This window comes from Abrus precatorius, unplaced genomic scaffold (genome assembly GCF_003935025.1).
Source record: "Abrus precatorius isolate BTA unplaced genomic scaffold, Abrus_2018 Scaffold10, whole genome shotgun sequence".
Classification (NCBI taxonomy): domain Eukaryota; kingdom Viridiplantae; phylum Streptophyta; class Magnoliopsida; order Fabales; family Fabaceae; genus Abrus; species Abrus precatorius.
The window spans coordinates 2,582,199-2,652,640 of NW_020874292.1; the positions used below are offsets into that span (position 1 = coordinate 2,582,199).

The 70,442-nt window shown below is 28.2% G+C and overlaps 7 protein-coding genes across 13 annotated transcripts; 5 read left to right on the forward strand and 2 right to left on the reverse strand.

Annotated features, from left to right (window-relative positions):
* Window positions 1-9,213: 9,213 nt before the first annotated feature.
* Window positions 9,214-12,924, reverse strand: LOC113864887 (serine/threonine-protein kinase AFC2). Of its 4 annotated transcripts, XM_027499108.1 has the most exons (12): window positions 12,674-12,770; window positions 12,561-12,602; window positions 11,960-12,137; window positions 11,436-11,616; window positions 11,291-11,339; window positions 11,083-11,197; window positions 10,768-10,859; window positions 10,281-10,431; window positions 10,079-10,143; window positions 9,899-9,996; window positions 9,709-9,811; window positions 9,257-9,571 (listed from the first exon to the last, which is right to left on the reverse strand). In XM_027499108.1, exons 3-12 carry the CDS (start codon window positions 11,991-11,993, stop codon window positions 9,425-9,427), a joined length of 1,035 nt encoding a protein of 344 aa, XP_027354909.1. In that variant the 5' UTR covers window positions 11,994-12,137; window positions 12,561-12,602; window positions 12,674-12,770; the 3' UTR covers window positions 9,257-9,424. The 4 variants fall into 4 exon arrangements, with proteins under 4 accessions (XP_027354919.1, XP_027354901.1, XP_027354909.1 ...); XM_027499100.1 differs by lacking the exon at window positions 12,561-12,602 and having other exon boundaries at window positions 9,219-9,571; window positions 12,674-12,905; XM_027499118.1 differs by lacking the exons at window positions 11,960-12,137; window positions 12,561-12,602 and having other exon boundaries at window positions 9,214-9,571; window positions 12,674-12,924.
* Window positions 12,925-20,653: 7,729 nt separating this feature from the next.
* Window positions 20,654-22,668, forward strand: LOC113850299 (cytochrome P450 71A1-like). Of its 2 annotated transcripts, XM_027480793.1 has the most exons (3): window positions 20,654-21,639; window positions 21,863-22,298; window positions 22,432-22,668. In XM_027480793.1, exons 1-3 carry the CDS (start codon window positions 20,725-20,727, stop codon window positions 22,482-22,484), a joined length of 1,404 nt encoding a protein of 467 aa, XP_027336594.1. In that variant the 5' UTR covers window positions 20,654-20,724; the 3' UTR covers window positions 22,485-22,668. The 2 variants fall into 2 exon arrangements, with proteins under 2 accessions (XP_027336594.1, XP_027336584.1); XM_027480783.1 differs by having other exon boundaries at window positions 21,863-22,667.
* Window positions 22,669-25,959: 3,291 nt separating this feature from the next.
* LOC113852497 (rhodanese-like domain-containing protein 11, chloroplastic) lies at window positions 25,960-29,549 on the reverse strand. Of its 2 annotated transcripts, none has more exons than XM_027482789.1 (10): window positions 29,288-29,549; window positions 29,111-29,203; window positions 28,863-28,970; window positions 28,266-28,362; window positions 28,089-28,128; window positions 27,932-28,006; window positions 27,623-27,710; window positions 27,431-27,498; window positions 26,509-26,581; window positions 25,960-26,428 (listed from the first exon to the last, which is right to left on the reverse strand). In XM_027482789.1, the coding sequence occupies exons 1-10, from the start codon at window positions 29,429-29,431 to the stop codon at window positions 26,345-26,347; spliced, it is 870 nt and encodes a 289-aa protein (XP_027338590.1). In that variant the 5' UTR covers window positions 29,432-29,549; the 3' UTR covers window positions 25,960-26,344. The 2 variants fall into 2 exon arrangements, with proteins under 2 accessions (XP_027338590.1, XP_027338589.1); XM_027482788.1 differs by having other exon boundaries at window positions 25,973-26,428; window positions 29,111-29,206.
* A 9,384-nt stretch (window positions 29,550-38,933) lies between these two features.
* Window positions 38,934-42,801, forward strand: LOC113850076 (E3 ubiquitin-protein ligase RGLG2-like). Of its 2 annotated transcripts, XM_027480431.1 has the most exons (12): window positions 38,934-39,040; window positions 39,310-39,546; window positions 40,041-40,125; window positions 40,219-40,359; window positions 40,457-40,570; window positions 40,674-40,771; window positions 41,245-41,324; window positions 41,415-41,520; window positions 41,637-41,764; window positions 41,851-42,022; window positions 42,416-42,472; window positions 42,551-42,631. In XM_027480431.1, the coding sequence occupies exons 2-12, from the start codon at window positions 39,322-39,324 to the stop codon at window positions 42,629-42,631; spliced, it is 1,287 nt and encodes a 428-aa protein (XP_027336232.1). In that variant the 5' UTR covers window positions 38,934-39,040; window positions 39,310-39,321. The 2 variants fall into 2 exon arrangements, with proteins under 2 accessions (XP_027336232.1, XP_027336239.1); XM_027480438.1 differs by lacking the exon at window positions 38,934-39,040 and having other exon boundaries at window positions 39,322-39,546; window positions 42,551-42,801.
* Window positions 42,802-44,822: 2,021 nt separating this feature from the next.
* LOC113867523 (aldehyde oxidase GLOX-like) lies at window positions 44,823-46,529 on the forward strand. Its single transcript, XM_027502907.1, has one exon. It carries the CDS (start codon window positions 44,823-44,825, stop codon window positions 46,527-46,529), a length of 1,707 nt encoding a protein of 568 aa, XP_027358708.1.
* An 8,767-nt stretch (window positions 46,530-55,296) lies between these two features.
* On the forward strand, window positions 55,297-57,318 carry LOC113853232 (Werner Syndrome-like exonuclease). Its single transcript, XM_027483734.1, has one exon. The coding sequence runs from the start codon at window positions 55,987-55,989 to the stop codon at window positions 56,638-56,640; it is 654 nt and encodes a 217-aa protein (XP_027339535.1). The 5' UTR covers window positions 55,297-55,986; the 3' UTR covers window positions 56,641-57,318.
* A 3,459-nt stretch (window positions 57,319-60,777) lies between these two features.
* LOC113867550 (probable galactinol--sucrose galactosyltransferase 2) lies at window positions 60,778-65,062 on the forward strand. The gene is made up of 13 exons (XM_027502944.1): window positions 60,778-60,956; window positions 61,557-61,828; window positions 62,237-62,327; window positions 62,418-62,546; window positions 62,665-62,772; window positions 62,860-62,979; window positions 63,091-63,501; window positions 63,605-63,746; window positions 63,839-63,906; window positions 64,021-64,155; window positions 64,265-64,476; window positions 64,597-64,685; window positions 64,781-65,062. Exons 1-13 carry the CDS (start codon window positions 60,778-60,780, stop codon window positions 65,060-65,062), a joined length of 2,238 nt encoding a protein of 745 aa, XP_027358745.1.
* The last annotated feature ends 5,380 nt before the right edge of the window (window positions 65,063-70,442 follow it).

The following is a 70,442-nucleotide window of genomic DNA, read 5'->3' on the forward strand; positions in this document are numbered from 1 at the left end:
AAAGGTATAGTTAGAACTCCAACAATTATAAGTTATTTGTGTACCTACCTTGACCATGACCTCCTTGAAAGATCGACTTGGGTGACTTTTGAGCAGATCATTAATGTTATAGTCATGGCTGATTTTGGTGACCTCTATCTCAGAGGGAGATCTAACTCCGAAAGAACTAGTTATGATAGAAACTGACATGACAACAATGACTAAGACTGGATCCTCAATATTTAGATATGAGTTGTGACTGTTCTTATAACTTAATTCATTTTAGTTATGTAATTATTATTCTAAGTCATACAGCTTCTTAATAAACAGTTTGTAAATAATTACAATGATTATATGTAAATGAAAATTCAATATCTATTTCCTTACTTGTTTCAATATAATATAATTATTAATTACAATTTATCTTATCTCATTTTATCATGTTGGTAAATTTTGTGAATAAATTTATTTATAAATTTTTTTTAATTTCCTCACATTTGTATATTACCTATTTTAGATGAAATTTATCTTATTTATTCTGCTTTTATATAAATTATTATTTAATTTAAAAATAGAAATTTAGGATATTACAATTATGACCATTCATAATTATTTAATATATAAAATTAGAAAGAAATTTTAAGAAATTTGTTAAAATATTTAATATCAAAAAATTTAAGGCATTAATAATATTGAAGGTTATAATTTTTAATAATTTAATATTTTTTATTCCTTAATATATATCCTTAATCACATGTTAGAATATACTAATTATTATCTTGTAACGATTACAAACATTAACTAAGTTTTATTTCTTATTCTTTTAAAAATTTTCTCTTCTTACTATGACCATTCTCCATTATTTAATATATAATATTAGAAATAAATTTTAAGGAATTTGTTAAAGCAGTAAAACGGAGAAAATTTATATATTTAAGTTTTATTGATGTTATTCATTATTTAAATCTGAAGTTTTATTTCAGTAATTTATGATAATCTTAACTATAAATATTTTATTGAAATAAATTAAATTTTAATTTTAATCCATAACAATATATAAATATTTAATAAGATAAAATTTTACATTTAATAAATTGTGGGTTTAAATTTAATTTTTTTGTCTTGAAATTAATAGAGCACATTTTTTTTCTGAATTGTTTTCATACATAGAAAGAGTTGCGTGAAAACTTGTAATTTGCGGACTTGGACGCTGACGTTGGATCAGATCACAAGTGAAATAGATATAAATGATTCTTAAATATAAACGTTAAAACAAACGCGAACAACATGCTCCACTCAGTGGATATTTTTTTTTATGACTGGGAAAGATAACTACAACGCTCCACCAGTTACAAAATCATGTACATGTTTCAGCTAGTTAAATAGTTTATTACCTTATATTTAATTAAATTAAAAAAATTTCTCTTATATTTATTTTTTTTAATATATTTAGATGAGAATATTATTCTTAATTTTCAAACTCAAAATGTATTTCTAAAAAATAATTATTGATATTTTAAAATGTTAAATATTTTCCTTTAATTTATAATTATTTAAATTTTAAAATATTTGCATAATATATAATATATTTAATGATAAATATATCATTTCATTAATTTTACATTAGAAATCAGAGTTTACCATTTAGTAAGTAAAAAATTTAATAAAGTTATTTTCTGTTACATTTCTTATGTGTAAAATTTAAAATTAAAATTTATTAAGAATAATATATGTATACTCTTTTTATTAATTTTATTTTAATTTTACTTTTAATAAGTTTCTTCCTTAAATTTATGATTATATTATATAAAAAAGAATTTTTTTCATATTAGTAAAAATTTAAAAGCTCTTATCTGACATTGACGTGGATTATCTTGCAAAATAACGAATAAAACATTTCCAAACATTTTAAATTTGTACTCTAATTCAAAAATATTTTATTTTCAACATAGAAATTGCTAAAAATAAAAATTAAGAAAAAAAATTGATTTAATAAAAAATACTTTAAGAACTTATACGGAGATATCTTACATTAATCGTAAAAAATTTTAAATTTACACTACCATAAAAATATTTTGTCTTTATATATATTGGTTATAAATATTTAATTAAAATAAATTACATAATTTGATAAAAATATTATTTCAATAATTTAATTTTATAAAATTTTGATGATTGATTTAAATATGAATTTTAAGATAAAAAAATTTAAAAAAATAATTTTAATTGATAACATCTAGTATCAATTTTTTTAGCAAAATTATATTACAATGAACTTGATTTGGATCGAAATATAGGTATACGTCATTTTATTATTTTATAATCGAATCTACTTTAGATCTGTCGTGCACGTTTTTCAGAAGACAAGGTTTGGTTCTGACACGCCCCAGATACATGTTTTTCCCTCGGCATGCGTTGGCACCAGGCCACTAGCCTCTCTTTAATTCATGTTATTTATTATTCCCTCTGGGAAAAACAATTCATGTAAAACGTTCCTAACACCTTATTTTAATTGACTCATTTCTTTAACCTTTAGCTTCTTTTTTTAATACATAATAAGGACATATTTTATTTAATTGATTTATTGTGCAACCGTGTCAGCCGCGTTTTGGTGCTTTAGAGGTCCTTAGTTATCCTTATCTATTAAATGAGGGGTTAAAGTCTTGTATTCTCTAAAATACTCTTTTACCATTAGACCTTTCCTATCCTTAAAGTATCAATTGCATAATAGTGAACACCCTTAGATTTTTTCAAGAATTGAGGAAATATTTGTTAAATATATTAAGCACATAATATATTAGACATAAAGTTTAATTAAGACTTCTTCATTAAAACAATAATGAATCAGTCTAGTTTAAATTTGTCTCCAAAACTAACTCAATAAAAATGAACATCAACTCAAAATGATAGGGTTGACAATCCCACTAATTTTGCTCTAGTAGCAAAAAGTGGTGGTGGATGTCAGCCTAACGATGTACTTGCAATTGTAACTAAAGCTGTCTTCTTAGCCTCCAAAAATTTAGAAAAGAAACCTAATGCTAGTGGTCGTAGAAAAACATCGGTAGCTTGAGACCATTTTATATAGTACTTGAATGTCAATCTAAAGAATTAATGGTAGCTTGTAAGGATTGCAATAAATTGTATCAATGCGATACTAAGGTACATGCACTTTAAACTTCTTACTCACTCTAAAAATTGATCCAAATATACATATTACATTAGCAATAACCCTACTCAAATAGTCCTAACTTTTACTAGTGGAGAGAATAACATAGTTACTGCAAGTCAAAGGTTTGATGTTTGATAGACGATTGCCGAGTCGTTATCAAAACAATTAAGTTTTCTAAAGATTTTGTAGTATAGAGTCTAACCTAAGTCGATTCACGAAGACACATTCTTAGTCAAATTCAATTTTAGGTTTTCTTTTAAAAAATACAAATAAGGTTTTTAGGGTTTTGAAAATCGCAGTTAATCAAATTAAATTACGAATAGAATTAAAGTGAGTAAAAAATGAATTAAGAAACATCAATTCACAAAATACCAATTGCGTGTAACTCCGACTATCACAGTATCTAAAAATTTAAATCCACGTTTTAACAATCACCCAATTTTCAATTATTAATTCTATCGAATAACTTAATTGAATAGAGTTACGAAATAAATCAAATAATCATTTAACTTAATTCACATTAATTATCAAATTAGAGTATTAATCGAGTCCTAATTTGAAATCTAACAACAAAAAAGTCAATCACAATCGCAATAAACAATTCTGAGATTAGAGAGAAAAAGATAACAAACTTGGAGCAATTAGCGCAAAACTCAAGTTGGAACTACAACGTTTAGATTCTGCGGATTGAACGAGAAGTTTAGTCTTCTATCGAAACGCTTAACTCACGCAAGAATGAGAAAAAAACGAGAGAGTTTGAAATAAAGTAATAAACAAGGATTTTTATTTCGACAAGTCTCAAAAGCTCAAAGTGTCTGATCACTCTCCTAATTCATAACTTTATTAGTCTATTTATAGGTTCTGATTAGGGTAAATTAAGTGGCCAAAATGCGGACCTTAATAATATCTAAAATTCCAAATACAATTATTAAATAACAAGGGTCCAAATGCAATCTCGCAACAATATTCAGCAAATCTGTCTCAACTTAAAAAATCATAAAAAATAGAAAACAATCACAAATTCAGCGATCCATATATACATTTTGAATCCCTGGATGTATAGAATCTAATGCAACTGGAATCAGCCAAAAATGATATCTGTAAAAAAAGTTATAGGCAAAAGAGTAGTCAAAGGTCAAAATAACCAAAAATTCAAAATAAAAGTATTTATGTGTAATAGGCTCAATTTATTCAAATAAGTAAAAAATGGTAAAAACTATAAAAATAAAGCATATGAAAAGTATTTATTAATCAAAATAAAACATTAAATGTAAACATAAAATGTTACATCAATGTTGAAGCATATAGGAAGGCATTAAGCATGTTTGTGATTATAGATGAACAATCCTTTAGTAGTTGATGGTGAAGGGTTCAAGTATAATGTAAACAATTACAACCTCAATTTACAATGCCTTCAAGGCATACTTTGGGTAAAATATATTTTTAAGCATATGCAAAAGATAAAAAATAAGTTGATGGGGTTTTTTTAAGTTAGATTGTAGTAAGGTGACATTAACCATTGATTGTAGGACCTCGATACAAAATTTAATTTAGTTGACTCTCACTATACAAGTTATAAACCTCCATGCTTTGCACTATTTTGTACTAAGTTATCCACAAGTTTAAAGAATAATTTGTCTAAAATGTGTAATTGGTATGCTTATGCTCATGAGGAGCATAATAGGATTTACCAATCTAGTCCTAGTCCAACAGAAGGAATTTTACATGTACTACTAAAATTCTACCATATTTCGCAATGAGTTGCATTTAAATAACATATACAGGAAAATGATTAAATTGATAAGAAAAATAAGTTGAAAAGGTACTTAGTTAAGGCATATGTAGATAAGGGTGATAAGTTTGAAATACTTATATGGTGGAAATAAAAAGCCTCAAGATTTACGATATTGCCAACTATAGTAAAAGATGTTTTGGCCACCCCTGTTTCAGAAACTACATTCTTAATTGGGAGTAGAGTTTTAAATACATTTCAAAGTTTTTTAAGCACAAAAATGACAGAGACATTAATTTGTGCCTAGAATTAGTTGAAGCCATCTTAATCTAATTTAAATATGTAACTTGAGTGAGGAATTTAAAGCATCTGAAAGAGTAATAGAATGTAACTATTACTTTATTTTATTATTTTTATTTTCTATTTTTATTTTTATTTTTATATTTATATTTATCAACTAATTAAATTGTTCCATTTTAATGTTTTTAAGAATTTAAAAGTGAATTAGCACATCCTATTATGGTAGTAACCTACTTGGTGTTAGATTTTCACTTGGAGTTGACCTATCATCCTAGGCACAATATTATGAATTGGTTCCAATTCCATGTTAAAATTATGCTTACTTTTGCTAAATTATTATCTTTTGATATGCGCTACCGATAAGTTTGTATTTTGATATATTTTTACAACCTATATATTTTATCAGGTTTTTACACTAATTTATATAATTATTATGCAAATTAATATGAGAATACCACAATTAGGTTTTAGGTGTATTTTGGGCTCAAATTAGTTATAAAATAAGAGTTCGCAGCAGCCAGCATACTCATACCCTAACAATATTAAAGGAACCTCATAGGCAGCAACTTAGACATCTCTTGTTATATCCTTTTAATATCTCTCTTTTGACATCATTGATCTTGGTTTGATCAGTTGTTGATGATTATTGGAACTTTAGAAACGCATTTTGGGATCAAGAGTTTTTTGTGTCTAATGTATATTTATTTTTTGAATAAGTATGGATTTGTTTAGTATTGTTTTGGTTCTCTTTTATATTATGTTTAGTTAAATCCATAGTTAGAGCTATGGTAGATTCTTTGCATGACTCTATAAAATTTTTATGATTTATGATAATTTCGTATTTCTAATCTTGATTGGTTTTTATCCTATTGAGCTATATTTGTATGTCAGAATTGACAACTCTTAAGCATACTATAATTGATTATATTGTAGATGATTGTACCACATATAGTTAATGGATCTATAGGGTAAAGCGAGATAAAAGATTAGGTAAACCAAGCTTAATTCTTCTCTTTCAATCTTATTAAATTAATATCTCATACGCTCTTTATGCTTTCTCTTCCCTTTTACCTTACATGACCATTTAGAATGATAGCTTAAAGAAAAGACTGTTAACATTGCATGATCATTGAGTGTTAATAGATTTAGTATGAGTGATTAGTAATAAGAAAACTGAAATTAAAATTAATCTAAAAGTGAATATAGAGAAGTGTAAAAGTGAAATCATACACCTTATGTTCTTTTTAATTAGTTTATTGTCAGAAATTGCGCTATTTTAATCTCTTTTGAACTAGTTTTATATTTAAATCTTTGTTTAATTTAATATCACATCCTTTAAGTTCAAATAAATAAATTAAGAAATTCTTAATAATTAAAAATAATTCTTGTAAGACAATATTTCAGAAATTTATTTTTGAACCTTTTATTATTTTTTGATGAGTACACTTGCCCATGAACAACTACTAAAATATTCCATTCATTTTTTTATCTGTTACAATGTTACTTTTAATATTTTCTTGTTTTTTGGAGTGATTTGTGATGCACTCAATTTATTAACTCAATATTTGATTAATGTTACTTTTAATACATTTTTTTTTTGGAGTGATTTCTGATTCATTCAATTTATTAACTTAATATTTGGTTAACTTATGACTATTTTTGGTGGAAGTTATTTGAATATTTTATTTTCCATTAACTTAATCAAATTTATAATTTATTCTCATGGACTTTAAATTTTATTTGTGGATTGTATGTTTGTAATTTGTATGTACTTGATTGTATTTATGACTTATTTGTTCTATAACTTCAGTTAAATATTCAATCATTTGTGTTGTATTTTTTTTTTAAAGAACTATGGTAATATGTCGCATCCTCATTTTCTTTGTATTCCTGCAATTCACATTCAAAGAATTTCTGCTGTGAGTGTTCACTAAATTCTTATTAAATTTGTAAGAAATTTATATGCCTTAAGGATTAGAATAAATTTTTCTCTTAGCTTTTACATGATGTAAAATAGGAACTGAATTTGTCTAGTTGCATTCTTGGAGCATGCTAGCATTGCCATTTTTAAAGGTAATTTAACTAGTTTTTAAATCTCTTGGATAAGCATAATTCAATTGTTCATTAATTTCTTAACTAGTTTCTCATTATTCTTAAATCTTTTTGTTGGGTGAAAGAAATTCAACATTTGTGTGGTGAATGATATCTCATTTGATTCAATGGATTGGACAATGCTTGATACTTCTATTGGTTTAACATGGACAATTTTGATTTATGAGTTTTCATCTAATGTATTTGCATTGAAGTTCCATTAGACTTTTGAGAATTTGAGTTTAACATTATTTGTGCTATATTGCTAAATTATATGTTTTTGTCAATACTTTTTGCAATACAAATGTATGAACACAATTGGGTCAAGGTCCTATTTTTTTCTTCAATGCTTTAGTTCTATATTGAACAATTTTATATAAAGTTTGTAGATTTAGTTGACAAAATATAAATTTTGTCAAAATGAATCTTGAATTTAATCCGGTTCAATAAAATTATTGTGGCCCAAATAAACTCATTGCCATTTAGACCCACCCACCACAAAATGTAACCTGAATAACCAAAAACTTAGTCGCTCATTTATGTTAGTGGGTACAATTGGATAAAAAAATTAAAGGTTTTGGTTGTACTAGGATCAAGCTCAATCCAACCAATAAGCACTCCTAGAATATAGCACTGTTTCTACCTAAAATTTGCTTGAGTGAACATAAATTAGCTCAAGTGAATTCAACAAGTTTGGATTTCTTTTCTTTCAGCATAATTTTGCTTAAGCGTAAATGATGTTGCTTAAGCGAACTCAACGAATTTCTAAGCATTCTTTCTAGTCACAATTCAGTTAGCATGTTTGAGTTAGCAACTAAATTAGTGACCAAATGCATAATTAATGTTTGTGATCGAAAAATTTGGTCACTCATTTTTTCTTTTATTTTCTTATTTTTATAATTATTGTTGATCACTAATTTGGTTAGTTTTAGCAACTAATTTTTGTTTGTCACTAAATTGATCACTAATAAATATTTTTGTTGTAGTGTAAGAACAATCATAATTAAATTATAGTAGTAGTAACCGTGACAATAACGATGATAGAGATAATAACAATAGTAATTACAATAGTAACAAAATTTATGACGCGACACTAATACTTATTTTGAAAAGGGTAAAACAAATAAAATGAATTTACACTGTTGAGTGACTTACATTGTTAGTGCATTTAAATTATATCGAGTCAAGATCCATTGAAATTAGGTGTCTAAATTAAATACTTACAACACGTAATTTATAACAAGACAAAATAAAATTAAACCTTAATAAATATTAAAAAAACTTTCAATGCCCAAATATTCGGCATTAACAGATAATTTTCTTCTGACCGTTGATGGTCAAAAACATGGGATCATTGAAAGCATCGGCCTATTTCTTTATTGTTTTTTACTTCTTTCATTATCCAAAAACTAACGAAGTCATATTTGCATTCGAACCAACTGATGAATTCCAAATTTTATAACATTATTAACAACTCTTTCTCGACATCTTTTTTCTCAGAACTCAAGGTCTCCATAAATTACCTGACGGTCATACCGTAAATTATTGAATTTTTTTAATTTCTCAAAACTCAATGAAGAGAAAGAGAGAGAGAGAGAGAGAGAGAGAGGAGAGACGATGGGAACAATTTTCTAATTTACTGTGTTGCCATTACGCACCGAAGTCTTGAAAATATTTTAAGAAAATTTCAGTGATAAATCAGAGTTCACTGATGATAAAGAGAAGAAATTCATTTACCAAGACGTTTGAAAACCATGTCCAAGGACTTATGCATTCATGTTGTCAGATGTTTGAGCAAATGAATTAAAACAAAAAGGATCAACATTATGGGAAGTGCCGATGTTCGATATTTATGGACGACTTCAATTATTTCACCTAAATTTGTGGTGGAGTTCGGATGTCTAGCTTGTTTTTATTTTTCTTTTTAATAAACGGATATCAGGTTATAAGAACATATTCATTCAATTAGAAAAAGGGTTGGGACAGACAGGCTTCTGAGGTGTAAGTGCTGAAAACCATCCTCACTAACCGCACAAGCCAAAGATATAAATATTTACATACCCCAGTGGCTTCCTCCATGTAGCTATATATTTGCACTCGAGCAATCTATTACTTAGAAAGGACATTCGTTTACAAGACATCTAAATGGCCAATCATCTCCTAAGTTGCTCTCTCGTAAAGAAGGAATGCCTCATAGCATCCCTAGCTGTGATTCTTTCAAATGGGTCATATCTAAGTAACCCCTGCAAAAGATGTATAAGATCTCCAGCTGAATGATCAACATGCTGCATAATTAGGTTCTGCAATTAATTAAGAAAAAATTCGAGTAAGAACTAAGTGAAGCCAACATGAACTACTCAACATTGCTTGATACAGTAAAATCTGAAGGCATTAAAAACTATATAGAACATTTTCATCACTAGATTTGAGAACAAACCTGTAGTCGGGGTAGCTTCATCACAGCTTTAATACTTTCTCTCGAAGTAGCACCCTCTGGCCAATCTAATCTACCCCTTCGGACATATTTCTCTGCATGTCGGCTAAATATGCAAAGTAACATAAACACTCATTATATTCAAGTTAAATGTATTGGTAATGATAGAAACTTCTAACAGTAAATCACTTACTCAACTCTCTTCAACATCTGCTGCGGAATAGGACCAAGCACCCTCTCCATCATAGCAAGATGCTCTAAATTTTCATGAGTCTGAAACAAAGCTTCACCCTGCAATAGAAGCTCATTAGCTGACTTAAAAAACAACAAAAACTGGATAATGTAGCTCGGAAGTATTCAGTCACAAACTTACAGTGCATAATTCAACCAATATACAACCCACACTCCATACATCACACGGATAGCTCCACCCAAGCCCTACAAAACCGTTGCTAATAATAAGTATTCAACTGGCATCATCATCATGTTTTGTAAGTATAGCAGCATATGAACAGAATAAACTACAAAATGCAATATTTTTTCCACCATAGTGTTTTTTTCCTGAGTATATATACCAAGGATAACTTCAGGTGCCCTATAATGACGGGTTGATACAATGTAATTCTGATCTTGTCGTTCATATGTAGTGCTGCCAAAATCAATAACCTTTATAGCACTTGACTTGGGCACTCTCTTGAAAAAGGAACTAGGTGATCTGGATGAACTCTGTTACATAAACAATGGATGTCAGTAATTACATTTCAGTATCTGACCTAAGAAAAATGCATGTCAGCCACTTGGTGTCCTTTGTACTTTCCCTATAAAGCTCTTTTTTTTTTTTGCATGCAACTAAACAAGAAGCCAAAGTGGCCATAACCAACAGCAATTTAAAAGTCATTTTACAGTCCTCTTATGTTTACAAAGATAAAATTTGTCATTAAATTAAATAGAAACTTTCTCTTTCACATCAGCAATGAGAGTACATCATTTAGTACAATTAACCTTGAAACAGCAAAAGCCAGATCATTAAAAAAAATGCACCAACATAAATAACAAGAGTACCTTGTAGTCAGGAATTTTAAGATACTCCGGTGAAACTAGAAGTATGTTTTCAGGCTTCAGGTCAGTATGGATCATGCGTAAGTCATGCATGACTGCAATATTACAAAAAAATAAAAATAAAACATCATTAGAAAGCCAACCTCATTGACAAAAATAATAGAACAATAATACTTTACATGTAATGCTATACAATAAGATAAGATGAAGTACTACAATGATCTATTAATGACGGTATTGGACCGTAATTTTCACAAAAAAGGAATGGAAATGGATGAAATAGGTCAAAAGAAACTTGTTCAAGTAAATACTACACACATGCTACACATTCCAATAGTTGCCAGCCAATCTCACGGACAAGATCAATGGGAAATGAACGATAATTGTTTTTCCGAAGAAAATCGTATAAGCTTGGTCCAAGTTTCTCAAACACCTGTTGCAACCATTTGAATTCACCCATGTCTTAACCCCCAAAAATAATGTATATTGGGGAAATCAATACATCACAAATCAATCAAATACTTACAATACAGATATGATTACGATAGTCAAACCAGTTCCGTATTTGCACACAACTGCAAGGAATAAAACAATTTAACCAATGCAATGGGACCAAAGATGATATGTTGTATCATATCATATGTAACAAATTTTCACTTCAAAATACTTACCGATTGCTACCTTTATCATGTTTTCCAAGCTGTTGCAGGACCTCAATTTCAATCATGGCTGCCTCTCTGTACTTCTTTATCCCTCGGACAATTTTTATGGCAACCATTTCCTTCCTTTCTCTGTCCCAGCACTCCAAGACCTGCCCAAAAGTTCCTTCTCCCATTTTGCTATGGATCTTATCTGCAATCAAGTAAACAGAGAGTAAATAATGCAACCCTGGACAATGAAACCAATTCCAAGATCTATTTTAGAACATCCAACGCTCAAAATGGTTGTACATCAAGGAACATGTATTATTTCATTAATAATACTAAATGGTTCCTAAAGCTGAAACATGATTACTTAAGTGTTACCAATACTTCAAATTAAGTCCATGTTTGAAAGTAAAGGGAGAGAGGATACATAATGCATAGGAATTTACATGCAGAATTTTTCAATTAATTTACAGTTTTAACTAAAACAAAAGTTAAACAACAACTCGGCCATGAATGTAAACTTCTTAATGATGGTAAAGTGTATTTACAGCGAGAAGTTAAATTTTCTCCAAGCTCAAACATGTAATGGCCATCTTTGTCATCATCTCGCCATGGGGGAGAACCATTTCGAGCAACTCCCTTATACAGAGAACTAGAGGGATGTTCTGAAGGAGCATAGCTTGAAATATTCTCAACCTCTTGTCCACAAAACAATCCTACCTGAGCCTACACACAGTCATCCATACATGTACCACTTAAGGTTAAAAGAAACAATATTTCATCCTACCATCATGAATTCTCACCTATGCACTTGCCCCCATCTCAAATTACCACAGAACATGTCAAGAGTAAGATAAACAAGCATTCCAGTACACTAAATTAAACTTAAAAACAACACACCAACACAAAAAATAAAAGAAAGAAACAATCACAACAACACCTTCACCAGAACAGTCAGATATTATAATTAAAATGTTAAATTTCTGCACAAGAAATAAAACTTGCTGAAAAATCATAAAAAGAAATGTCATCACATACAAAAAAAAATAAAATCAAAACCTAATAGATCAATCAATCAAACAAAACAAAAAATCATTGGATAAAACCTGAAATCTGTATCTGCATAAGAGACAAAAGAAACAACGTTACCTGAACCAATCATACCTAATCTACAAAAAAAATCCACCAGATCTACAACAAGAGACATAAAAAACCTCAAAAAAATCATGAGATCTGAGATTTCAAGGTGAGAAAAAGGTTACCTTAGGGACCTCAGCTATATCCCAGCCCAAACGAGCCCTCTTTCTCGGGGGTCGATCCATGTAGGTGTGAGGAAAGTCAACGATGCGCTCCATCTCCATGATTGCAGTTACAGAACCAAAATCAAAGGCAAATTGAGAAAACAGGGTACAAGGGGGCAAGTTTCAGGTGAAAAGATAAGGTTTCCTTCGCAGACAATGAACCCTAATTCTAACCACCCTTCAATTGGTTGGGACGAAATACGACCGTACACGTGTCCTCTTAGTGTCGATCCTGGCGTTATATGATTGTGGTATTAACCATAGGCTATGGTCAGGGCTGGTCCATCTTTTAACCATGGTTAGTAATTATTGGTGGGGGCTAGAATAATTCCATGTGCTGCTGCATATGCCGTGTCTAAACCTTCACGCGATCATAAAGAATCATTATTATTACAAAAACATCTTTATTATTATAAAATTAAATAATTGATTTTGTAGATAATTATTTATTTATATTTCAAAAATTTTAACTATTTTCCTATACACATTTTAACATATTTTTAAAGTTAAAAAATTATTTAATTTTTATTATAAAACAAACTTATAAAATAATGATTATCCAAAGAGATGCATAACACTTAGGATGAAGAGACAAAATTTATTTAATAAATTATTAAATAAAAAATAATTTAAAGTAAGTATATAAATAAGATGTAAAATAAAAATATAATTATTATTAAATAAATAAATATTTTAAATTGTATAAATTATTATCATAAATAATTATGTATTTAAATTAATATATATTTTTTATACTCAACATGTATTTTTTTTTTACATTTAACTGGCTTAAAAGCTCAAATAAAATAAAAACTAAAAATTATTAAAAAAATCTAACTTCAAAGACATTCTTTCTTAAAATGAAAATAAAATACAAAAAATTTATCAAATATTCAATATAATTTTCTTAAATATATGGCTAAATTAATTTTTATATAAATTTAAAATAAATGTTTAATTTCATAAATTAAAGGTTATAATTTATTGCAATATATTTAAATAAATTAAGTGAATTTTGATTGAGAATCTATTTCTAAAATATTTTACAAGTTTAAATTCTTTAATTATAAAGACCTAACTTTGCTAAAATTAAGGAGCAATAACAAAATCTGCTATGAATTTACCTTAAGCATCTCAAACTAAAATTCTACAAGTTATTTTTTTCTTCGGCAAGTTGACTGATCCATCTATATTTAGTTTCAATGTATAATTAAAAAAAAATCCAAAAATATAATTGCTTCATATTTCACATATTTGAGTAAATAATTTTCAAAAGACCAAAAATTAGAAATAACATAGCTAGCATAATTATAACATGGAATGCTAAAAAGATACTATTTTAAGCTTTCTTATTAAAAATTCATGAATTTCTTTTATTCTAAAGCATCCAAATAGCAACCTCAAATAGAATATTTCAATTATTATACCATTTAGGCAAGTACTCTGCAAGTTAAATTCTAACTACCTAATAAGACACAAATTAAATTGACTTAATAACTATTAGGAATCAGTGTAGATTGAAATTTTATAGCAGCAAAGTAATCACTTATAATATGCATTATAGACTAAGAATCCAAATGACATCTTTGACACATATCAGAAGCAACAAACCTCTTTTACATATTTCCTTAGTAGTAAGAAGTCTATTATGAGACATCTTTTGAAAAATAGTTCTAATTTTTTTTAGATTTGGTCATTTTCAAATAGTTTTTAAAATGTTATTTTGACAATTAAAATTACTAACTTTGAATAAAAATAAAATTAAAGGGAACAATATTAGATATTAGTTTAGTTCATAGACTAATTGAGTACTAAAGATTTATTTTACTCTACTCTTATTCCCTATTTGAGGCAAAACAAACAACTAGAAATAGGAATGTCCAGGGTTGGTTTGGTTCAGGTTTAGGAGAAAAAATAATTCGAACCAATCAAAATGGATTAGTTTGGTTTGGTTTGAATTTGTGAAAAAAATTTAAAAATTCAAACCAATCTGAGGTTTGGTTTTGTTTAGATCATCGAATTATCTGATTAAATAATATAAAATAAAAGACATAAAAAATAGAAAAAACTTTATTTTTTTTATTAGAATAATTCTTGACACATAATTTTAACACAATTACACAATATTTCGATACAAATACATAAATTCAAAACAAAAAAAATAAATTCAAAATAAGTGTCAGGGATCTCTATGTGAGTCACATGATTTATTACTAAGTAGTATTCATCGGGTTAATTGGGTATATGTTCAGATTGACACAATGTCACCTGTTGTCTGAACCAAACCACATCAGATTTTATTGATTTGGATTGGATCGGACCCATTAAACATTGGTTTGAATTATTTTTCAGTTTGGATCAGTTTAGATTATCGAGTTCGTTGGTTTACCTAATTCGATGGACATCCTAACTCAAAAGTTCATTTATCTGTTTAGAAATATTACTATTAGACAAAATCTTCAAATCAGGGATACCAAGAATCTAGTTATCCTTCTAAAGATTTACAACTAAACCATTTCCAACTACCTAAAATAGGCCTTGGGTAGTCTAGTTTTAAACTTTACAAATTGGTTTCCAAATAGGATGGTAATGGATAAAGTATCCAATAGGCACTCGCAAAATTTACCCACAATGGGTAGGGTATTTACCTGCTATACGGATACGGGTATGGGTGTGGGTAAAAACTCGCAAATTTTAATGGGGATAGGTGCGGGTATGAGTATCTAAGTACCCACTCCACCCCATACCCGCATATATATATATATATATATATATATATATATATATATATATATATATATATATATATGCTTGAACTTTATTCTACAATTATGCATTAAATTTTTTTATTATTATATTACTTACGTGAAGTTATATAAGATTAATATAAAAATATATTTAATAATAAAGTAAACCAAAAAAATTATTTTAGTTTATATTTTTAATAAAAAAATTTATTTACTATTTTATATCATTTAATTATTACATAGTTAATATGAGATTGACTTTTTTTAAAATATTCTTTATATATGACACACATAAAATATTTTTTACACAAATATTTTTGTTAATAAAATCATATTGATGTTTAAATCATAAAGTGAATGATAAATAAGAAATATATTATAAATATTTTATAAATTTTACAATCACCTACTATTACCGTAAACTTATTATTTATTAATAATATTTAAAATTTATTTTTATATTTTAATTTAAAATAATATTTTTCTATGCAACATATGTATTACAAATACAACTATAATCTATTGAATCTAAATAATATTATTCTTACTATTTATTCACATTCAAAGAAATTTTTGAAAAGATATAAATATAAAAAATTATTGTTAATTTTTATTTGTTAATTTTTTTAAGATAAAAAAGTATAATTTTTTTTAATATACACGTATATTTCTTTATTATAAAATTTTATTGTAACTATTTATCTTTTATTCAAATTATTTTTTTTAAAATTTATATACATTATAAATATTTAATTCACTAAAATAATTTTTCAAAAATTTATATTTTTGATAAAATACTTTCGTATAGTATATGAGTTAAAAAATACTAGTATTAATATATATATATATGTATATATATATATATATATATATATATATAGATATTAATTATATTATATTATTTTAATTAAATCTATTATTTTTCTTACAATTTCAAATTCAAAAGTTTAAAAAAATATTTTATGTATCAACTTTTTGTTGTTAGTATTGAATTTCTCTACTCTAACTCTATTCTCATTCTCAATGTCTGTCTCACTAAAACTTAATAACTATGAAATGTTATTCATTAGATTTAATTGTTAATGTCGTCACAAGAGGTTACTAAGTGATCCCACACGAAGGGACAATCATTGTACAGATCTATTTCGTTGTCGTTCTGACATTACCAATCAATCAAATCTCACACAAGATAGGATTATTACTGACAAATAACTTGTGTGTTTAGTTTTACTTATTGTTTCTAAGAATTTTAGTTTAGAAAATTATTATATTAAGATACATTTAACATTTATAATCTTTGAATATTTGTTTTTTATCTATATTTGTACCTTGTTCGCCAACTACATATTGAATTTTTGTATTATTATGCTACTTATGTGAAGTTATATAAACATATTTTTCTTTATAAATATTTTTTTCTCAAACAAGCGCGGGTAATGGGTACAAGACGGGTATGCGGGTACGGGTACGGGTACGGGGATTAATGTTCATGCCCACGCGGGTATGGGGCCGGGTACGGGTATTTTTTTAAAACGCGGGTATGGAGATGGGTACTGTAGTACCCTACCCATTGTCATCCCTATTTCCAAATAACTAAACTAAATTAGACTTTTTTTAATAGTAAGATTATTATTTCAATTCAATTTATATTTATCCTTTGAAATCTTTACCAAGATATTGTTAAGGTAGTTAATCAAACTTTAACTTAATTTATTTATATAGGATAAATTAACCTTATGCAAATCTCTAAGACCCAATTCACCATCATCTTTAGAAGAACAAATTTTATTTGAAGCTATAAAATGATATTTTTTATGAGAAACAAAAGATCTCCAAATACAATTCTTACAAATTCTATTAATATCCTCCTATACTGCAATAGGACTAAAATGAGTCTACTTAATGTAATTAGGAATACTAAGAAGTGATATTCTACCAAAAAAGGAATTTTGTGCTAGCCTTCCACTTAAACTAAATTTCTAGCTCTATGCTAAACTCCATATTAAACATATGATTCATATTATTAGAAAATGCACCTTTGACTTATCCTTTTTCACTTTATGTTTTGAAGCATAGCATGAGAAGTTTTAAACTCTTTGAATAGTCTTGATTTAATGAGAAGTTTTTGCTATAGGGGCATGAAATAAATTTCTTACCAAAATTAAAATGATTACACTCACTTAAATTAACCTCATCTTAAATGCAATATGTTAATCTTTTTATCCTAAGAACAAAAATAGAAAAAGATACAGAGTTACCCTATTAGATACCCTTAGAAGGTCAAAAATTATCAAGGAGTTCACCATGGACATAAAAAAAGTAAAAAGGCATTGAAAAAACTAAATTAACAAATTTTGCCTAAAACTAGCTTCTTCAAAAACATCATTAATAAATTTTTAATTAATCCTATTATAAGATTTTTTCAAATCTAATTTATAACCATAAATCATTTATGGTTATTAATATTTTTGAAAAGTAGACTATTTCTTAAAGAATAATAACATTATTTATATCTTGTTTATCTTAGATAAAGCTACACTAATTTTCTAAAATCAATAAAGAAATAATATTTGAGTCTATTAGTCAAGCAATAGCTTTTCAAATCACATTGCAAAGAGATATCAATATAAATTGATTAATCTTTATAAGGGAAATAATTTTGAGAATTAAGATTAAAATAGTTTGATTAGCACTCTAAATTTTAGTAGGATAAACAAAAACATTTTTAATAAATTTTAAAACATGAGCGTGGAAAGCATCTTATTGAGATTCAAAGAATAAAACATGCATTGCATTCAAATTAAGGACTTTTAATTATCGACACTAAATTAAGGCATTTTTAATCCCTTTAGAAACCTCTCAATCTAAACAAACAAATTTTGTATTACTTAGAATAAAAAAATAAGCTACAATCTTAATCCTATCACAAACTAGATTAGGATCAAAATAAAGTTTAAAAGAATACAAATGACTATATTTTTAAATTTTATAAAATTCTGAAGCCAATTAGCATTATTATTCAATAAAGTTTCAATTGTATTCTTATGCCTATGAATTAAAGTAGCTTGATAAAGAAATTTATAATTCTTATTTCCTATATTAATCTACTTTATTATGTAATAGTGGAACCAAAAGACTTCTTTATAATCTAAAATCCTTTCATAATCTTCCTAAAGGTTCTTAATGAGCTTTAATAAAAAATAATTTTTTTCATTAGTTAATTTACTATGAATCATCTCTATCCTATTGAAAATTCTTTGCTTTCTGTTAAAGATAATGTCAAAAGTTTATCTGTTTTGATATGTGATTGTATTTTTAAAATAATTAATATTATCTTGTCAATTAACATTTTAATTTCAACAGCACCTCACTTAATTAGAAAAATTAAGGTAATTAATTTAATAAGCTTAGAACTTCAAAAAGCTTAAATTTCTACAAGGGAAGGATTGAGTCTTAATTTTAACCAAAGAACTATATGATCAAACTTCATAATAGAAACATGAATTAGAAAAAAGTGTTGAAAAGAAATTCTCTAATTATTATTAACAAGTAATCTATCAATTCTTTCCTTTGAACTCCTTTTAGGTTAAGTATAAAGGACTCTTTAAAACCTAAATCCACAAAGATCAAGAAAAGAAGCAAATTTTATAATAGCTTTATAGTTTGTTGGGCCACTCATTTTTTCTCGTGATCAAACAAAATAGTTAAAATTCCCTATCACACAACAAGAATATTTAAGATTTGTGCTAAAATTGGTAAGAGACTCTCAAAGGAGATTTCTACAACCTTCTTAAAACCAGCCTATTAGCTAGACACTAATGAAAATATGGAATGCTAAAAACTTTCATATGAGCAACATATCTAAAATTAGATGAAATAGAATTCTTCACCTTATGAAACTTCTATAAACATCAAATAACTCCTGAAAAACTAATGTCATCAACTTTAAAAACTAGAGTCAAAATTCATTTTCATAATAATACTAATGTCTACAATATTAATAGAGTATTTTAACAATGTAGTGTAAAAAGATAATTTTTTCACATTCTAAACACATATTCTAAAAAAAAAAAAAACACAATGAAAGAAAAAATAAAAATAAAATAAAACCTAATTTTGTTAAAAGATGACTTAATCATTAACATTTATTTTTGTCAAATAATGAAAAAATGCTTAACAAATATGCGTCAAAAAGAAAAATTTTAAAAATTATGAATTCTCAATATATCGTATTAAAATAAATCAATGATATGTACAATTAAATAATAAAAAAAGCAAGAAAAAAAGTAAACCATGATTGTATATTTTTGAAATTAAAAAAAAAACTAAAACTAAAAAGAGTACGAAAAAGAAGAAGAAGTAAATATACCTCTTAATAATGAAAAAGATCATTCAATGTCCCTATAACTATGCAAATAGAAAGTGTTGAGAAAGAGTAGAAGAATGAAAAAAGAAAAATAAGAAAAAAGAGTGAGACTGTTGTTTCCCAATGAAAAGATGGACTTATTAAAGAATAGTAAGATTGAGAATGTTAGTATTGTATTGGATCAAATTTGGCATCAAATTCTCATTCTAAGAATAGTAAAGTGGATGAGATTTTTCTTACCTTTAATAATAAATAATTATATAAAAATTTGAAATTCAAATTATTAATATTAAAAAAGTAAAAATTTTAATTGATTACATTGAAATTAATTCTAATATAACATGTCAATATAAAAAATAATAAATGATCTTATAAAATAGTAATATTTTTTTATTAAAATTTTAAAATTTTGAATAGAATAAAATTCTTTAAAAAAAGACAAAAAAAAGGTGTAGCAAAAGTTTTGGATGAGAGACCGACATTTCATTAAACTTTTCAACAAATGTATATATAAATAGATAAAAGTTATATTAATATATTAAAATTATATTATAATATTTTAAAATTGTATATTTGTCAGTTAAATTTAAACTTGTCAGTTTAGTTTAGAGGTTTAAATTTATAATTTTTTATAAATTATAAAAGATAAGATGTATACTTTTTTATATAACATGTAAGATTAAAATTTAAAAAGTTGAACAATAATATTTTTAATTGCTTAAAATCAATTAACATTTTACAAAAAGTATACGCTCATAAATATTGTCGGTAATTATAATAACCCCGTGAAAATTAGTGGATAAAAAGGACGAGCACCGAAGGATATGATATAAACTCAAGACACGAGTGTTGTAGATCTTGCACTCTCTACACGGGCTGCACTTGCTTACTTTGTCAGAATGGCTCTATTCCAATGGCTGAACGAAGGCTATATACCATTTTTACTCTTTATATCCATTTTCGTATTCATAGTTCTATTAATAAAACACCTCTTCATGAAAAAGGCAAGAAATGTAAGGTCCAATCTCCCTCCAAGTCCTCCTAGCATACCCATCATAGGCAACCTCCACCAGCTAGGTACCTCTCCACACCTAGCTCTTCAAAGACTTGCTAAGAACTATGGACCCATATTTTTCCTGCAACTTGGTCAAATCCCAACCGTGGTTGTTTCCTCAGCTAGACTTGCAAAGGAAGTGTTGAAAACCCATGATCTTGCACTTTCAAGCCGTCCACAACTCTTCTCAGCCAAATACCTCTTCTACAACTGCACAGACATTGTTTTCTCTCCTTATGGTGCTTATTGGAGGCATATAAGAAAAATTTGCATACTTGAGCTTCTAAGTGCCAAAAGGGTACTCTCATGCATTTCAGTTAGAGAAGAAGAAGTTGCTCGTTTAGTTCATAGGGTTAAAGGGTCTTGTCAAGGCACTGTTGATTTGTCTAAGATGTTGGGACTCTATGCAAATGATGTCCTTTGCCGAGTGGCATTTGGAAGGGGCTTTTCGGAAGGAGGAGATTATCAACGACATGGGTTCCAAAAGATGCTTGATGAGTACCAAGAGCTACTTGGAGGATTCAGTGTTGGTGACTTTTTTCCTTCCTTGGAGTTCATACACAGCTTAACTGGTATGAAGTCAAGACTCCAAGACACTTCTCGAAGATTTGATCAATTATTTGATCAGATACTGAATGAACACATAGGTTCCAATAAAATACAGGAGCATAAGGATCTCGTTGATGTTTTGCTCGAGGTGCAGAAGAATGACTCGGATGAGATGCCTCTCACCACGGATAATATCAAAGCAATCATTTTGGTTAGTGAAACCTTAGTACCCACGTGTTGGTACAGAATAAACTCTCATTTTAATAATTTAAAAAAGCTATTTGGTTTGAGAAAATGTTTTTTATTTTTAATTATAAAAATATCACTTTGTTTTCATTTATGTTACCCCATTTAATGATTTGTAAGAAATCAGTGAAAATGTACAACTTTCACCTTGCTTAATTGACAAATGACAACCCTTTGTGTTATTGCAGGACATGTTTGCTGCAGGAACTGATACAACCTTCATTACCCTTGATTGGGCAATGACAGAGTTGCTAATGAATCCAAAGGTTATGGAAAAAGCACAAAAGGAAGTGAGGAGTGTCTTAGGAGAAAGAAAGGTTGTTGAAGAGAATGACCTGCATCAACTTGAGTACATGAGAGTTATCATCAAAGAGACATTTCGGTTGCATCCTGCGGTTCCAATGTTAGTCCCAAGAGAATCCATGGAGGATGTTGTCATAGAGGGGTACAAAATTCCAGCTAAAACAAGATTTTTTGTCAATGCTTGGGCAATAGGTAGGAACACGGAAAGTTGGGAAGATCCAAATGCATTTAAACCAGAGAGATTTTTAGGGAGTAACATTGACTATAGAGGGCAAGATTTTGAGCTATTACCATTTGGAGCAGGTAGAAGAGGTTGCCCAGGTATTACTTTTTCCACTGCTGTTGTTGAGCTTGCTTTAGCTCAACTCCTTTACAGTTTTGATTGGGAGCTTCCTCCTGGTGTTACAGCCAAAGACTTGGACCTAACTGAAGTTTTTGGCATCTCAATGCACAGGAGGGAACATCTTCATGTTGTTGCTAGACCATACCCTCTATGAAGATTCATGATACAGCAAGTGTGAAGGGGATTTGAATTGTACTCAGTTAGTATTTAGCTATTAGTTGATGTCAATGTTAAGCAAAAAGTTTGAAGTTAAATAAAAGTAATAAGACGAAATGAGCCATTAGTGAATTGTACTAGTTGGATGAATTTAGTTCCTTTTGAAGTTTTCTCCATCAACTCGTTTCTTTGAGTTGCGATGAATAAATGGAAATAACTTCACAGTATCACATCCACACGCCCAAGGCCTCCATAAAGAAGAAACTTGAGATCCAAATTTTAGGTGGGGACTCTCAAAACAGAGATTTTGACAGAAAGACATAAGCTAACCAAGAGTTGATAAAGTAAGAAGTTTTAAACGTAAAATAAAGACTTTCGTTTGGTTTGCGAAAAGACTGTTTGAAGGTCATTTTATAAATATTATAAAAAGTTACATCATTTTTAATATTCCTTACACAAATATTTTTAAAAATGTATTAGTTTTTTCTATTTTGTGCATACAAATATTGAAAAGAGAAACATAACAAAAAATACTATTCTTATTTATGATTTTAATCCATATAAAAGTAATGAGATAAGTTATTGAATTTTCTTTTTTAAGATTCAGTCTTTTGACTCATTTAAAATGTAATTTAGTAACTCTCATGTCACAATTTAGTCACTCTCTCTACTCTTTTATGTTAAGTGATACACTAAATAAGTTCTGTTCTATTTAAAATATTTTATTATTCAAAATTAATATTTATAAATCAATCTCTAAACATATTTAAAATAAATTTTAAATATTGATAAAAAAAATCTATGGAAAACTGTCCCTTTCTCTTAGATCAAAGTTGTTTCTGGGTATTCTCAATGGGAGTTCCTCTTCCTCCCCCTCCACGAGGTGATGCAGTAAGCACAGCATGGTGAATGAGGCAAATGCAAGAATAAAAGGCCTTTTTGTATGGGTGTGTAGGGGCAATCTCATCTCTTCAGCAACAAATTGGTGCCCTACAAACCTAATTGGTCGTGGCCCACGCTGAGGCCATGCACTTTAGGGTGCCCCAAACTATGCCCATTTAGAATGAATTCAGATCTTCTGCAGTTGCAATCTGCATTAAGATTCGCATAAGCGAATCATGTAAAAAAAAAATGGGTGCTTTACTTTGCCAATGGCCTAAAGTTCAGCAGCAAATTCCTTATACCTTTTGTTCCCCACCCTCTCCCTCTCCCTCTCCTTTCTCCCCTTCCTCCACCTCTTGAATGAACACTCTTCGACCCATTCACACATCCCAAAGAAGAACACCAACAACACAACATCGGGAGGACCACGACGACACCTTTGCTCCATTTCCTGCACCGCATTGATGCTTGCTGAGAACAGAGCCTCCACAAACCCATCTTTCCGGTTCCGCACCCAATCCTTAATCCCTAACCGCGTGGCTTTTTCACTGATCCAGTTCCTATACCCCACCACCTGCACCCTCCCTTTTATCACAATCCTCTCTTGCACGCCACATTCATTCCAATCAATATCCCAATCCCACTACATAATAATTAATTAATAAATTGAATTTTCCTCTGCGTATCGTTTTGGTAGAAAAGGAATTTGAGGAACCTTGAGGAGTGGTGATCGCCAGCAGAGAACGTTAAAGAGAAATGCGGCTTCGATAGAAATGGAAGAGTCTAGAAGCACTAGCAAATAGGATTTGTTTAAAGCAAATTAACTTAAGTGAATTTTTTTTTATCATTTTATAAGATTTGCTTAAAAATAGACTACAGACTATTCACGTCAAAACTATGGAAAATCATTCTACCTAAGTGATTCCATGTGTTGATGAGAATAATTAATTTAATATTAATATAATTATACTACTTAGATCATGAGAAGACATCATTTTCTTAAGCAGGAGATATTACTTTCTCAAGTAATGTCTTTTATAAACTCTTTCCCTTTAATAGGGAAGAACTAAAACTCTAGAAGCGGGGGCTGCGGCTGCGGCTGCGGCTGCGGCGGCGGAAAGAGCTATGGAGATGGAGTCTTCGGTTTCATCTTCTGAGGAAACAAAAAGTTGGAGCCAAAGGGTATCTGAAAATGTTCTTTTTTCCTACACTTCTCTTCCCAAGAAAGGAAAACCTCAAGCCGTGAAGTCGCCGTTTTGGCTGCTTTTCTTCTCTCTTCTCCTTCCAATGGTTATCTTCTTCCCTTTTGCATTACCCACTATCCAAGTTTCAAATTTTTTTTTATCAAAATAGAAGGAAAAACAAAACAAACTTTATATATATTTATTACTCGGTTAAAGATTTGAAGGTAGTTGCAATGGGAACTGGAACAAAGTGTGTTGGACGTTCTCTGTTACGCCCTTTTGGTGATGTTGTTCATGATTCCCATGCTGAAGTTATAGCTCGAAGAGCTTTTCCACTCGCATACTATTAAACAAATCAAACGCCTCCTTAAAACGGTTGCTTTGCACAAAACCTGCTATCATAACATTCCAAGAAACAGAGATCTTGCAAGGCATGAGCTCAAAAACACGAAAAGCCTCATCCACGAACCGCCGTTGACAATACCCAGAGAGACAGGACAGTGTTCAGGATTTCTTTTACAAATTTTACAAATATATTTTAAAAAAATGTTTGTTAATATTAATTTTAAATAATAAATATTAAAAAATTAAATGATCGTTTATTATTTAGTTTATCACTTTATAAATAAGTCAGAGATTAAATTCTTACAGATTTTTTTAAAGAGTTATCATAAAAAGTATTATTTTTGTAGAGATAAAAACATAATTAAGTTAAAATAAAAAATATTTTAATAATCACGTGTGAAAATAAAATATAAAAATAAAAATCAATTTTCGAAACCAACCAAATCTACAGCTTTTAATGTATTACATGCTACCTTTTATTATTATTACTTTTTTTTTTATTAATTGATAAATACCTTTATAGACACTCAGCAGAAACTTTGGGCATAGGTATGGGCATATTTGGAAGAATAATTATAAATGCTTAAAGTGTGAAATTAATGGCACATTAAATTTAGCTAGAAATGCTTCTATACGAGGGTCCAAGTATTGTAATGTAGCTGACAAATCTGCTATTTCAGCTGCTAAAATCGTGTATTATGGAGCCCCAAGAGAAATTATTTTCACAAGACTGGTATCTGTAATCTGTTGCCTAAGTTTCCCCAATTTGGGAAAATATTTATAGAAAAATCATCATCCGAACACGGGAAGGATATAACACCCATTCTCCCAACCTTTTCCTTTAACCTTCAAACCTTTATACAAAGTCTTAAAGACAAGCTTACGACAACACAATTTCAAAAGCAAGGAATGACGGAAAGCAAAATGGATACAAATGCCCATAAACACACATTAATACATGAACAATCATAGCCCTGAGGGGACTTCTGCAACAACATAATTAGGTTTCAGAATTCATCTAGTATATCAAATATTGCCAGTTACAGTACACACATTTCCCAACAAAAGTAACATTAATGGAACAGTAATATGACAAAATTATTATTTTTTCCTTCTGTTATGGAAATTTCTTAAAGAAAAATACAAGCACTTGACCTAAAAAATGCATTAGTACATACCCACATGGAAAAAAAAAAAACCTAAATTAGAAAGACTGTCCAATAAACTTGCATTTACAATCCAGTAGTGAAAAAGAATAAGATGGGCAGCTATGACAAAATCTCAGAAAACACACTATGGTAAATTACATTAACTAAAGGATGGGCAATAAGCCTTTAACAAAGGTCAACATCCAAAATTGAGTTCCTTAGCTGTTTGATTCTGTATGCTCATCCCCAACAAGGAACATAATCTCTAAGAGGATTAATTAATAACTTCAAGGCATCCATATTAGTACCTCAATGGGTCCTGATATCTTGAAGATAGCGCCCAAGTTGCTGAGCACCAATATATAATGCATCAGCAACAAGAAAGACTCCAACCTATGACAGAAACAATCAAACTTGAATGGCAAGACTGAAAAATAAGATTTAAAACTGAAAGCATACAATTGATAAATTACCAGGCGTGCAGAAAACACTAATCTATAACCCCAACCTTCCTTGGCTGCAGCAGCTCTTTGTTGATCAGTCCAACTGGAATTAATCATGAAGTCAGAAATTTGTAACCATATTTAAACAATTTCATAAATTTTTGGATTATATAGAACCTCATTTAAAGTCTGCAGATTGTAATCAATATGATATAATTATCATGCAATTATGTCCAAGTAATTAATTAGGTCCAGCAAGCTAGGTACATTCCGCTACAAACATCAAATTGTCATCAACTAACAATGGATCATAATTCAAATCTGTATATGTTAAACTTTTTATTATGTGATGCAACCAGGAAAATAGGCTATTCAATTGTGTTTTCATTGCCAGCAAGCATTGACAGGATTTTTTATCATGAATTCTAGGCAACTTGGAAATACAAAACACATCCTATATTAATGAAATCTTCCAGAACTATTTGCATCAATTATTGTGGTTTAGTTCCTTGCATGAATATAGTAACACCCAATTTGAAAATTAACTTGTGAATTGGTGGTAATTTTATCTTTTGCAAGATCACTTGCAAACCATCTCCATGAAATCAACTTCGAGAATAACACAATTTCTCTTGTTATTGAAATTAAAAAAGAAGACATCCATCTTCAACGTGCATAATCTATAACGTAGTTTGTCAAAGTGATACAGCAAACCATGATAGGGTGATCTTGAACAAAGGTTTTCAAGAGTTCCCAATCAATCAGAACAGTGTAAGTATAATGTTCAAATGTGACATGAATTCATAACAAAAACACTACAAGCAGTAAAAATTATAAAATAATTTATGTTATCCAGTAGAGATAAATTCAAATTGACAATGCTGAATAGACTTTATAAATATTATATACTACACGCATTAGAAGGATGGAAAAGGTGAGATAAGGTAGTCACCCAAGGAATTCTGAAACACCACCAATTCCAGCAAACTTAAGAGGCACTGGACCCTCTACAATGAGATCCTGCTTCACAGTAAATATGGGCCAAAACGGAATAAGCTCACCAAATAAGCTAATTTTGTTTCCCCACATTTGATCAAAGTAAATCACATTGCATATTCCAGAAAACTGAAATTGGAAAACATGCCTCATCTTCGGCAGCCTCAAAGCCTCCTTGAACCCAAAACAGATTTGTATAGCCAGCGTTATACAGTAGTTCACAAGCAGCAAGTGATCTGGCCAGAAAATGAGGTTCAGAACTACACAAAAACTATGTGGTTTATTTGACACTAGCAAAATGACAGATGATTTTCATCCACCTGCATTTGATTCAATGTTTGAAAACTGAAAATAGGATTCAAAAAGCAGAGGAAGTACCACATTATAAGGAAAGCAGAAAATTAGAATTAGAAACAACTCCATTGAGTGTGCAATCAATCAAATGTATAAATCTCACCTAAGTCCCTTCTGACATGCAACAATTAATTCAGAATCTTTGGGGAACTTCTCCTGAACTTTGCCTAAGAACTGGCTGTTCAAGAGAGGAAAGAAATGAATTATAAAATCCATGATACAGAGAATCAATCAGAAGAGCAAATGACAGTTTAGGATACCTGTCATAAGACAGTGTAGGCATGCCGCTCCACCAACCCCCTGTGCCACACAACATCAAGTCATATCTAGTAGATTTCTAATGAAATGTAGCAATTTATTGTATAAATTGAGAAAGTCTATCAAAAGAATAAAGGTGAAAATGGATAATGAAAGAGCCAGTACAGATCTTTTCATACCCATAACGAAATTTGTGATATTTTTGGGAATGGTTCCAAAATCTAGTTTATCATCAACATCAAATATTGGAATCCAGGTTGAAGCTTTCACCCATGCCTTCAAACATGCATAAACAGTAAGCAAAGATCACAACAATGAAGTAAAAGTAAAGGCAAAAGAGTCAGATTACTTATATTTGCAATATGAAAAAATTAGTGATGCAAAAGTTGAATAAAATTAAGAAAAATGATAACTCCAGTCATTTAAAATAACTAAGAACAGTAAAATTTTATTGGAAGAAAAAACATTTATTAGATTTTGTATTTTTCGATGTAATAAATACTTTTTTTCGATAAAATCTCCCTATCTTTAGATACATGAATTAGGGCTGATGTTTACAAAATCCTAAAATTAAATGTATTAGGAAATGCATCTGATGCAATCTTTACAGCTAGCAGGATCAATTACCATCTTGATGATAAACTCTCAAATGTATGACCACAATAATAACATGTTTAAAATGTCAAATGACATTATTATCCCTTCTACTACAGCTAAATAACTAAACCACATGTGCGATGTATTTGCTAAGGTGTTTGAAAGCACGAAAGAGAAACCTTTTTGTGCTCATTTGAGGGACGAACATCAAGAAGGGGCTTGTTTGAAAGCTGAACTGCATACCCAGCTTCCCTGGGAGTAAGTACCTTAACTTTCCCATCCCTGATCTACAAAATAAGCAAGTAACATCTTGGTCTAAAAGGTTGTTACCGTTTGAGAAACCCAAAACAATGGATACCACTAACTAATACATAGCTAAATTCACTATAAATTGTTAATAAAAAATAGCTGAATGAAATTGAAATACCAGAGCTTCCCATCTCTTTCTGGCAGCAGCCATGTCCCTCATTTGCTTCAATTCATAATCCTCACTCTCAGCTTGCACTCGAATTACGCTCTTCTTCTGCAAAAATGAAAGAAACACAGAGATGAAAGAAGGCACGAACCCATTTAAAATAATTATAAAGAGGGAAAGAATGGATACCAAAGAGAGGGATCTTGCAGTGGAAGAAGGATTGAGTTGTAAGAAAGAGAGCGAAGCATAAGTGTTGGTAGCCCTGAGAGAAATGTAATTGGCAGTGGAATATGAATTGGTGAGAGTGTTTATGGGAAGGGATAGTGCTTCCATGAGATGAGAGCACACGAACGATGAAACAACCTTTGATTCTTCAAATTCCTATCCCTTCAAATTAGTTGCTATCCAAATTCTGAACAGTGAAGAAGGGAAACACCTTTTTCCTCAATTATTTTTCTCATCAAACATTTTTTTTTTTTTAAGATTACTTTGTATGTACATTTTTATTACGTCTAACATTTTAAAATTTATTTTTTATATATTTAACTTTAAGGTTAATGAGTAATTTCTCTTTTATTTTTCAAGTGTTTTACAAAATTTTATTTGAGAACATGATTTCAATAAATAAAAATCCTTATTCCTATTTGTCAAATGAATTTAATTTAAATATAAAAAATTATTCAATCATAAACTGTGGCATTAATAATAATAGAATTTAAATATTATGAATGTTAAAAGAAAAGTTATATACTAGTTCACGGACTAAGTTAGATAGAAAGAAACATGAATATATCTTAACTGGCATTTATGTGTGAGGCAGACATTTCATTGAGAAAAATGGTGTCCCTCTGCTCTCCGACAAATGCATCTCTAAGTCAATAACAAGAGAAGGGAATTCTTTTTTCAACAAAATAATCAAATTGGCTTGCAATTACGTTCACTAGATCTTTATTATATGTTTACATTAGCATTCTTGCAGACCAAAAGAAACAAAATACATTAGCATGCTTGGTTTTACATTGGATGATGAAACGAATTAAGTGAATCATGTAAATATGGATGACATTGTTTTTTCGTTTTTGAATAATATTGACATTTTTTTTCCTTCTTAAACTCTTCTTTTTTAATTGTTATAAACATTTTAAATGTGAATATCATTACTCATTAGGAAATTATATAAATATTTAAGAGACTATTTAATTATGCAAGAAATTATGTAAATGTTTAGGAGTTCACTTTTAAGGGTGTTTTTAGAGTGTCTACAAGAGTAAGAATTTGTTTGTAGTAGTTTTAAAATTTTAAAATATGTTTCACTTTGACTATTGGAATACAAAAAGGTAAAAAAGGAAAGAAAAAAAAAAGTCAATAGATTTATTCATATTCAAAAGAAAAAGGAAAAGGTTCTTTAGGCTACTCAAAAAAAAAATGTTGATAAAAGAGATAATGTTGGTAAAGATACATGAGGAACTTGTACACATGCAATTAGGGAAAATAGCATGAGCATAGCTTTTTTCTTGATCTTAACAACGATCAATGGATAACTTTGTTAACTTTTTTTATTAGTAACAAGTTTGTTTCATTCACTAAAAATACGGTAGAAAGCAAGTGTTCTATTTTGATTGTTAGACTCAAAATTCTCAAATCACATTATAAGAAATTTGATCATATTAATAAAAATATTAGATATCTCACTTTGTTTATCAGATTACTCCATAAAAAGGATGTGATCTCAATGTGTTATATTTGCATACAATTTAACTTATAATTTATCTTTGTATATCATATAATACTTAATTTGTACGGCTAATTCTTATTAATATATTTGAATATAATACAACACCACATTTGAGTAAAGCAATTGATGTGGGTGAGCAACAAAATAAGGTCTATCATTCTCAAGCAATTACTCTTGTATGGACATACAAAGTAAATAGAGTTAATGCTTTGAACAAGTGGCACTGGTGTGTGGGGCATCTTTTAAGTCAAATAGTTTGTTTGTTGGTGTTTGGGATGTTGTTAAAAAAAAGTAATCAAGTGTATGATATTTGTTTGAGTGATAAGTAAACAAAAAACAAATAAAAAATTGTTACTACCAACTAGAATCATTGAACCTTTTGAGTTGATGCACTATGATGTATAGGGTACTTATTATGTGTGTTTTTCTTGTGATATTTTTTTTTTTACTATTTTATTACTGTGAATAATTTTTATTATGTTATTTAGATATATTTGTTAATTGAAAAGAATAAGATAGTAATTATACTTTAAAAAAATTGTGTTATATTGTTTACTTATTAAATAAAATGGTTAAGAAGTAATAATGATATTGAATAAATTTTTTGAAAAATTACTTTAATAAATATAAAATAATTAATTAAATATCAATAGTAGATACTCTTTAATAAAATAGATACATAATTGAATAAAATTATAATAAAATGTACTGATTTAGCTTAAAAAGAAAAAGAGAACATGTTGAATAAAAGATAATTTTTTTTGTTGCTCCTTGCATTAAAATTGTTCTTTTCCCACTATTTCTTTTCTTTCTTTTTCTTCTTATATGGATGTAATTTCATTCTCTTTTTCCTTCCTCAGTTTCAACTTCTACATTATCCTTCTTTCTCACTCTCTTCCTTCTGTGTCACTTTATCTTATTTTTTATATGAGTATTTATTTATTTTTACTTTAATTTATGTTTCTAAAATTTTGAAAAAATCTTTATAATTCATTTATTTTTCTTTTTCACATAGATAACTTTAAGTAAAAATTTTAAAGTCAAAGATAGTGTCTTGAGGAGAAAAGTGTGTCACCCATTATAAAAAAAAATTTATATTTGAGTTCTTAAAGTATGCTCACAACTCAAATATACAAATAATATTAATTTTTATCATATTAACAGAATATTGATTTTTGTCAAGTTCTCAATTAAGAAATTATATTTTAGAGCTTTGAGTATGATCTAAATATTTTATTATTTAATTTTGAATATTTATTAAATATTATTAGCATCCATATTTTTTAGCTTGTACTTTTCTTACAATTTTGGAGTAGTCTTGAAAGAGTTAATTGTTTAGTTCTTCACCATTTGTGAGGGGATAATGATTATAAAGATATTTTATAATTATTATTTTAATTTTTTATCACGTACTATTTTCTAAAAAATTATTTGCTTGAAGAAACAAGTCCTAAATTTATTTTTTATTTTATAAAAGCTTACAAATAAATTTATAAGACAAATTTATTTGTAAAGTGTGAAGGAAGTAATTGTTTTTGTTTTATTTGGTGATATTTAATTTTGAGACATATACATTAAGCTTTTTATTATTACAAATAAATTTGGTTTATGCATGAGAATGAATTTATAGGATATGAATAAGTTTAGGAGAATTTATGTTAGCTCTTCATAACTAATAGTGGAAATAATGGTCTTAATGTGTCTATTTAGTAGTAGTAGCAATAGCAACAATAATATTCTTGGAAGGGCAATTAGAATGAATTTATTTTAAAATAATGTATTATAATTAGACTCTACAATTGTGAATTACTTAAGTATTATTTGTTTCTTTTTTCTTATTAAGTCTGTGTAACTCATTCTTGTATTTATTTATTTATTTTATCATTAAATAATCAAATTGTAGACTACTAGAATCTGGAAAGATAAGTTCATCCTAATAGAATCTCCATTAGTATGCCCTCATTGTGTAGCCTCATTTCTTTTATTTTTGTTATATTTGACTTTTTGTAGTTGTAAAGGAGTTATATTTTATTTTGGTTATGTAATAGATATTTTAGTATTGATATTATAAAAAATATTGAATCACATTGGATGTGGTTAAGTTATAAACTGATTCTAATAAATTATCATATTTTAGAATGATGAAGTTACAGTCTTAGCAATCACACTCCTACTACCTTGGATGGAGGGAAATATTCTTAAGAAATATTATTTGGTTAGGTCCCACCTATTCTTATATTTGGACATTTGGATGGTTATCTTATACTCTAAATCAATTTAGACAAAAAAAAAGAAGAAAAAGAAGAAGATAAGTTTGGTAAGTGAAGTAGACAATGTATACTTATATGGTATCCTTACAAGGAAAAAAGGTGGTACATTTATGATTTGAAAAGATATAAGTATTTCAATTCTTAAAATGTGTTTTGTGAAAATGAATTTTTATATGTTACATGTTGTCTTGATATATACAACATAGCTTATGCATCAACACTTTTGTGGAATAATGGACTCCATGTAACTAATGATCTAGCATGTATATGTATGATGCAAAGGAGAGTAATAAAGACAAAAAGTATTAATATCATAATATGAAACGTGCCTTATACTATAGAAAATTTTGACAAAAAATCTCTTGAACAACTTGGAGTGTAGTTACAAGAAGTGTTAACTGTTAATCATTAAGAAAACAACAAAAGATCACATGTCACACTATGAGTTTATTAATGACCTTATTGTTTATTTACTCACATTATCTAAGTTTTATTTTAATTAAATTGAAATCACTTATTTGTTTTCACAAATCACAAGAAGTATTAACCATTAAAAAACCAAAAGATCACATATACTGCATTATGAGTTTTGCTAAAAAAGTAATTTCTCATTCATGCACATCACCTATATATGCCTTTAGGTACATTATATCCTCTTGCACAGTATGACTTGTTATAATTTTTTTTATAAGAAGTGGATAATTTCTTATAATAGTTTATGATGATGGGCTCATTTGGTTCACTAAAGCTACGCCAAATTCTCATTAGTAAAGTACTGTGATCCAAGAGATAAATGCTTTAGAAAGGATAGAAACTTGTGCATTTGTTGTCAAGAAAAAGATAACAGATACAAATGAATGTCAAAATTAAGTACAACTCAAATAATATAATTGAATATTATGGGACAAGGCAAGTTGTTTAAGGAGATAACTAGAAAGAAATAATTATTACAGCAAAACTTTTGTATCCATAGCAAAGATGATGACTACATGTATTTTTTTTGTTATAATAGCTGTTAGATCATAAATGTTGCAACAAATGAACGATTATAATAATTTTTTATATGGTGATCTTGATAAAAAAAGTTTGTATGTAGTTACTATTTAGATTTTTTGTCAAGATCCTAGAAAAGTTTATAGGTTACAAATTTCTTTTCTAGTTTGTAAAAATTGTTATTGCATTGAAAAAAATAAGGATTTAAGTAATCATATGGATAAAAATATGATTTTAGTCTCTCACTTTTTTGTTTGGTATCAAAATAGTTCTTATGCTTTCATTTATTTCAATTTAGTATTTTATATTTTGTCTTTGCAATCATTTGTTGTCAATTTTTTATTACATGTAATATCAACTTCACTTTTAAGTTTAAAATATAAAATCCTAACCCTAAGATCATCTCTTAGAGAAAATATATCAAAAGTTAAATCTCAAAGTTGTAAGTAATTTTATTTTATTTTTGCAAAATGAATGAAAATGAACTAAAAAATAGAGGAATAATTCATATTGAAGCTTAATCTCATCTTGAAGTTGACAAAGATAAAATAGCTAATGAAGAAAATAGTGAAGACAAAAGTTATAATAGGAATGAGATTGACTTAAAGTATAATGATTTTTTAGAGGTCTACAAATTAGCATAGTATAGATTTTTTTTAATAGAGATGGTGATTCTTTTTTATGTATAAGATAATGTTGGAACTCAAGGAGAGTACCTACTTGATGAAGGGTTACATAATTCATTTGAGAAAATGATCAAGATAAGAGTAAAGAATTATTAAGTGATACAAACTCAAATGATGAAGATCCAACTGATAAAAAAGATGACCCTAATTTAATAAAAAAACTTGAGTATGGATATGTGACTTTTAAGTTAGGATGGTGTTTAGAAATTTATTTGTGTTCTAAAAGATTATTCACTATTATATAATGCATTAAGGTATAGAGATAAAGTTTGTTAAAAATGATGAAGTAAAATCACAGCCAAATGCATGAGATGTGATTGGAAAATTTTATGCTTTTGAGTTTAAAACATCAATTTATTTTAGGTAAAAATATTTAATGATCAACACACTTGCACAAGATCCATGAAGATTCCTCAAACATCTTCATGGTTGAGAAATCCTTTTTTAAGGTAACTTTAAATATTTCAAGGTATCGATATTATAAATACATCACAGAGACATAAGTCATAAATATGTCACATGGCGTATAGGACATGGTTGAGACCTCAAGCACTCATGGAGGATAGTGAAAAAGATAATACATGGTTATGAGATTATTGTCAAGAGTTTAAAAATTCAAATAGAAAAAACACAATTCAACTTGGTGTGAATAGACTAGCGCATGGTTTACTCCCTATATTTGATAGAATGTCAATTTGTTTCATTGCTTGTAAAGAGGATTTCCTACATAGATGTAAACCAATGATTGGAGTAGATGATTACTTTTTGAAAGGCTATTTGGGGGGCCAAATTTTATTTGCATAAAATGACAACAATGGATTATTTTCAATTGCATTTGTGGTGACGCTGAAGGAGAATAAGAATACTTGATCTTGTTTTCTTAAAAAATTGTTGGATGATATTGGACAATAATGGATTATTTTCAATTGCGTTTATGGTGATGCTTATGGTGATGCTGAAGGAATTCATACTTGATCTTGTTTTCTTACAAAATTGTTGAATGATATTAGACAACATGAAAATAGAGAATGGACTTTCTCATAAGTGATAGGCAAAAGGTAAACATAATATTAAAAACTTAAAATAAGATTAAAAATAAGTTTGTTGAAAGATATATTTAGAATTTCTTTATTATTAAACTTGTTAACAAATGTATTACTTTTTTTTATAATTTAATTTGAATATTTGATCCAACTAATAACTTTTTTTCAACTTTTAATTTGTTCATTTTTTATTTAATTTGTGCAATTTACATTGAATTAAAATAGTTTATGAATATTCTAACTCACTATATTTTACAGGCTTTGTTTAGCCTGGAAACATGAAGTGACATGCATATTTATATAATTTTTTTTGTGTAATTAATTTATTATTTTATGAGAATTCTTCTCATTATTTATTGGGTAATATTATTATGGAGGCTAAATTTACATTAAAGGAATGCATAGCCCTTGTGGTCGTGTATCTTCGTAAAATTAATACGTGTCGATTAGAACTCTAAGCTATGTTTGGATGTTCGTAACTGATTAGAGTAAAATAAGATAAAAATAAAATAAATATAATTAAAATATTTTGATTGTTTGGATAATTTTGTAATAGAATTGTAAAAAAAAATAATTATCCTATGTTTTCAAATTGATAAAAAAGAAAAAAGAAAGAGGATGTTGCCTCAAATAAAATGATATATATTTAAATTTTTTTATGGAATTCTATTCTATTTAAAATAATTTAAATAATAAACTTAACATCTTTTCATTCTATTTTGTTATGTTCCACCCTTTTTTTAAATGCAAATATATAGTTTTCAATGTTTTAAAGGTTGATTAGTTGACTAATTTTTTATAACATTACTTGATACCAATGATGAATCTCTAAAAAAAAAAAAATGGGAACAATCTTTGTTAACATTGACTAATCATGTAGCTAATTGATCAATTGTGAAACAAACTAATTTATTTTCATAGATTGTTAGATGCAGTTTATGATTGAAATTTTTATTTGTAAAAAATTTTTAAAAAATGGTTATCAAGTGATCTGATTTTCAAATTTTCCCTTCAAACTAGTAATATAAACCATTTTAATTGTGATTTTTATATCTAATTTTTATTAAAAAGGAAAATATGTAATTTCCTAAATATATTAATCATTTTGAACATGAAATATTAAATCAGTTTAATTTAATGAATTGAAAAAAAAAACAATTTTTAAAAATTAAAAAAGTTATCCTATGTTAAAAGTTAGGGCATGTTATTGGTCTTATCTAGAATTTAGAGCATAGTTAGATTATTAAGAATTTAACTGATTAAATACGAATAATATAACTATAATTTTTAAAATATATTATTATTACTTTTAAATAAAATCTAGTGTATTTTTCTTATCATTAATATGTGAAACATACAAATTAAGATCTAAAAATTGTGCAGTAACATGGCTGATTTCTCAAACTCAATATAAGCACTTTCGTGACGACATCACACACTACAACTGACACCACCTTTGTTTCACAAATTAATATTGCTTGGCCTGATTATTTTAAAAGCTTAAATACTATTTTTATAGTTTAAATTTAAAATAAAATTTTAAAATTAAAGTTATTTAGAGTTTGTTTGATTTAGTTTTAATTTTTAATTTTTAAAATTTATATTTTAAAATAATTCTATAAAACTGTTTTTAAAAAAATAAAATAAAATAAATTTTGTTTGATAATTTAATTTTTAAAATTATTTTTACTTAGAACTTGTTTGTTTTCTTTTTTTAAATAGAGTTTTTAGTTTTTAAAATTAAAAAATAGAAAAACTTGCTTGTTAATGTAAGGTTTAAAACTATTTTTGAAAATTAATTTTTGCTTTCAGTTTTTAAAACTGAAAAATAAAATTGCTATTTAAGTGTTTTTGTTTTTTATTTTTCTGTTTTTTTTTCTAAAACTAACAAAAGTCTAACAAAAAATAATTTTAAAAACTAAATTATCAAATAAATTTTATTTTATTTTTCTAAAAATAGTTTTATAAAATATTTTTAAAATCTAATTTTTAAAATTAAAAATCAAAACTAAATCAAACAAACCCAGACTTTTTATTAGTTTTAGAAAGAAAAACAGAAAAATAAAACACCTATGTTTCTGACTAACAAAAAGTCTGGGTTTGTTAGTTTAAAACACTTTTACATTAAAAATTTTCAATTATATATTATTCAATGTTAAAATTTGAAAAAAAAAGAATTAAAAAATTAGCTGAGAATTATTAAAAACTTTCTAATTTTTTAATTTTTTATTTATAAAAAAGAAAAAGAAAACTACTACATACATATAAATCAGAGTATTGGCGTGCTTAGCCACTGATACTTGGACAACAATATGCCAAGGGATGAGCTGTCTGTGAACAGTAGAACCAATGTCACCGACTTCAATCATAATTCCTACGAAAGATGACAAATCCAAAACAAACAATTTCGCCCATTGTATGTTTGCATCCACCAAAACCGTAATAAATGCATAAAGTTTCACGATGTTACACCTTTCTCAGATAGTCAATTCAACTATGTTGCGTTGCAATATAGTCAAATAATCTCTTAAATTTTTATTTCAGTTCATTTTTTTCTATTTTAAAATGATTTTAGTATTCGCATTTCTTAAAAAGTGATTCCAAAACATGCACGAAACTAATACACTAACCGTGTTATATTGAAATCTAACATAGTCTTAGGAAAGGTTGTTTCTGGGTGCGTGCAAGCTGACAAGGATAAAGCGAATGATTCGTGAGTGCTTGTTATCTTGTTGAATCTACACGAGATAAAGTTATTGCTCTTTAAGGGGAACAGGAACAATGAATCTATTTTTCTTTTAAAACTTCGTACTTACATTTACATTTCAAAATTTAATTTTTCAGTAACAAACCTTATCAATAATGGTGATTATATTATAGCATGATAACTTAATCTTAGATCTTAAATTTAATTAAAATTAAAGTGATAAATTAACTTATCATCACTAAATTAAGCAGTAATCAATGTAGTTTGAGAGTTTGAGGGGTTAAAACAACCAAACACCAAACATTGCCTAAGGGGTGTGGAAGTGACAAAGAAAGAGAGAGAAACTTCGTGGAAACAACCTCCACCCTTCGTCTACATCAATCAACATATCCATTGTTACCATTTATCAATCACTGCCACTGATATCGACTCGCCCACCATATACCCACCCTAATGCTCTTCAACTTCCACTACCTCACTCTCTCACACTACTTCCTGCCCCTTCAAGGTATCATTTTTATTTTCACATTTTCCATACAGTTTCTGATGTGTCAATGTAACGTTGTTAAGTTTGCAAAGTATATTTCTTTCTTATAGATTAATGTGAATTAAAAGAAATTAAAACAAAGAAAGATAATGGATGAAGTAGAAATCAGTGTTAGTGAATTAAAATGTAGATTAGAAGAGTATGTACATTAATTATTGGGTTGAACATGAATGAGAATAGTTTTGAGAGATTTGATTTGAATGCGTTAATGGGTTGTTGAGTTTCCTTAGGATAAAGAATTTATGGGTGGATCAATTTCAAAAAGGAGGAGTTCAAGGCAACGTTCATCCTCGAGGTTTTTTCCGCAGTATCAATCACCTTATTTGCCACAAAGCCAAGATCATGGGTCTGTGAGTCATTATGGGCATTCATCTCAAGGCTATGGTGGTGGTCATGCTCCAGAGCAAGGAAAAGGGTCAGATAGGAAGTTTTCAAGGATAGGTGATAATTATAATAGCTTGGACCAGGTAACTTTTTTTATGATTCCTTGTTGTCAATGTATGAAATGGCTTAAATGCAGAATAAATTGGGTCATGGGTGTACTGTGCAATGTCTTTGTAGAATCTGTTTCAGGGTTTATACTGGATGAAATTGTCCCTTCATTTTGTGTTTAAGCTTATAGGGTTTGAGAAACAAGAGCCTATTATTTTAGTTCAGGTCTTGAATCATTGAGAATTTGAAAAAGCCGAGAAAACGTTTTCTTTTCTTCATCGTGTAACTATATTTTTAACTGTTATCTAGATGTTGCCATTGTAAAGATGGTAATGAATTTGCTTGCTAAAAGAAATGATTTCATCTTGTTGTCTATTTTCTGCAAGTTTTATGCAGGTCTTTTGGTTCATGTCATTGCTCTATTTCAGGATGTAAATGTTAGATTACTATGGTGACTTGTGTTACTACACCATTAAGAATTTAAATTCTTATGTTTATTTGACATTCTTAAAATTTTCCTTATTGGAAGGTAACTGACGCTCTTGCAAGTGCTGGCCTAGAGTCTTCCAATCTCATTGTTGGTATTGATTTTACAAAGAGCAATGAGTGGACAGGTTTTGCTTTGTTTGACTAATCTCCGTCATTTTCTTTTCTTTATTTTTCTGTAATTGTGTTAACATGCACTGCATAACTTGCTTTTGTATTAGGTGGAAGGTCATTTCAAAGGAGATGTCTGCATCATATTGGTCATGAACAAAATCCATATGAACAAGCTATATCTATCATTGGCAAAACATTATCTTCCTTTGATGAGGATAACTTAATTCCCTGTTTTGGTTTTGGAGACGGTAACTGAGAAACATTCTTATGAAATTCATTCATCCCTTAGAATCTAATATAATGTCTCCAGGTGAGTTATATTGTGTTTGGGTTTCATATTGGCAGCTTCAACACATGACCAGGAAGTATTTAGTTTCTATTCTGATGAGAGATTTTGTCAAGGATTTGAAGAAGTGTTGGCACGGTACAGAGAATTGGTCCCTCAATTAAAGCTTGCAGGTATTGGAAATTGGAACATTGCTCAAATTTCATTTCCCCCTCTTCTTTCTGTATTTCCTATCAGCTCTTTGCTTATGTTATTTTTGCCCCTAACTCATGGCAGGACCAACATCATTTGCCCCAGTCATTGAGATGGCAATCACCATAGTGGAGCAAAGTGGAGGCCAATACCATGTCTTACTGATTATAGCAGATGGGCAGGTAGAGCATTATCTGAATTGAAATTAAAAAGTATTTACTGTCAAAATTTATCCCAAATTTTATTGATGGTTTTCCTTTATTTGGAGGGGTGGGGGGTTGAGGTGTTGAATATTTAGATCTTCTTGAAATACTACAATTACTTGACACTTGTTCATTTTTAAGTAACCAAGTGAATACAAACATTTGTGGTAGTCGGTCTGTGGTGGAGCGAGAGAATTTTATTTTAGGAGGGCTAAATCGAAAACTTAATTTGTTAAGGGAACTATGCTTTATCATGGAAAAAGAATTACATGTAAGTTTGTGTATCCCCTTGGCAAACTCTTCCTTCTGCCTCAGGTAGTAGTAACCCAAAAGCAATATATTTTCAGAACAAGGTTAGATTATTGGCTAATTGGATGCTTTCATAACTCAATTTTGATTTAAAATTGAAAACATTTTAGCACTTAATTGGATGCTTTTATCACTTATTGCAGGTGACAAGGAGTGTTGACACCGCAAACGGGCAGTTGAGTGCTCAAGAAAAGAATACTGTAGAAGCTATTGTGAAAGCTAGGTAATTGTCTTTCTGTGTCGCTTTATTCCTTCTTGGTAATCATATTTCTAAATTACTGTCATCACCAAACAAAAATGTCTTTATTGCCAGTGAATATCCCTTGTCAATAATATTAGTTGGAGTTGGAGATGGGCCGTGGGATATGATGAAAGAATTTGATGATAACATCCCTGCCCGTGTATTTGATAATTTCCAGGCAAGTATCTCCTGTTCAAATGTTCTCAGTTCTGCCACTTCTATATAGAGCACATTCTGTTTATGCTATTTAGTAATTATAAACTTGATTTTTATTTTTTGTTTTTTCTTTTGTAGTTTGTGAATTTCACAGAAATAATGTCAAAGAACATGGATCGATCCAGAAAGGAAGCAGAGTTTGCACTTGCTGCCTTGATGGAGATACCCTCCCAATATAAGGCAACTCTTGAGCTTAATCTATTGGGGTAGATAACGACCTTGAATTATTTTCTACTTAGGCTTTGCTGCATTGGTTTATGAAGCCATCTAAGGTGTATTATTTTTCAAACAGTGCTCATAGAGGGAAAGCTATAGACAGGATTCCTCTACCACCACCCCTTTATGGTGCAGCACCTTTCAACTCCCCAAAAACTTCACGTCAAAACAGTTTTCGTCCCAGTGCACCATCTCACAGACATGATGTTAGCGCAAATCCTCCAGCAACTTCTGCTTCTGATAATCAGGTACATCAATTCTTTGCTTTCTCTTGCTGCTGGTCTTTCTTTTAGTTTGCTATCACGAGAAATACTAGCATCAGACTTTTTGTTATTAGTAAAAATTTATTGAAAATAACAAAAATTATGTGAGCCTCATTCATCGTTTAATGAATCTCATTCATACTTTGGTATTTGTCAATAACTTTCAATAAATAATAGTGTTAGAAAGATTATGTTAAGAGTGTGCTCTTAGCACTGCTCTTATAATCACTGCAGTAGCATGTCTATGTTTCCTTGTCATGTAGGAAGTTTATTTTCTGGTTCACAGTGGCACTCAAGAGTAGAGACTTTAATATACATGATATAATGCAAAGTCAAACCATATAAAGTATAAACCATTCTGTTATGTAATCCTTGCAGTTTTGTCCCATTTGCCTCTCCAATCCTAAGGATATGGCCTTTGGTTGCGGGCATCAGGTTAGCTTTTTCCCCTAACATACATTAATGATGATTCAATGCTTATTATTTATGTGAATCATCTTTATTAATATGCAGACATGCTGTGAATGTGGACAAGATCTTGAGTTGTGCCCCATTTGCAGAAGTACCATTGATACTAGAATAAAGCTTTATTAGAAGATATCACTGAAAACTTGTTCATGGGTTTTCATGTTGAGGTATGAAACTGGGTTTTATGCAAATTTCTTGGTGATGAGGGAGGGCAGGTGGAAAAGGCTCCTCATTGTAAATACTTTTGGTATTTCATATATTCAAGTCAATGCTTTGAGCGCATTTTATGCTAGAATCGGGTTCTGCGTTGTTATATCATAATAATTGTGGCAATTCATCGATATAATAATGCTCCATGCTTCGTGATGTTAGCTTGTTTCATTATCATTTCCTATGTTTATTCACACGAGTTCAAATAAAACAATTACTTATTTTACCAGTTTCTTGAGATAGTTTTTGAAAAATAAACAATTATTTTTTCAAAAATAATCATATCCAAACATACACGTAGAATTAACATCCATACCATAAGTGATGTTTGTAAAACAACCTATGAAGCATGGACCTCTCTCTTTTTCAAAGTATAGCGGTGTTTGACACATTTCTGACACTAACATTTTTCAAATATTTGTGCGACCCATGTGGGAATATCCAGATGGCGTGAATGTTTTATTTGTTTTTGTTTTTCAACATAGTGTGAATGACATGAATGATGTGGTTTGCGGCTTTCGCAGCATGATCTGGTGAATTCCTAAGTAGTCCGTAGAATTTACTTGTCACGTGAACGTTTCATATGTGATCGTACTAATGTTGGGAACTGGAAGGAAGGCACATTTGTCTTCTTTTTATTTTTTTTGGCTTAGTTACACTTAGTTTCTTAGATATATGCAATTTTGATTCTTTTAGTTTTAATTGTTTTATTTAATATTTCAGTTTTATAATTCAAATTAAGTCTCTCATCTCACAATCTTATTTAATAATTAACAAAAAAAAAAATAGAAATATGATATATGGTTGATCTATCTAAATTAGTAAAGAAAAATTTATAAAATACTTGAAAACAAATAATAAATAAAATATATAAAATATTATTTTTATTTAGTTATTTTATATACTCTTTTTTTGAATTTGCAAAAACTAATGATATATTATATTTTTATTAATTATTTGAAAGAATTTTAGGAGAGACTTAATTTGAATAATTAAAAGATAAGTTTAATTTTGGTGTATTGTCAATGTAAATATTTTTACACTGTCAATTAAATAGAGTACACCATAGATATGATTTTTATATTAATTATAAAAGAAATTAAAGACTTGTTAATATGGCAATTTATGATTAGGTGACTATATAAAATATTTTATACTCTTAGTGTATTTAAATTAAATTTTAAAAGAATTATGATGACAAATAATAACTAAAGGAATTGAAATTATACATAAACTATCGAATGAAAATTTTATTTTATTTTTTAACAAGTGGAATCAATTTGGGATCAATTTTATTTTATTTTAATTTTTTGTCATTAAGGGAGGGGGAGGGGGAAGAAGATATGAAAAATTTTAAGATTCAGAATTCAAACTTGAATCATCTTGCAGGGCTTGTTCGGCTTCACCTTTGGGTTTGATTAAGTAAATAATTATTTACAGGGCTTGTTCGGCTTCAACTTTCAACCAATTTCGTACCTTCTCAATTAACTATTTGATTATTGATCAAAAAATAATAAATTAACTAACTGATCACATCTTTCTTTTGCGGTTTCTTAAGTTAGACACTCTTCTGGTCAAATGTCACTGCTAGAGTGATACAAATCTTTTAATTTAACCAATATAACTCTTAGGAATTTCAGTCAAATCTATGTAGAATATTGATATTGAAAGTGAAATTTAAAAGGGAAAAAAATGGTTATTAATTATGGCAATTTCATGTAAAAAAATTAGTTGTAACATACATTCTAAAATATTAGAAATATAACTTAAAGCTACCCCTTCTTTAATATACCCTTTATATTAAAAGAGCAATAACTTGAAAAAATAGTAATCACATCAACCAAAAGATTGTGATGTGGAACGATAAACAGGGAAGATAGTCACTTATATTGTTATCCACTGAATCGATTCTTGCATGAACCCGACTCAATTGGATCTAACAACGCACTGAAATGTTATCATATCAGCTTGAGTTGACTACAATTTAGCCAAATTGATTGCACCCTTTCAAGTGTGTGACTACTAGTAAGTCGGCTCCAAGCCAAACATAGTGCTAGAAAAGGACCCTCCCTAGCAATCTTATGACCATCACCTTCTGCTATATCACATGGCATATGAATACATGTGCTTCCTGTCTTGCAGTAAAATCATGTTCACTATCCTATTTTTCTTGGTTTGTTTTGGATTCAGTGATGGTGCCAATGTAAGATCCTCCCAGGGGAGGAAAGGGCAGTGGCAACTGCTACTTAACAGCACTGGTGTGGTTGGTATGCACATGGCTTTAACCTACAAAAACACTGTCATAATGTTTGATCAAACAGGAGCTGGCCAATCTAATTACCAACTTCACAAACGCTTCAATGGAAGCAGGTGCACCAGAAGCCACAATGATTTGTTGGACTCAACATGCTATGCTCACTCTGTTGAGTATGACATTAGTGCCAACAATGTGAGACCTTTGAGGCTTGACACTGACCCTTGGTGTTCCTCAGGTTCATTCCTAAGCAATGGAACAGTTTTACAAACAGGTGGGTATGGCAATGGTGCCAAAAGGGTCAGACTCTATAGGCCATGTGGGAATCACCAATGTGATTGGATACAAACAAAGAAAAGTCTATCTGATGAGAGGTGGTATGCTTCTAGTCAGATACTTCCAGAGCATGACAGGGTGGTGGTTGTTGGAGGAAGAAGAGTTTTCACTTATGAATTTGTACCAAAAATTAGTCCTGGAGAAAAATCTTTTGACCTTCCATTCTTGCACCAAACCAATGACAGGAATTTAGGAGGGAACAACCTCTATCCCTTCCTTCACCTTTCATCAGATGGCAACTTGTTCATTTTCGCCAATCGCGATTCCATCCTACTCAACTTGAGACGAAACAAAGTAATCAAGACCTTCCCCAGGATTCCAGAAAAAGGGTCAAGAAACTACCCCAGCTCTGGCTCATCTGTGTTACTTCCATTGGACCATAGAGATAACTTCAGAAAGGTAGAAGTTATGGTGTGTGGAGGTTCGGCCACTGGAGCAGTTAAAGCAGCTAGTAAACGAAGATTCTTGGAAGGTTTAAGATCATGTGGGAGAATGGTTATCACAGGGAACAATAACAAGTGGGATATGGAGTACATGCCCAAACCACGTCTCCTACATGACATGCTGATTCTCCCTACTGGTAACATTCTGATTATAAATGGAGCTAAACATGGGTGTGCAGGATATGACAATGCTAGAAATGCTTCTCTTGAACCTTATCTTTATAGTCCAAACAAAAGACTAGGAAAAAGGTTCACTGTCCTTAGGTCCACCAAGATAGCCAGAATGTATCACTCGTCAGCTACAATTCTTCATGATGGGAGGATCTTGGTTGCTGGTAGTAACCCTCATGGGAGGTACACTTTTCACAATGTGGCATACCCAACTGAACTCAGACTTCAAGCATTTGTTCCACACTACATGGACAAGAGGTACCATAACTTGAGGCCTAGTAACTTGACTATAGAATATGGTGGTGGCATTCACCATGCAATTGGGTATGGTAAAGAGTTTAGAGTTAGGTTCTTGTTGAGGAAGAGGCCTAGCAATGAGGTGGTGTTTAGTGCCTATGCCCCACCATTTACCACGCATTCCTTTGCCATGAACCAAAGGATGTTGAAGCTGAGGTGCAAGAGCTTGGTGAGAAGTGGTGGTGGGTGGGTGGTGGCAGTATTGGAAGCTCCACCATCACCCCATGTTGCACCTTCTGGTTATTACTTGCTCACTGTTGTGAATGGTGGAATTCCAAGCATGTCTCAGTGGGTTCAGTTTGCACACGCCTAGGCTTGTCTTTGTTCAATACTTCAATCTTTTCTGGGGATCATGCTTCAGATACTAGTTAATGAAGAAATTTTCTCATAGGGAAAACCCTCGAAGGAATGCTAATTTGTGTAATGGAAAAAGCTATAGTTAATTCTGCATGGATTAAAAGCTCTAGTTCACAATTGTATATGTCAACAAAATAATTTGAAAAGAGGAGTATACACAGTGGGGAATGGTACTTTTTTCTAGCACATTATTTCATAAGCTTATACCTTAATCCCCAAATCCTTACTAAATGAGGTGAAATATTCACACACCATGCATATATTCAATGCCAATAAAAGTTAGGAAGCACTTTAAACAAAGAGCTGTTTTAGATAGAAAAACGACCTTTAAATAACATTTAACTACCTTACCTCTCTCTGAAAAGTTAGCTCATTTACTTACTCTAAGTTTTGATATAATATTGAAACTTGGTCCCTTTAAGTTATAATATTGCAATTTAGTCGAAAACCACATATTAAGGTATGCTTCGCATTCTCAGCACTATCAAAACCTTGCTTGCTGAGAAGTTGTTGGGATCTCCTCCTTACAAATTGAATGGTAAAGTTCTGCCAGAAACTCTCGAATACACACTCACCAATACGACAGCGTCGTATTCAACAACTTATAGCTCTTCCTCATCGCAACAAAGCCATAAACAGGTTTGAAGAAGTGGCGTTTGAAGAGTTTTGGAATGTCGCAGTGAAGGAGGTGCAGAGAGAACCCATCGTGATTGGTGAAGACGAATCCACCGTTCAATATAAAAACTAAAATATATATTAATGGTTTGTATCATGGTAAATTCTTATGTACCCATAAAGTTTTTTATGGAGAAAATTTTTAATTAATAATATTTAAATGTGTTTAAATAATAAATTGTTATATTTATTGTATTTAAATAAGTTAAAGAATATTTCAGTTAAAATTAAATAAAATAAAATTTAAAATTAAAATAATAATATTATATTAATATTTTTTTTAATTTTATTATTATTAATATTTAATTATTAAATTAATATATTATTTAAATTTTTTTATTTATAATAAATATAAATTATTTAAATATAAATTATATTTTATTTAAAACTAAAAATTTATAAAAAATAAAATAAAAAATTTAATATACTATATATATGTATAATAAAACTATATAACAAATAATATAAATAATATAATTTTAAATAAATTATATATAATGATATTTTTTTAATTTCACACTTGTTTATTTTTTATTGATATAAATTTTTTGGATATAGTATCTATTAAAAAATTTTAAAGTACCGCAACACATTCATTTACATCACCGATAAGAAAATTCTTTACTTTCTTATTGTAAACTCCTATTTTACAATAATGTTAAAATTATTATATATTTATTTTTTCATTTAATAAAATATCAAATGAGTTAACACATTGTAAAATTTATTATTTTAAGTGATGACCTTTCTAGTATAATAACATATATACACATTTAAAATTTTCAAGATATAACTTTCAAATGATATGCTTTTCCTCCAATTTCAATAGTATAATTTTAGCATTGAGTTATTTTTCTCAAATTGTGATATATTTATTTCATGAATTTTATAATTATATTGTTAAGGAAAAATATATGATATTACGAATAAAAAACCTATTTTAGATAGAACAAGAACCTTTAAAAATACACTAAACTACCTTACTTTTTTATATAAAAATAATGTTAAAAATATTATATTTAATTTTTTTAAAAATAAAATATTAAATTAGTTGAAATTTAGTATTATAAACTATGACCTTTCTAGTGTAATAACATATATTCAAATTAAAATTTTCAAAATAATACTTTCAATAAATGTACTTTTCCTCCAATTTTAATCGTATATTTTACAATTAATAGAATTTTTATAACTAGTTATTATTAATGAAAAATATATGTTATTACAAAAAAAAAAAAACCATTTTAGATAGAAAATGTATTTTTAAAGAAACACTAAACAAATACAAATTACCTTTAAACTTAACCCAAAATAAAATACTACTCACCAAAAAAATTACCATTTTAAGTAACTCTAGAATACCTTGTATTAATACATAAAAGTAAAAGTTTAATTTTAGTACAATGTTACTATAAATACTTTTACACCATCAGCCAATTAGAATAAATTGTAATGTGATTTTTATTTAAATTATTAAAAAAATATTCCTATTAATATAATAAACTTTTATACTCTGAGTATATTAATATTAAGTTTTAAAAGTAGTGTTTAAAACATTATATTTAATTTTTATTTTATTTTAAAAATATTAATTAATTGTCACATAATAAATTTAAGATTTCATATTACAGGCAATAACTTTTTGACCCTAAGTTATAACACTTATGGATTGCCGGAGTATTTTTTTTTTTTCATATTTCAACATTCATTTTAACACATAAAATATGTTAAATAAATTATTATATATCATAAAAAATTACAAAAAATATATATATATATTTAATAATTAAAATTAAATTAAATTTTTATTAGAAATATAAAATTATTTTTAATAAAATTGAAACTTAATAAATATGATAAAAATGATTTATCAATTTTTTTATATTTAATATTTTTCATATAATATATGTGTATTTTGATCATGATAAAAATTCTGAAAATGATATTTTTATTGAGTTATGATTAAAAATAAAATATATCAAAGATAAATATATCAAGATATTTTCTTTAATACTTTATTAGAACCTATATTTTTAATGTAGCTGTACAATATCTGAGCTATTTAAAAAATATTTAGTAAATATTTTATAAATAATAATCACAAAATTATAAAAGCATGCATAATAATTATTAAATATAACATTTATTATCAAATTACAATCAATTTAATCAATTTTACATATAGATATTAGTAAATATATATATATATATATAATTAATATTTAAATGTTAAAATTAAAAAATAAATTAAAAATTATATTACATTTAATTTAGTTAGTTTAAAACAACTTTGTAAATAAAAATAATTAAAAATAAGAAAATTGAAAAAATAAAAAAAATATATAGATATATACACACGTGTGTGTATAATTTGCTATTTACGAAGCAATTTTATATTAACTGCACTGAAAATTAAAATCCATAATTTTACAATAGATATAAATATTATAATCATTTAATTTAAGTTGCTATTTTTATTTTTAGATTTATGTAAATAATTATAATTATAATTATACATACATATATATATATATATATATATATTGTTAATTTTAAATTGTTAAAATATAAAAAGTAAGTTTAGAATTATATTACATTGAATTTTTTTGTTAATAAAAATAATTAAAAAATATATGAATATTAATTTAAAATTACAACAATTGATAATATAATGTAATTATGCATTTTAATTTATTACATAGTTAATATATTATTTAATATTATAATGTAGGGTGTTTTTACACATATATGTGTATAATATTTTTGTCAATAAAAATAAGAATTATCAACAATTTTTTTGGACATAAGAGTGATAGCACTAACATTATTAGGGTTCATTGTTGTTTGTGCAAGCAATTTATCAGAATCTTAAGGCTGCATCTGATTCAATGAACTAGCCAATTGGTTAATATGATTTTCTAAGGTTTGAATAGTCCTTTTTGTTCTTCGTAGGAACTGTAAATTATTAACGGTCATCTATTTCATCAACTCTTCCAAGGTATGCTGGTCAGATTTGGGGTGCATTATGTTATTGTTGCACATGAGTGGACTGGAATTGATATTGCCTACTAGGTCCAACATTCTGCACACTAGAAAGTTATGGTTGTTGTTACTGTGCATTGTCCCATCTTAAGTTTCGATAATTTCTCCACCTTGAATTATATTTGTTTGAAAAGAGATTTCCAATTATTTTGTTGTTGCTATGAAGGTCTTTCGTTATATATATCTATAGCATAGGCTTGTGGATTGCCAAAATGAGAACCTTCTGTCTCGTCTCTTGTAATGTAGCGTAAGAATATATGGGGTTGTCAGAGTAAAAATACCACACAAATTTGCAGCGACTTGTGGAGGCTTTTGATTAATAGCTATTGCTTCATAATGGATGCAAGATTATCAAAATCTCTACCTCATTCACACCTCTTGTCATTAATGAATTGTTTTTAGTTGCAAACTATATATTGAGAAATCGAGTTCATGTTCTTAATCAAGTTCCATGCAACTTGTGGTGTCTTATTCATCAATCCTCTCCCTTGTTGCGGCAATCTTACTCCTATCTATTAGGCTCAATTCCTCATAGAAATATTAGATAAGTAGTTGATTACTCGCTTGGTGATGATCAGGGTAGCCTGAACACAATCTTTTAAATTTTTTTCGGTATTCGTAAAGTATTTTTCTATCCAAAAATGATCTCTTCAAGTTATTACAACTAGTAATAGATCTTAACTGCAAATAGTACAACCACTCCTCAGCTACACCAGTTAGAGAGAAAGGGAACACCTTATGTTTTACATGTCCTTCAAAAACTTTAGGCAACGTGATGGTAAAATAGATAATATAGAAGGTCTTCAAATGCTTATATGGGGTCTTCTCTTGCAAGACCATTAAACTTAAGTAATGAATTAATTCAGTTTTGAACACTATAGGAGTTTTGCATCAGGATATTGATTGCACAAATAGTGTTCTCATATTATTATCCATTATAAAATCAGCACCACTAATAATCTCATAATCAATAGGGTTAGAATCATAATAAGCAATATAACCACCAGTAGTAGGGAACAAAGCTTAATCAAATAACAAAAATATGCAAGAAAAAATGAAAATCAATCAAATAAACTATAATAGAAAAAGCGATTAAAAATTAACAAAAAATCAAAATTCAATTTATTTTTTATTTTCAAAATTAAAATTTTTTACTTAATCTAATCTACTTAATCCAATCCTAATAAAAAAACTAATCTAAATTTTTTAAAAGGTTTTGTTAACATCAGTCTTGATAGCTGAATTTAAATATTTACAAATAATTTTTTTTTATGAAAAAGTACATAGTTATCATATTGAAGTTATAAAAATACGATAAATACTTATCTTTTTAATAAAATTTTACTATTATTAACTGCTTATGGTTGAGAATAATAAAACTTTTTTTTTAAAAGCAAAACAAACTTTATCTAATCTAATTAAATCATAATTCTAATTTAAATTTAAATTTTTTTAATTATAAATTTTTAATTTAGTTTTTTTTAAGGAAAACAAACTTTATTTAATCTAATCTAATCAAATCATAATCCTAAATCTAATTATTTTTAAAAATATATAATCAATTCAAATCTAATCCTAATTACAAAATTCAAACTAACCTTAATTAACAAACTATGATCCAAATTTAGTCGAAGAACCAATGGTCCACTGTGTCAATTGTGTCCATTTGATCGATGTCGTACTTTGTCAAATAAAATTTAAATGCAGTAAACTAGGAGACAAACTTAAGTTATTCTATTGAGGACCTTGATTACAGATGCTAAAATTGAAATACTAAGCAGATTTTGAACGCAAACAATAAAGTAATTAAGAAATTAAAACACAAAAAAATTCAATAAATTAAAAGTGATTGACCTATGATTTTTATTTTACAAAACATATTTGGTTTCAAAATTAATCAATCAAATTCATGAATTCAATTTAAAGAACATGTCTCTAATCAATTCGATACAGTTGATTACAATTCAATTACGAAAGTTTGAACTACACAAACAAATATGTTAAGATCACACTAATAATGAATTCAATACGCATGAATTATCCAAAATAGTATTGACACAATTTGAGATCAAATTAAAAGTATTTGTAACAAAATTAAGAAGGTAAAAAATAAAGTTTCAAATTAAATTAAAAGAAAATGTTACCTATCACTTTCTAAGATCAAATTCATAGAATAATCTATGAAATTACTCTTCCATCAGTATTATAAACACAAACACAAGTTTAAGAACAATTATCATAAAAAAGTTAAAACAAATTTGCAAGAAGAAAATAAAAAAGAAAGAACTCAAATTAACTCAAAGTTAAAAAAATAACAAAAATGTAAAAAGGAAAAAATAAAAAAAAAAGTTTGTCTTTCAATTCCTCCTATTTTTTATAGAGGTTAACCGTAAAATAAACATAAATTAATAATTTCAAAAAGTAAAATAGGCCACAAAATCTAATTAGGCCCAAATACTAATAAAAAACTATTAATTGATACTTAATTATGGTAACATCATCGAGGGACAACTTCAAATGTTGTAAATTTTAGCTTAGAACTCTAAATTAAGTAAATGCATGATCAAACTAATAAGTAGATGTCAAAAATATTAAAATACAAGAATTATGTAAAAGTATCAATTAAAGCACAAATAGGCTTAAACAAATAAAACTAGTTTAAAACAATGAAGTAATAATAGAAATAGTGTCAATAGATAGTGATTAAAGATACTAAAGTGTCAATACAATATAATTTGTTATTGTGACAAACAAAATTAGTCATTAATGAGATTAGTTCATAATATTGTAACTAGTGACTAAACTACATTATTTTGGCTATATTAGTTATTCTGAGTGTCACTAAATGTGACATCTCACCAAAAATTAATATCATTGTGATAAAAAGTGTTAATTAATTTAAAGTATCTAATATTTAATAAAGTTATGGATTTATGATTTTTTTTAAATATTATAGTTTTTAAAGTGATGGTTTTTTTAAAAAAATATAAAAAATAAAAATAGTTTTAAAATTATCAATTTTAAAAAACATTAATTTTTAGAAAAAAAATATTAAATTTTTATATTTTTAAAAAAATAAAAAAAAAAAATTCGATTAAAAAATATAATTAAACTTATATCATTCTCCTCTCTCAATATTAAACATTTCATTTCTCCTTTCCTTCTTCCTTCTTCAAACTTTTCTTTTCCCTTCCCTTTCAAATATCTAAACAAAGTCTAAATTTATAGTAAAAAAGTTACACAATTAACCTAAACTTTTGATAAAAATAAGTTTTTAAGATTTTATTTTTTAATTTAAAATATTAGAAATGTCATGTGATTAATATTTAATAGGGATAGAATAATATTACTCTCTAGTTTCAAATATAAGCAAAATTTAAGTAAATTTACACTAGTTAATAAAATGGTTAAAATATCATTTATTTTAATTCAAAACTTAATTTTGTTAAATTTTTTTAATTTTAAGATATGACATCAAAAAAATTTTACAAGTTTAAAAATGAAAAGTAAAAATTTACTTAAAACAAATTTCTAAACTTTAAAGCTCTTTGCAGTAATTTTTTCACATTTCACCTTTACATTTAACATAAGAACTTAAATCATTGGCTAATGTCATTGATCTTTTAAGTTATTAATTTTTCTGTGCAATAAATATTTTAGAGAATATATTTAAAAAAATTATTTTTAAATAAATATAAGAAAATTAAATGAGATTAACTAATTTTTAATAACTATAATTAATTTTTATTATATTTGAGACTAAAGAAAGTAATTGTTGAGGATTTAATTAAAAGTTTATATATATATATATATATATATATATATATATAGATTGTTAATATATTTTTATATTATGAAATATTATCATAATTTATATAAATTAATAAATAAAATTAGAAAATAAAAAAATTAATATTTATCATATTATATATATATATATATATATATATATATTATAATTGTGTATTTTAATTTATAGTGTAGTTAATTTTATACATATAGACATTTTTAGTTCAAAATATTTTGGTCAATAAAAATAATAAAAAAGTTAATATATTTAAAATTAATTTATGTGAAATATATAATTGTGTATTTTAATATATTAATGTTATAATATAGTTAATATTTTATTTAATGCTATATTATTAATATAGTATAGTTAATTTTACCGATACAAATTAATTATGTAATTTATTATAATAAATATAAAATAACCCATTAAATTAATGTACAATTTTACTTAAATAATTTAAAGCAACACAATACTCATTCAATTATTCACACATGTATATGTGACAAAATAATTTTAATTAGCACTTTTTATTTTCTATTTACATAGAAGTATTAAATTGGTATAAAAGCTACACACAAATGTTAGAATAAAAAAATTTAAAAAATTGATTGAAAGATTTAGTGATTTTTTTTTTATCTATTTTAACTTACCAATTATTGAAACCTAAATGAGATTTTTTATTAGACCTTTTCTAACATATAAAAAAAAAAAATATATGAGATTTAATTATTAGTGTAAAAAAAATTATATAACAGTTTTTTATATCAGTTACTTAATTTATCTAATAAAAAATATAATGACATTTCTAAAAATAATTAAAAAAATTTAAGATCAGTAGTTAAATAATCGATGTAAAAAATATTTTTTAAATTATTAATTTTTGAACTATTGTAAAAGTTATTTTTAGATCTATTCTTCTACGATCAATATAAAATACAATTTAAATAGTAAGATTTCAAAACCAATAGTGAACAAGTTAAAAAATTCTTAAATAAAGTTTGAAAAATAACGAATCCTACTTACATTCTAAAGTTTTTGTCTTAAATTTTTGGTATCTCATTGAGAAACAGTAATAATATATCCGTTCACGTTTTTGACAAATATATTAAGCTTACATTATGTGTTTTATTATCTTTATTATGTATATCACCAATTTATGTATGAAGTTGAACTTTATTATTTGTTTTCGTTTTCTTGTAATTTCTGGGGTTGTGAGCCCTGGTTTTCATACCGGTGACTTAGCAAAGTTGTTAAGAAATTGAAACTTCCCCTTAATTTGTGTAAATAATTTACACTTTCTTAACCAATTATCTTTAATCAATATAAAAAAATTATTTTTTAACCTAAGTTATATAATTAATTTAAAATATTCACTTATTATATAAGCTATATCTATATCGGTTTATCGATTAAAATATTTATAATATTTAGTAAGTGATTTGCATGCTAGGCAATTATTTGTGTGTTGGGGGGATGGGAGAGGAAGAGAGAAATATTTTAGTAATTGCATTAAATTATCAGCCGCAGGGAATGTTATTGCGCAAAGCTGATTTCCTTTTTCCTCCTAATTTGGCTAATAAATGGTAAAATCAATTTATAATGGACACTTAAACCCCCAAAGAAATTTTTATAATGGACTTAATGACGATATTCTTAAATCTTATTTTATGATGTAGCTCTTTAAAAACAGAATCAAGATCAAATACATCAGTATTTTACATATAAAGGGACCCGAGCAAGAAAAAGATGAACATGATCACTACACAAGAAAATTCTAGTCTCTATAATCAGAATATCATATCAAGATTATTCTTGTGGGTAGTCAAATACCATCGATCGATCACTCTATTTTACTCTTCAAACCTAACTTGTGTGTTATATTGACAAAGGTTTCAATTGGAAGATGTCGATGGATGCAAGTGATTCCAACGCCACTGTGATCTTCGACACATCAAATTCCAAGTATTTGGTGCTCTTTGATAGACTAGCCATTGAAACAACTGTTACTGACAAAGCCAGCATAGCAGAGGAATGGGTTCAGCAAGTTCTGTCAACATATGTGGGAAAGCAAATGGTAATTGGGTTGGACACTGAATGGATGCGTGACCAAAACAAGAAGATGAAAGTTGCAATTTTGCAACTATGTGTTGAGGACAAATGTCTAATATTTCAAATGTTTCGGATGGATTATATTCCCCAGTCCCTAAGGAGTTTTATGGTGCACTCTGACTTCAAATTTGTTGGGGTTGGGATTTTGCAAGATATTAAAAGGCTTAACAATGAGTATGGCTTGGAATGCAATGAGGGCATAGACGTGTCCAAATTGGCAAAAACACAATGGCCTAATAGATTTTCTTCTCTGGGACTGAAAAATTTGGCAAAGGAGTTGGTGGGTCTTAATATGAAGAAGTCAAAGGAAGTGTGCACAAGTGAATGGCAATTAAGGGAGTTAACACTAGATCAAGTTGAATATGCCTGCATTGATGCCTATGCTTCTTACAAGATTGGTAAGAAGCTCCTCATTGAAAATGGAGTTTCCCCTACCCTTTTCAATTGAATTTTTTTCTCTGTTTGATCCATCTACCTGTTCATCTGTATGTTATATATTGCTTTGTGCTTTTTGCATTTTAATAAGCTAAATAACCAAACTGATGCTGCTTTGTGCTTTGTGTTTAATCATTCTGTATATGGACAAATGTTGATGCATCATTTATGTATTATTTTTCTGTTATCTTCTTCTGTGCTATTTGGCACACGGATTTGCGGTTTTAGCTTAATTGTTGGCTCTTCGTTAATTGATGAGTTAGTTTGTTATATTTTTGTTTATGACTTAGTCACAAATCAAATCCTGTTAGCTTTTTTTTTTTTTTTTTAACAAGTTGTTGTATTGACAAAATACTAAAACTAGTTTTTTTTTCATTAATCCCATGAAGGAATGTAAGTGGGTAAGTTTTGTTTCTTAATTTGTCTAACCTAAAACTAAGGTTAAAACTGTTTATTTATTTATAAAGACTTTCTTAAAGTTTAACTTATTTTTTAAAGTGTGATTAGTCTTAAAAAATTATTTAAAACTCCGACTTTATATTTTTTTTAAATGTTTAACTTAAAAGTCTATTTGAAAAACTTTACAATATACTAGCATGTTGTGCCTAAACTGCATGTGCATTATATAGCTATTTTAAATTTAAATAAAATTATAAATAAAAAAGGTTAAACAAAATAATATAGTTTTTATTTATAATATTCAATATAAATAAATTTAAAAGTAAAGCTTTTAAAATTATAAAATATTATTTCAATCAAGCTACATGATGTTTATTGATATGGAATATCAAGATTTAAAAGTTAAATTCAAATAGCATTGATTATGATTACAACAATCTTTGAATTCAAATAATCCAAACAAGAAAAAAAAAAAATCTTCTATCTAATATCGTTTATCAAAATTTAAATTTCAAATCAAATCAATATTAATATTAAGTAACAAAAGTATTTACCTTGGTACCTCACATTTTAAAGAATTTTGATACCATTTTTAAGAAATCAATAAAATTTAGACATTTATATTGTATTTATTATTCAAAATATGCCTTTTTATTTCTTTGTTTTAATTTTTATAACATTATTAAGAAATTTCCCAAGATTTATTACATTAAATTAAAAAGATTAAGTTTAAATATTTTAAAATTTTCCTTTTATCCGTTAAATCTTAGACAGGAATGTAATCTTTTTTCACCGTCATCTATGGATGCCGAATCTTTATATATAAAAATAAGGTAATATAACGCTCAAATTGAATGTATTTTGTAATTTATATTTTAATATGTTGTTAAATTTTTTCCATAGTATTTTTATTTAATTTAACTCCTAAAAAATATTTTTTAAGAATTAACTCAGAAATTATATAAACATAGATAAGTTAATTATTTAATAATTTATCACTTTAATCAATTTTTAATAATTACATTTATCTAATATTATTCTTTAATATTAGCTAATGATTTACGTTATATGTAAAATTGCTAAAATTATAATTATTTTATTCTAAATATTTTATTTTTCTTCTTATTTTTATTAATATCTTTTTTATATAAAATAACATAAACAATGATGTATACGGTCTTGAATCCTTTCTGCGCTGCGCACTCTCGGCAGCCAATCTCACGCTTTCAATTTTCATCCAAAAGTTGTAAAATTGATAATATTTTATTATTAACTAATAATATATTCAAGTTTAAGTAAAGTTTTAACCACAAATAGAGATATAAATAAGTTAGATTAAACTAAGTTTATAAGCTTTTTATTAAACTTAATTTTGCCTAAAAATATGTTTTTGTTTATTAACTTTTTTAACAACTTATTTGAGTTTATCTCAAAAGATATATCTTTACAAAAATTAAAAAGTTTATATTTAAATTAGCAATTAAAAAATATATCAATATCTTAAATATGTTAATAAAATTACATATTTTTATTTTATTAAAATACATACTTAAAGCAACATAAATAGAAATAAGTGTTACATGTATAAGATAGATTAAATAATAATAATAATATAAAAGACTCTAATAAATAAGACTTATTCAATTCATGGCTTTTGATTGGTTTATATTTTATTATTCTACTAATTGAAGGTGACATTAAAATCCTTTTAATTTAGAAACGAAAATACATCGCCGAATTGGTTCCTATAATTATTGTTCCCCATCTTTAACCTCTTTAGCTTCAAAGGACTTTTAAGTAGGGTGTTATTTAAATTAGCTAACCTTACCTTAGTTGTTATTTCAACAGAATCACTATAAAAAATAAATAAATAATTTTTATTTTTATTTTAAATTTTTTATTTTTATATTAATTTTTTATTGACTTTTTTGCATAAAAAACTTCTCTAAAAATTTATTCAAACTGAATTATTATATACTAATTATAAGAGAAGTTATATATATATATATATATATATATATATATATATATATGTTATAAATTTTTATAATTTTAAGAAAACAAAAAATATACAATTAATTTAGGTCCAGTATTAATAAGCAAGTGAACCAACTAATAAAATGTTGTTTTAACTAAATCTGCGATTTTTAATGAAGGATACCCGTGATTTAAATTACAAAATTAATTTATATCAAGTTTAGATAAATTTATCAATAAGTACTTATAAGAATAAAAAATTAAATAATAAAATATATTAAAATTCTCTAATAAATTAAAACTAATTTTATATTTTTTATAAATTCTTTCATTTAATTTCTTTAAAACATAAAAAAAATAAGTTATTTTAAACTTATAAAAAATTATTTATTTTTATATTATTTTTTATTTTTAAAAAGACTTATTTATAATTTCATCTAAATTGAGCGTAAAATAATAATAAGTAGCTTATATTTAACGAAAAAACGAACATATGTTCTCATATTTTAAAAATAACTGATGTTCATATATACATTTATAAAATTTAACTTTTTTATTATCTTTCAATTTTTACAGCATAGAGGCTGTGAAAAGATAAAAAGACCACAAATAAAAAATAACAATTTAATCATCAAATTTAATTTTAAAATATATAGTTAATAATGTAAAAACTATATGCATATTTAATTTTGATTATGTCATATTTTATAGTTCGTCAACAAACATCTTTATTAAATTAATAGAAAGAGGTCTCACAATTCCCTTTGATTGTGAAGTCATTTCTAAATAATTTATTATAAATTCATCGTTTCTTAAATTAATTTTTTGAAGAAGCTGACTCGTCTTTGGCATGGCACCGCGTCGGAAAATGCTGAGTTGTAAATGAATCAGCAGTTTGTATTTGCTCATAACTTTGTTACTTTTCTTGTTTATGCAAAGAAATAAAGTCAAAACCAGGTGCCTTGCCAATATCTGCAAAACTTTTAGTCAATATTCAAAAAAATAAAAACATTATTTTCACGCCTACTAAACACGTATTAAATAGGTAAAATACTAGAAAAATAAAAATTAAAAAAGTAAAAGTATAATTAACAATATACATTAAGCTTAAAAATATGTAAGAATATATATTTTTAATATATGTAAAGTAATACATAATTGAAGTGTACGTAATAAATTTTAAATAAATTATATTTTAAATTTCTACATATTAATATATATAAAATTTTAGTCTCCATATTTTTAATTGCTTATATTTATTTTTTAGTTTTTAAAATGCTCAAATTAAGTTTTGTATCTTAAAATTTATTGATTTATACAAATAAAAATAAAAATAAAAATATTTAAGTAAAAAGTTAATTTAAATATTAAAAAAAATGAGCAAATGAAATCAAGAGTATATAATTAAACGTACATCAAAAATGAAAAAAAAAGTGCTGTTAAAAATTAAATTTCTTACCGTATATGTAATTCAACACATGTTAAAAAAAATAAAAAATAAAATAAAAAACAGTATAGTTGTTAAACAGTAGAAGATTGTTCAGGCATGTCGGGACCCAGGTGCTAACGCGTAATAGAAAATGAGAAAAAACATCTATGAAATGGATAAAATTTTGTCATTGAACAAGTTGTCATCTTCATCATTCGTCAAGCTTCGACAATTTGTTAGTTACTACAAATTGCAAGAACCTCCTTCATCCAACTCTGCGTCTTCTTCACCATTGTTCTGTTCCATCTCCTATCTCATCCACTCCGTTGACCTTCAGTTACCAACATGACGATCACGGCGGTGCCAACGATAAAGGACGATTGCCTTATGGTGAGGGGCAAGGTGGTTTTGACCCGTGTGCCCCCAAACATTGTGCTTTCTACGGCTGGAACAGGCTCCGTTTTCTTGGGTGCAACTTCAACTGTTCAAAGTTCCCGTCATGTTTTCACTCTTGGCATTCTCCAGTGAGTCTATGATCTCTTTCCCTTTCCTCTTTCTTTCTTTTCCCCTGTAGAAACGTCTTTGACCTTGTTGGCTGTGACACGCGGGGAATCGAAGAAGAGATTATTTCTTAATTCTGCGTTTGTCTTTCTAATAATAAGCATCAAATAGGTTCCGAAAACAGACTCTAATTTAACATACCAAGAAGTTCAAGTTTTGTGACAAAATTACAATCTTTTTCTTTTACGCTATAACCATAAAATAAGTTGTCTAAAATGAGATAGACCCAAAGTTTACCATAATGGGTGATATTAAAATTTATGGGGAAAGAATTCATTCCTATATCACGCCTAAAGGTCATAAATTCTATTTATTTATTTATGCTGTTAATCAATACCTTATGAATGTTAGTTGAAAAGAATCAATGAATAGAAAATTCTTATTGAAAGTTAAGCTAGACGTGCATTGAAAATTATAGTAAAAATACATTTTATAATATTTTTTTTAATTCTTTAGAATTTTTCTTTATTTATTCAGTTTCGCTTTATTAAAAAGTGACATAAAAAAGCTGCAGCGAATTCAGTGAGAATTTTCATAGAAATTTATTTGTTTTTTAAATGCAGGGGATATAAGTTGGTGTCTCTGTTCAGAGTGAAGATATGGTGGATGATACCACGTGTAGGGAGATGTGCATGTGATATTCCCATGGAAACTCAGTTGCTGCTACTGGAAGCAAGAGAAGAGTGTGCCCTTGAGGATGAATTTTCTTCTGACTCTGAAGAACCAAATGCAGAGAACACTTGCTACATTCTCTTCTTGCCTGTTTTGGATGGACAGTTTCGCGCAACTTTGCAGGGAACTCCATCAAATGAGCTCCAGTTCTGCATTGAAAGTGGTTAGTGACTTAGTTCTTCCACTTTTGTTTTGCTTCATTTGTGAAGAAATAAATTTTTTTATTCCTATAAGAACCTCATATTTGTTGATCGTTAACTAAGACTTTTTATAGTTTTAGGAGTATGAATTATTCTTTTAGATATTTATCCTTCGTTATTGAATCTTTCCAAGTGTTTTTAACAATTAATATAATAATAAAGTTTAGCTTTAACTGGAAATAATCTTGAAATGCTGTAATTAATTTTTCAAAAACTAGTACTTTAATTATTTTTAACAACTTTTCTTAATACATGTGATTTAGTTGACAGATTCTTACAAAAAGGATCTAGGAGAGTATTCATTATCATCCTCAGTTCAGCTGTTTAATGGTAATATAGTAATATTATTTTTTATATTTTGAATGCTCCAGGAGACGCCCATGTCCAAACATCCCAATCACTCGAAGCGGTATTTGTAAATTCAGGGGATAATCCATTTGAGTTAATCAAGGATTCCATCAAGTATGTTTTTTGTTCTGTAGTGTTCTTATTCTGTGCCTGCTTTCATGTTAGCAGTGAGGACACATTACATTTTCAAGTATAATGACATAGGATATTGGAGAAACTCAAAGGAACATTCTGTCATCTTGAAAACAAGAAGATCCCATCACATCTTGATTGGTTTGGATGGTGCACTTGGGATGCTTTTTACACTGAAGTGAGTCCACAAGGAATAAGAGTGTCTTCAAAGGTACACTACATATAACTATATTGTCAAGTAACTTCACTTACGTGAAGGATAGCTTTCAAAATTTTGAAGGTGTCAATGAAAATGACCATTTTGCCTTTTATTAAACAGTCTCTCAAATGGAGGTTGTTCACCAAAGTTCATCATCATTGATGATGGATGGCAAGAGACACTCAATGAGTTTCACAAAGATGGTGAACCAATAATTGAAGGAACTCAGTAAGTCTCTTTTTTCAATTTGAGGCCACAAATTTTTTCCCTCCATTTCTCAGTCATTAACATGCTCAAATTTTCCGTTACTATTAGATTCGCAACCAGACTGGTAGACATTAAAGAAAACAAAAAGTTCACTAATGCAGGCTCTGGACATTCTTGCAACAATCTCCGCGATTTTGTTGACTCTATCAAACAGAATTTGAGTGTAAAGTAAGCTTTCTGATTAAAATAATGATTATAATTACCTATTATAATTATCTATCACACCAAGACTCACAGTAACTGAAGAACTCACAATTTGTATAATTCTGCACTCTCCAGATATGTTTACATGTGGCATGCTTTAGCTGGTTATTGGGGAGGAGTACTCCCCTCATCAGATGCAATGAAGAAATATAATCCAAAGCTTGTATATCCAATTCAATCACCTAGCACTACAGGGAACCTTAGAGATATAGCCATGGACAGCTTGGAAAAATATGGAGTGGGAATCATAGACCCACAAAAGCTCTACGACTTTTACAATGACTATCACAGTTATCTTGCTAGCTGTGGCATTGATGGAGTTAAAGTAGATGTCCAAAATTTAATAGAAACCTTAGGTTCTGGGTATGGTGGACGTGTTTCATTGACCAAGCGGTATCAAGAAGCATTAGAGCAATCTGTAGCAAGGAACTTTACGGACAACAATCTCATTTGCTGCATGTCCCACAACTCTGATTCAATTTACAGGTTTGACTTCTTTCTAATTTGAAGTTAATGCCAATTACTATCTAAAATTTTCTTCAGATCCCTTTTCTGATAAGTTGTTTCTTTTTTCATTCTCAATTGTCAGCTCAAAGAAGAGTGCAGTAGCAAGAGCATCTGAGGACTTCATGCCAAGAGAACCAACATTTCAAACCCTACACATTGCCTCTGTAGCTTTTAATAGTCTTCTTCTGGGGGAGATATTTGTGCCAGACTGGGACATGTTCCATGTAATATTCCTGTCTCTTTACTTGTCCGAATCTTTCACGTGTGACAATGTTAATGAGTTGCTTGATATGATTTTTAAATGGTTCTATTTCAGAGCAAGCATGAGACAGCTGAGTTCCATGCTGCAGCAAGAGCAATAGGTGGTTGTGCAGTATATGTTAGGTAAAGCACCAAAACAAATAGAGTTCTTAGTCTCCCTAGTTTCCCTTTAAAAAACAATTCCATGTTCTTTAATAAAGGAAGAAATTTCTTTTACCAAACTTCGATACATTACAGTGATAAGCCTGGGAATCATGATTTTAAAATCCTCAAGAAGCTAGTGCTATCTGATGGATCAGTATTGAGAGCAAGATATGCTGGCCGTCCTACTCGAGATTGTTTATTTAAAGACCCCGTGATGGATGGTAAAAGGTCAGTTAATAAGATGTTACTGTCTTTATCTAAGAATGGCCGGAATTTTCTTATTAGTTTTCACTTTTTAGTACATAACCATATTATATTATTATGGACTATTTTTCAGTCTGCTGAAAATTTGGAACATGAATATTCTAACTGGGGTCATAGGCGTCTTCAATTGCCAAGGAGCAGGAAGCTGGCCATTGAAATCATTGAAATCTGCACCCTCTCACATCACCATTTCAGGGAAAGTGAGACCCCTTGATGTAGAATTTCTTCAAGAGGTTGCAGGAGAAAACTGGAATGGAGATTGCGTAGTATATGCCTTCAATGCAGGTTCAAATTCTTCAACATAACAATTTCTTTTACGCTAGCCTTTTAGATCCTAAGTTACATACACAGTAACGCATACATTTCTCTAGAATTACCAAAACCAACTAGTGTGCAATACTGCAGGCTTGCTTTCTAAATTGTCAAGCAGAGGGAAACTAGAAGTGTCCCTGGAGACTCTCCAATGTGAAATATATACCGTGTCTCCAATCAGAGTCAGTATGCTTACATTGCAGTCTGCATTTTATGAAAAACCATTTTTACTAATACTAAGTCTAACGTGGAAAAATGTTAACATGTGTCTAAACAGGTGTTTGGTCACGATGTGCAATTTGCACCAATAGGATTGCTTGACATGTACAATTCAGGAGGAGCTGTAGAAGCTCTGGACTGCACCATGGATGTTTCACAGTGCATAATAAAAACCAAAGGCAGAGGATGTGGTCGTTTTGGTGTGTACTCCAACGTTAGACCCAAACGTTGCGTTGTGGACATGAAGGAGGAGGAGTTCTCCTACAACCTTGAAGATGGACTGTTAACAATTAAACTTGGTAGTGGAGACAATTCAAGGGACGTGGAACTTGTATACTGACTGAGGTAGCTGTGTGGACTCAAAAGTGAATCTAATCCGATTCTTCAATGTTGTCTGTTAATTAACTAACCCCAACAGTAAGCATATAAAGATTCCATTTTATTGTAACAAAAGAAAAAGGAAATTTTAAAATTTGAAGTTTAGTGGTGTAAATATTTTTGCACCATTTATAATAATATTAAAGTTTTCCGCCGAATCTATCTGTTATCTTCTTAAATAAAAAAATATTTTTTTAAAAAATATTTCAATAATATAAATATAGGCTCGTTAGTCCATTTAGAGGTATGTTTATAGTTTTATTTGATAAGATATACTCAGGGCCGTCTTAAACTTTTTGGAAGCCTTATTCTAATCATGAAAACTGGATTCCTCTATTCCTAATTTTTGGAGAGAGGATGACAAAAATTATGAAAGCCTGAGAAATAACCCATAATTGAATGAGAATTGTAGATAAAATTATGAAAAATATCTTAAAGATGGAAACTTGGAGAGTTGATTTTCCGAATTGATTGTGGCGTGAATTCTTAGGAAGATCAAATGTGGAGATAGAGAGAAATACATGGCACTCAGTATCCAAAATTGCTTTTTAATAATTAAGAGAAAAAAAAAATAAAACAATTTTGGTAACCTTGTATATTTGGAGGCCCTGTGCAGAGGATTAGCTGGCCCTAGTTGATCTACGACCTTGGATATACTTCAAAAATAAGTTTTTAAATAAATTTAGCCAGGCCTTAAAACAACACTTATATAAGATAAAAAAAAAAGACATACTTAAACCTTCAATTTAAAAAGCAAGTTAAATTTCAGTTAATAAAATTTAATCCGCTTCAACCTAACAACTTTTCATCCCTATAATAACTTTGATTTGAAAGTTGATTGATATTATTATATGTTCAACCTAATCACTTTTCATTCCTATAATAGCTCTGGTTTGGGTGTCTATACTACCCACCATATACAACTGAAGCATGCACACATGGAGAAATTAAAAAGAGCACAACATAATGAAGTCCAAAATTTCATTTTCACTTCACTTTACTTCCCTCTGGGCACAACACTTCTCCATCTTCTTCACTTTACTCTTACTTACATCATCCTTTGTTTCCTTCTACTCTCTTTAAGTATTGAAGTTTCTCCACCCTAAATTAGCTTCTTCCACCATTACTTTTACCTTTCTCGGTTTGCAAAATTCTTAACTTGTGCCAACCACTATTAGTGCCTTTAAGCTCATAAGTTATGTGTAGCTCACTCTCTCCCTCACTATGTTGTTATAGCCATAAGCTCTCTCACAATTGCTCACGGTTAGTGCCTATCTTTGTCAAACCCCTCTTTCGAATTGTGTTTTATTAGTTTTTCATTTTGTGTTGTCATCAACAATGTTGTGTTTGTCGTATTTTGGATTGTTCTTCTTAGATTACGTGTGAGTTCTTTTCTTAGTGAGTGATTATGTTTTAGCATCTCTATTTTATTTTGCATTAGATTGTGTGGTTTATTTTGTTTGAATTTTCATCCCACTATTTTTTTCTACATTATATTTGTTGTTCTAGGTTTATTGCTAAAATTGTCTTGGACTTAGTTCTAAATGTGCTTGTCCAGTATGACGGATATATTTTTATCAATAATGTTCTGGCTTAATTTGAAGGTAATTATCCTTCACTTGATGCTTTGCCAATGTCGATTCCAAAAGATAACTTTGACTTTAGTGTTATTTAGGAATAGTTATTGTTTCCAAAAGATTTTTGAATAATTTGATATGTCATGTAATTTGAGTATGTAGGATCTATTATCAAGTTCGGTTTGTGTTAAGGTTTTTTTTAGATCTTGTTTAAGAGTTATCTCTTACAACGTAACCAAAAAACATTTGAGTCAAGTTATTACATATGCAGGGAGGACTAGTACCTCATATGCCTTCACCATGTGCAACTTAATATAATGAAGTTCTCTCATATCTTTAATTACAAAAATTAAAAATTGTACTTTCTCTTTGTCTCTCAAAAAAGAGTTTTCTTTATCTTAACTTCAATGTCATTATATATAGTTGCAAGTAATAGGATGCAAGTCGCTTTATACATAGCCATGTGTATATACAATAACATTATTATTGTTTATATTTGTCTTGTGTTTTGTATATTTGATGATATTTTTTCATATCTTCAAATGAATAATACTCTTTTTTCCCATATTTGTAATGAAAAAAATGTTTAGAGGTTACATTTAATATTTCATAGAGTAGAATATTATAGCTACTAAGACTAGTTTGTTTTAATTGACATATGTAAGTATATAAATGTATTGACTCATTTGTAATCTAGCGTATACTGAAGTGCCTACCATGAGTATGTGTAAGATAATGCTCTTTTGCATTTTGAGTGAGTGTACAATTAAAAAGTTTAAGAACCTCCACATGTATCAGCAAATTTATAAAGTTACTAAATTTCTGATAAGAAATTACTTTCGTGTGTTACCAATTGTGTGATTTTTAATTACAAGAACTTGACCTAGTAAATAAAGATAGAGCTTTTAGAAGCTTTACAGCCTAAAAAAAATCATTTGAATGGTAACAATTGAAAATTAGAACAATTAGCAAAATTACCAATAAATTTAAAAAATTTACAACAAGTTTATGAGATTTGGGCTGGTTAATTTCTTTTAAATTTGTTTGTGTGTGAATTATTTGTGCATTTATTATGTCACCAACATTATCTAATTTTCTTAAGGTGGTTTTGTAAGTTTCTTTTCTTTTCTTTTTTTCTATTTTGTGCAAGTGGTTAGTTTTCTAATTAAAGTATATGGAGGTGGAAAGGTATATGAAGAAGGAATCAATCAACCATAACATTGAAAAGGTTGTTGAGCCCATTATTGAGGTTGATAGTCTCAATGATAGCTTTGACATAATTGAATCAATTATTGGAATAGAGTTTGAATCAATAGAAGCTATTAAAATATTCTACAAGTAATTAATTAAAATGAGTTTTGAATGGAAGATCATAAATTTAAAAAATAGATTGGATGGAGAGGTGAATTATTTGATTCTTGAATGCATATAATAAAAAGATGTTTGTCAAATGTACCAACAACTTTGAAGACACTTTTCACCATAGTTGCCAAACGTGAAGCAAAGATTATGGAAAAAGAAAGGAAGACGTGGAAAATGGTCTATAAAAATAGTTGCTCTTGATCATTCTTATGAAGTTAGTCTTTCGAAGGCAAGAATGTTTAAGAAAAACAAGAATGTTAACATGCATGTGAGAAGAACAATTGAATTACATGATAAGGTATGGTAAGGATAAATAAGATCCCAACAATAGGCTCCAATTATACTTTCCTACATTGTGTATATCAACAATAGATCCCAACAACTTTGCTTAGGGCACAATCTTTAAGGTTGGACACAAGAAACATGACAACATACAAGATAAATGATCTTCTAAAATGGTCATTGATTTTGTCTTGGCCAATAATCAAGCTTAACTGGACATTTGTTATTCCATTGAATCCCTTAATATTTCCCTTTGATTTGTTGTGACATATTCTAGAATGTCCAATACTATTTTATCTGAATTATCAAAATTTTCACATGCAAATACAAAAAATTGATTGACAACTAATACTTAAGAATATTTATAAAAATCATGAAATGAAGTGGAATCATGACATAAGACAGAACATTTCTTCAAACTTTGACAAATATAGTTGAGTCTTATGCTAATTGTAATGTTCCAAATTTTGTAATAATATTTTAATATGTTAATATAAGTGTATATGTGTATTTTTCATGTGTTTGTATACTTGATTTACGTATATGATGATGTGCATATATGTGTATGATGTGGACATGTATAATGTGTGAATATGGTTGTGAAGATGTCTGTATATTGTGGTTGAAATGTAATGTGGATTGTGGCTGGGCTGGAGTTGATTGAATATACATATATATATGCAGGTTGAATATGGGTATTGCAGGGTATTCTCACTGTAACGAGAGCGAAAAGGCCATGAGCATAAGACATGAAACTGTGTCATTCTCGTTGTAGCGAGAAAGTACTGAGGGTTTGGAAAAATCATTTTTCCACTTCTCACTTTGAGTCCTCTCTCATTTCTCTAGTTTCTGAAGTCATTCTTATCAATTAAATTGTCTCCAAAGCCATTTGAGAGTAAGATTGAAGATTAAAAACAAGTTTGGGGCGTTTGGAGTTAGGGTTTTTGGATTTCATCCCCTTTCTTTGATTTCTTGGTTTCTCATGAGATTTTTCCTATATTTAGGACGAAATCCGTGTAGGGCACACTTCTATTGTTAATCTACATTGTGAGTCTTCGATTTGAGGTAAGGAGGGACTCTATCCTATCTCGTTGCATTTGAATTTGTTATTCTGCTATGTATTGCTATGTGAATGGCTGGGAATATGTGTGTTTTACTATAATTGATCTGATTGTAGTGAGATTGTGGTAAAATAGTTGTATAGAGCATAGTGTGATTGATGTTGAGTGTAATGTAATAGTTGTAATGGGTGGGTGTTTTGTGTGTGATTAAATGAATGAATGTAGGAACATTGTGATGAAAATTGTGTGACTAAATATTATGTGGTGAAATATGGATGTTTGTACCTTCAATTGAGGATGAATAATATGAGATGATGGAAAGAGTGTGTGATGGCATATTGAATGTAAATGTAGTTATGTTTGAATGTGTTGAAATACCATGAATGGTTCAGCGATACCCTATGAGTGTAGAAGATGAGGTGGTAGAAATACCTAGAGGAAGAGAGAATGGAGGTGACACTAACAGTGAGTGTGGGTATACCACAGGTATATTTAGTCACACCATCTTATCAAATCTTGTACAGTCTACATTATGAAATTTATTTATTTAGAAAATTAAATTATGATGTTACACTAATTAATGTATACAAGGTAGTTGAAGAGTAAGCAAAATATAGATAATTGAAATACCATCTTGTAGTAGGCCAAACGCTTTGTCTATATTGTGATAGCGAAGTCAAATCTCCTCTCTCTTAGTATATATGCAGAGTTGTCATAAATTAAAATAGTTTACCAGTTTTAAGTACACCATCTTATCAAATCTTGTACAGTCTATATGAAAAAGTCATTCAAATCCCATTTGTATGATAGTGTCTCGTTACTCTTGTGTCAAGATTTTACAAATTGTTTAAAAATGATTCAGTGAGCACCGATTAGAGAATACAACTTGTATACATACATTCCAATTAATGATATAAGGGAGGAAAAGTTTGATGGATACATACCTTATTAGATTTTAATGATCAAGAGCTTCAATGATGGAAAGTGGAACTTGACCTTCAACGTAGAAACACGACCATAAGCTTGAGAGAGAGAAATCGAGAGTATGCAACCTTTAAAG

Coding starts and splice junctions, on each gene's coding strand:
- LOC113864887 (XM_027499100.1), bottom strand. CDS start 12,772: ATGGAGATGGAGCGCATCGTTGACTTTCCTCACACCTACATGGATCGA. Junction 10,432..10,767: donor TTAAAATTCCTGACTACAAG/GTACTCTTGTTA, acceptor TTTATGTAACAG/AGTTCATCCAGATCACCTAG. Junction 10,144..10,280: donor GGCACCTGAAGTTATCCTTG/GTATATATACTC, acceptor ACGGTTTTGTAG/GGCTTGGGTGGAGCTATCCG.
- LOC113850299 (XM_027480783.1), top strand. CDS start 20,725: ATGGCTCTATTCCAATGGCTGAACGAAGGCTATATACCATTTTTACTC. Junction 21,640..21,862: donor ATATCAAAGCAATCATTTTG/GTTAGTGAAACC, acceptor GTGTTATTGCAG/GACATGTTTGCTGCAGGAAC.
- LOC113852497 (XM_027482788.1), bottom strand. CDS start 29,431: ATGGAAGCACTATCCCTTCCCATAAACACTCTCACCAATTCATATTCC. Junction 29,207..29,287: donor CTGCAAGATCCCTCTCTTTG/GTATCCATTCTT, acceptor TCATTTTTGCAG/AAGAAGAGCGTAATTCGAGT. Junction 28,363..28,862: donor CCTCAAATGAGCACAAAAAG/GTTTCTCTTTCG, acceptor GCATGTTTGAAG/GCATGGGTGAAAGCTTCAAC.
- LOC113850076 (XM_027480431.1), top strand. CDS start 39,322: ATGGGTGGATCAATTTCAAAAAGGAGGAGTTCAAGGCAACGTTCATCC. Junction 40,571..40,673: donor CCCTCAATTAAAGCTTGCAG/GTATTGGAAATT, acceptor AACTCATGGCAG/GACCAACATCATTTGCCCCA. Junction 41,325..41,414: donor GAAGCTATTGTGAAAGCTAG/GTAATTGTCTTT, acceptor CTTTATTGCCAG/TGAATATCCCTTGTCAATAA.
- LOC113867523 (XM_027502907.1), top strand. CDS start 44,823: ATGGCATATGAATACATGTGCTTCCTGTCTTGCAGTAAAATCATGTTC.
- LOC113853232 (XM_027483734.1), top strand. CDS start 55,987: ATGTCGATGGATGCAAGTGATTCCAACGCCACTGTGATCTTCGACACA.
- LOC113867550 (XM_027502944.1), top strand. CDS start 60,778: ATGACGATCACGGCGGTGCCAACGATAAAGGACGATTGCCTTATGGTG. Junction 62,773..62,859: donor CCAATAATTGAAGGAACTCA/GTAAGTCTCTTT, acceptor CGTTACTATTAG/ATTCGCAACCAGACTGGTAG. Junction 63,747..63,838: donor CAGACTGGGACATGTTCCAT/GTAATATTCCTG, acceptor GTTCTATTTCAG/AGCAAGCATGAGACAGCTGA.